Below are 72,089 nucleotides of genomic sequence, written 5' to 3'. Positions count from 1 at the left end.
AAGGCTTCAACAAGAATGGGGCATTCATTCAAATAAGAAATTCATGACCCCTTAATCAAAATTGATTTCAAGGTACATGATTCATTAAGACCATTAGTAGGCGCTAATTCAGTTCTTTTCACAAACATCATTCAAGGCCCCTAAATATTTTAAGCACCCAATAAAAACCACTTGACTCCCATTAGTAATATTCAAAACATCAATAGGACAATCAAGTGTCTAAACTCTTAGAATTTCCTTCCTTCTCTTTTCTTCAAAATCACATGGATAAGGCTCCATGATTGGAGCATCAATCAAACACTCTTTGTTTCTTTCCTCATTAACTTTCAACTCACAACCATCCTCATAATCATCACATGCTATTGGAAACACTTTCTCACTCCCTATGGTCATTTGTTCACTTGAGTGCTTATCTTTTATGGAAGGATCATTTGACATATCATTGAAACACTTTCTCACTCCCTATGGTCATTTGTTACATAGACTCAATTGTAGAAGCCATTTTTCTTGCATGGGATGTTAAATTTTGATAAGCCAATGGCTATTCATTTCATTTTGATTATCTAGTATACACCAAAGCATATCCTCTATTATCGATTTCTCCTCATGCTAGGGGTACATTCATCTATACGTGATATATGAGGATGTGATGCATATAAAGGGAAGAGAATGAGTGAAATCTCAAGACATTGTTCATGATTCCATCTAGGGTTGTAATTGTTATCATTCAAGTTAGTTAGGGCCCTATTGTAATCATCCTCCACATAATTCATAGGTGAGATATTGGGGCATTGCTCATTATAGTGACCATCCTCACAATAATTGCAACAAGTATAATCATATTATGATTCACAAACATAGGTGGCATAACTAGAATTTATATGAGCATCATATTTATAACCTCTACTTGCCCCATTATAGTGACCATCCTCACAATAATTGCAATAAGTATAATCATATTATGATTCACAAACATAGGTGGCATAACTAGAATTTATATGAGCATCATATTTATAACCTCTACTTGCCCCATTAGTCCACCAAGGAGAACCCATAAACTAAGAGAAAAACAAAAATTAACTCTTGGTGCAAGGAAAGCATAAGACAAACATCTAGAAAACACAAAAACACACAAAAAGAAAACTATAAACAAGAACACATGAAAACGAGAAGAGGAAACACAAACACAAAAAGAAATTAAATTTACAATGCTCAAGCAAAATTTACTATCACTAAGCTAATGTTGGCCAAAGGATTTTCAATGCCAAATCCCTAGTAACGGTGCCAAAAACTTGTTGCACTCCATAAGTGCACATGTCATAGCAAGTAATACAGAGTGAGTAGAGTATCTTTCTCATGGAGATTTATATTAAAAATATGTTCAAGAAAAAGACTTCGCAAATTCAATTAAGTTGAGCAAAATATAATTAAAGGACAAAGTTTATTTTTTAAAATTATATTTAAACTATAAAATGAAGAAAACTTATAATTTGTAGACTTCAAGTGTGGAATGGGACCTAGGATTACTTATGCTCTTTGTTTCTCATGACAGTAAAATTACCTCTTCTTATAAATATTTTTAATAAAAATAAGTGCCTACCCTAGGGTTTTAAAGATGCTTGAACAAGTTCTCTCAAGTCACTAACAAGTGTTTAATTTAACCAATTGACCAATCTCTTATTATAATTAATAAAACCTAATTTTAAGTTCCAACCTTAATGTGGCCATGCAAGGTTAATAAGTAAGTATATATGTATGTATATAGGTATATCTTACTAACAAAACCATCCATTCATCATGCAAATTTTAAGTTCTTGTACTAATTTTAATATACCCAAGTTCACTCAAACTAGCCCTTTCACTATTAAAAAAACTGATTAGTGATGACATTTTCTATCATTAATTAGTGAAAATTTTGTCACTAAATGGGTTAATTGTAATAATTTTAAGTAAAATTATATTAGATTTAATTGTACTTTTTGGAAGAAATTCAGCCAGAAGAACAACTAGTCTAGTGGAAAGTAAACTTACATTTAATCAATAAGGTCCTAACATCGATTCCTATAAGGCTCAAAGAAAGAACTTCATTTTTTCACTACTTCCTATTTTAGCTTTTAAAATTACCAAAATACCCTCATTTCATCATATTTTATTTTCTTCTCTCCTTCATTGTTCTGTCGCGAGTTCACTAGAGGCAAAGGAAGATTCTGGATCTTTCATGGTGTGACCTGTAACCTTGCTTCATTTTGTGCCATTCTATCCTTGTCGCCGGTGACTGTGGGCTCATCATTACCTTGCTAAAAACATTCGGATTTGCTGCCTTTTTTTTCTTCATTTTTGTTTTGTCTTCTTTTATGTGTGTCGTCATTGATCGCTGTTGAATAGGCTTCTGTCGAGCTCCACTCCTTGTTCCCGTTGTCGGAGGAATGTGCTGGTCAGAGTCTTCCTCTACGTCCGTTCTTCTCTATTTTCCTCAGTTTGTGCATTCCTATCAGCTCTCTCTCCTTCGTCTTCAATGTTCACTGTTCTACCTCCTCCATTTGGTTGCAGCGACGGTAGCATATGTGGGAGCTGAGGTACTGCCCATGATTCTTTTTGCTTTTTGGTGTTGTTTGCTGGTTCTGTCCTTCTTCTTTTTGCCATAATTTCTTCCCCTGTTGAGCCATAAGTTTCAGCTCCTCCTCCCCCTTTTCTTCATCAATCGTGCTTTAAGGTTAGGAAGTTTCAAGTCCTCTTCCCTCTTGCTCTGTGTATATGTGGTTTGAATGTTTAATTATTGTCATTTTAATCCTCCTTTTGCTGTTGTGCTTGTTCGAACAGTGAGGGGAATTTGGTTTAAATTGATATTTGGCATTATATATTTGATGAAAGTGGATAAACTCAATTTTCTTTGGGTTTAAAATTGCCTAGGTTGAATACTTGAAGTTAGAAGGTTGGATTATTTCAAATGTGAACATTAGAAAAAAAAATTTAGGAAATCAAATTTGAAGAAAAGAGGTTTGGTTTAAGTTTGATAATTAATGCATGCAATGTGTTTGAGAAAATATCTATCAGAAGAAATTGAACTTGATTTTGATTATTTTTGAAATTTCATTAATTTTTATGGGAAGTATAGTTAGCCTTGGTGTTATTAGTCTCTGAACTTAACTTGGAAGTTGCAAGGGAGATTTGGCTATGAAATGAATAATATGTGATCATTTGAACCTCTAGAAATGGATGGTTTGTAGATGAAAGATTTGAGTGCTAATAAGGATTTTAAAATGTAAAGCTTTGATTTTTTTTAAAATTTTAAATTTATTATAGTTTTTTATTGATGAGAATGATGTTGAAAAGGAATTATTGCGGTGCTTGAAAGTTTAATAAAATTTAATTATGATTTATATGATGTTTGAAAGAGGAGAAATTTAATTAAAGTTGAGAGGTAAAATTTGAATTTTAAGAATTTCAAGTAAGTGGATAGCATCCTAATTAATTTTCTAAACAAAATTATTTTTACTAAAATATTACATTTTCATGTAAACCATTTTAGTAGTAACAATGAAATTATTGGCTATTTTGATTTTTTAAAATTACTTTATTTTGTGAAACTCTCTTTATCATATTTGATGCTTTTAGTTAATCAATAAATGCAAGATTGGTCTTTAATTGTGAGATTTCATTTTGAAAATTATTGGATTGACACAGAAACAATTCATGCGAGTTCGACTTTGAAAATAAAAATGTTTACTTTATAATAATTATTTTCTTGCATGTTTGAAATTGAGTTTGAAAGAACTTTATACAAAACACTAGTTACTAGCAGTAGCTTCATTAGCCCTTTGCACTTTGGTTAATAAGTAGCTAGTTTAAATTTCGTGAGCCTTGTTCTCACATTTATTGTTTGTGATTCTAATACTCACGTTTGATTTCGTGGCTCCAACACTAGTGCAAAATAAAATTTTAACAACATATGTTTCACCACAGTTTGTCAAAAAGCTGTGGTAATATATGAGTAGGTGCCTTATTCGTAATTAAATGCTCAAAATATTTCATTTATAGCGACAGGCCTAAAACTAATTGTCGCCATAAATTATTATGAGAAATATTTTTAAAAATTAAATAATTTAATTTAATTAATTAGTTAAAGTAAATTATTACTCAATTTTTTATTATGTAAATGTAATTAGTTTGAAAAATAAATAATATAAATTAAATTATTAATTAAAATCCTAGTTATTTTTATTAATAAATTAATATTTAAGAAAAATTAGTTTACATAAAATAAGAAACACTAAATGAATTTTATTTCATAATTTATTAGAATTAGATTATTAATTACTAAATTTTATTTTAATATCTCAAAATTAAATTTTTAAATAAACAAGTTAGTGAAATTCAGTAAAATATTTTTAAATAATTTTATTGAAATTAAATTTAGTAAAATAAATAATTTTTAAATTTAGTAAAATAAATAATTTTATTTTAAATTTTAAACTAACATTTGACAACAAGCGCGAGGGTGCTTATTGCCGAATCCTATCTGAATTTTAGATAGATTAAGTTTGTTCCTACAGCTCTTTTCCACTTAGTTCAAGCCCTTTGTTCCCTCAGTTCATTTCCCACAACTCTTTTCCTTTTAGCTCAAGCTCTTCGTTCCCTCAAGCTTGTTGCCTATGGGTCTCCAACTGCCGTCGCCCATAGCTGCTGTCTCCTCCAAAGCTTTGCTGCTAGCTCGCCTCTCACCCTCTTCACCACACCTCAGGGTTTTTTTTTAACAATTTTTTAGCTATTTTTTTACTTAATTATTTTTAGCTCCAGAGAATTGATTTTTTTGCTATTTTTTATGTCCTTTTTTTTACTATTTTTTCTTTTTAAATTTGTTTGTTGGGATAAATTCTGAACCCAATTATCATAAATTATACTATTGATTATTGATTAGAGTTGATAATTATTAAAATGCTAATTGATATTTTCTTAAATTGATCAAATTGAGGGTTTAATACCTAAAAAATCTCAATTTATAAGTTATTATGCTGCTCAATTTTTTTTTTAAATTTCCATGGTATTAATTTCTTTATGTTTAGTATAATTAATTTCTGTTTAAGTTTGTTTGTTGGGATAAATGTTGAACACTATTATTATAAATTATACTATTGATTGTTAATTAGAGTTGATAGTTATTAAAATGCCAATTGAGATTTACTTAAATTGATAAAATTGAGGGTTTAGTGCCCGAAAAATCTCAATTTATAAGTTGTTATGCTGTCAAATTTTTTGTTAATTTTCATGATATTAATTTCTTTATGTTTAGTATAATTAATTTATTTTTAAGTTTGCTTGTTGGGATAAATTTTGAACCCCGTTATCATAAATTATACTATTAATTGTTGATTAGAGTTGATAATTATTAAAATGCCAATCGAGATTTTCTTAAATTGATTAAATTGAGGGTTTAAACTCCACTTATGTTTATAGCTGGTCCCAAGCCCGGGTAAAGGAGGAGGGTTGTGTTAGGCCATCAATAGCCAATGTAAAAATTTGTTGAATCTATCATGAACATGGACAATAGACGTTATAATGTTAATGCTAGGTCGTTGCCCGTAAGTAACGCGCTGCATGGCTCGAGTATAGTGATAAGTGAGTTAGAGCCGCTGCATCGGCGCCCGGATGTAGTGTTAAATGAGCAAGGGCTACTGCGTCATTCTGGACGCACGCGGCTAAAGAAGTTAGTCCATAAGAGCAAAATTAGATTTGGTACTTGGAATGATGGGACATTAAATTGTAAATCTGTAGAGGTTGTAGGGGTTATGATTCAAAGGAAAATCAATATCCTTTGCTTGCAAGAAACAAAATGGCGTGGAGAAGAAGCTAAGGATATTCAAAGTTTCAAACTTTAGTATACAGGAAAAGTAAGTGCACGCAATGGAGTAGGCATCATTATAGATAAGGAGTGGAAGAAGAATGTTGTAGAAGTTAGCAGAATTGGAGACAGAATTATTTCTTTAAAAATGATAATTGGACATGAGACTGTTAATATTGTTAGCGCTTATGCGCCGCAAGTCGGGACAGAAGCCAGTCTTAAGGAATTATTTTGGGAGGATCTGGAGGGGTTGATTCGACACATACCACAGAGTGAAAAAAATTTTATTGGAGGAGACTTTAATGGGCATGTCGGGAGGGAAGTTAGTCAGTATGCGAGGGTGCATGGTGGTTTTGGTTTTGGAGAGCTAAACAATGAAGGACAAACTCTTCTTGATTTCTCATTGGTGTATGATTTTAAGATTGCCAACACTTGTTTTAAGAAGAGAGATGAGCATCTCATCACTTACAAAAGTGAAGCCTCAAGGTCAAAGATTTGTTTTTTTTTAGTTAGGAACACAGATAGAAGACTTTGTAAAAATTGTAAGGTGATCCCCAGAGATGCTGTAACGACACAACATAGGGTCCTAGTCCTTGATGTGTGTATTATGAGTAAAATCCAAAAACGTCGACAAGTAGTAACACCAAGGATTAGGTGGTGGCAATTAAAAGGTGAGAAGCAAGATATTTTCAAGTGAAATCTTTTGGATAAAGGAATTTAGGATTCTCAGGGAAGTGCTAACATCATATGGGAGGATATGGCTAAAAAGATACGGGAGGTTGCAAAAGTAGTTTTGGGAGAATCGAAAGGTTCTGGTCCGAGAGATAAGGAGTCTTGGTGGTGGAATAATAGTGTACAGGACAAAATCAAGTATAAGAAGAACTGTTTTAAAGCCATACATTTGTGTAACAATGAGGAAAATTGGGAGAGGTACCGTATGGCTAAGAAGGAAACTAAGAGAGCTATGGGTGAAGCTCGTTCTAAAGCTTTTGAAGAATTTTATAAGAACCTTGAGATGAAGGAAGGAGAGCAAAATATTTATAAGATTGCCAAGAGTAGGGAAAGAAAATCAAGAGATCTAGAACAGGTAAGGTGTATTAAGGATGAAGAGGGAAGAATTTTAGTTACAGATGATGAAAAATTAAAAATAGATGGGAGACTTATTTTTCTAAACTTTTCAATGATGGAGAGGATTCATCTAGTAACTTGGAGGATTTAGTAATTGGTGAAGGAGAACAAAATTTGTCATTCTATCGAATAATATGTGATAAGGAGGTAAAGGAAGCTCTTAAGAAAATGGCAAATGGTAGAGCCAACGGACCTGATTGTATATCTATCGAAGCGTGGAAATGTTTAGGTGAAGAAGGGGTGAGATGGTTAACTAAGTTATTTAATGTGATTTTACGGTCCAAGAAAATTCCTGATGAGTGGAGGAGAAGTACATTAATTCCTATTTATAAAAATAAAGGAGATATTCAGAATTGTACTAACTATAGAGGGATTAAACTCATGAGCCACACAATGAAATTGTGGGAGAAAGTAATTGAGCACAGGTTGAGATTGGAGACAAGTATTTCTGAGAATCAATTTGGTTTTATGCCAGGTAGATCAACTACAGAGACGATTTATCTACTAAGGGGATTAATGGAAAAGTATCGTTGTAAAGATAAAGATCTACACATGGTTTTTATTGATTTGGAAAAAGCTTATGACCGTATACCAAGAGAAATACTTTGGAAAGCGTTGGAAAAAAAGGGAGTACGGATTGCTTATATTAAAGTCATACAAGATATGTATGAGGGGGTAAAAACTAGTATAAGAACGCCTAGTGGTCAAACAAAGAATTTTTCTATAAAGATTGGACTACATTAGGGATCATCTCTGAGTTCTTATTTGTTCAACTTGATTTTAAATGTTTTGACGGAACATATTCAAGAGGAAATCCTGAAATGTATGCTCTTCGCGGATGATATAGTTCTTATAGCAGAGACAAAAGAAGAGGTTAATTGCAAACTTGAGTTATGGAGGAGGACATTGGAGTCAAAAGGTTTTCGTCTGAGTAGAAGTAAGACGGAATATTTATATTATAAATTTGGTAAAAGACTATTCAATAATAATTTGGAAGTAAAATTGGGAGATTAAATTATACCTCAAGTGGAAAAGTTTAGATATTTGGGAGCCATTATTCAAAATGATGGCAAAATTAGTGGAGATATTTCACATAGAATTCAAGCTGAGTGGTTTAATTGGAGAAAAGCTAAAGGAGTTATTTGTGACCATGAGGTGCCTAATAAACTTAAAGGAAAGTTTTATCACACTGCTATCAGATTGGCAATGTTATATAGTAGTGAATGCTGGGCTCTAACGGGACAGCAAGAGCATAAAGTTGGAGTAGCAGAGATGAGAATGTTACGATGGATGTGCGGACATACACGTAAAGATAAAATTCAAAATGAGCACGTACGCAAAAAAGTGAGGGTGGCACCTATTGAGGAAAAAATGGTAGAAAATCGGTTGAGATGGTTTGGGCATGTACAAAGAAGACCAAGGGAGGCATCAGTGAGAAGAGTGAAACATATAACTTTGAGTCCGATTAAGAGAGGTAGAGGAAGACCTAAGAGAACACTCTTGTAATCCATGTAGCCGACCCCACCTAGTGGGATAAAGGCTTCTTGTTGTTGTTGTTGTTGTTGTTGTTGATTAAATTGAGGGTTTAGTGCCCAAGAAATCTCAATTTATAATTGTTTTGCTGTCAAAATTTTTTAAATTTCCATGATAAATTGAGGATCTAGTACCGGCATTTTAGTAAGGTTAAAGTGATAGAATTGAAGGATTTAGTGCCTCAAAGATCTCACTATATAAATTGTTATGATGCCATAGTTGGATAAGATCTTGCTTTTAAAATTATAAATTATTTGTTAATATTTGAAATAAATAATGATGAAGCATAATTGGATAAATACTTTGCGAACAATTGATGAATACGAGAAGGGGTAGATCAATTTTTGAAATTTGCAAAGGACAATGTTTCTAATAATAAAGGATTGTTTTATTATCCTTGTGTTAAGTATTTGAATGGGTTGTGACGAAGTCCTATGGAGATTAAGGATCACCTAATTTGTTTTGGGTTCTACAAGGTGTATAAATAGTGCATTGCATGGTGAATCTAGAAAACATAGTATACCATAAGTTGAGAATGATAACATAAATTTTGGTGATCAAATAGAGGATATGTTATGTGACATTACCATTGAAGCTATTGAGAAGGTGCACAAATATGATAACTTGTGCAATGATTTAAAAACTCCTTTGTATCCAGGGTGTACAAAATATAAACGACTTATAGCGGTATTGAAGTTGTTCAACTTGAAAGCTAGATATGGGTGGAGCAATAAGAGTTTCACAAAGTTGCTTAGATTGTTGAAAGAGATGCTTCTAGAGAGTAACACACTTTCGAGTTGTTACTACAAAACCAAAAAAATATTATGTCCAATGGGTTTGGGGTACTAAAAGATAAATGCTTGCCCTAGTGATTGTATATTGTACATAAATGATTTTGAAGTGTTCGATGCATGTTCAGTTTGTAGGGCATTACGTTATAAAGTAAAAGAGATAGACAGTAGTAATGATTCCATTACTAAGAGGCCTTTAGCGAAGGTGTTGTGGTATCTTCCTATAATACCTAGGTTTAAGCATTTGTTCACTAATTCAAATGAGGCCAAGAACTTGAGATGGCATGCTGATGAGAGAAAAATTGATAACATGCTCTGGCATCCAGGTGATTGATTCTCTACAATGGAAAGGAATTGATTAATTATTTTCTGAAGTTGGCAATGAGCCCAGAAATCTCAGGCTTGGACTATGTATAGATGGCATGAATCCTTATGGTAATCTTAGCAGTCAACATAGCTCAAGGCTTATTCTGTTAGTGATTTATAATCTTCCTCAATGGTTGTATATGAAACTAAATATATTATGCTGTCTTTGATGATTTCAGGCCCTAAACAACCAGGAAATGACATAGATGTTTACTTGGCACCATTGATTGAAGATTTTAAGATGATATAGGAGGTAGGTATTAATGTGTCTGATTTATATCAGAATGAGTCTTTCAAGTTACGAGCTATGACTTTTTGCACAATAAATGATTTTCCTACATATGGAAATTTGTCTGGATATAGTATGAAGGGGCATAAAGCATGCCTTTTTTGTGAAGAAAACATATCCCATCAATAACTAAAACATTGGAAGAAGACAATCTATCTTGGTCATCGAATATTCTTGAGACGAGACCATCCTTATCATAGACAAAAGAAGTCATTCAATGGCTATCAAGAGTATGATGAAGCTCTAAAGCCATTAACTACAAGCTTGGTATATGAACAGGACAAAGACATTAATGTGGTATTTGGTAAGAGCTAGAAAAAGGAAGCTCAAAAGGATCAATAGAAGAAGAGGTTAATTTTTTTTGATCTCCTGTGTTGGAGCACCCTTGAGGTGAGACAAAATATTAATGTAATGCATGTGGAAAAGAATGTATGTGATAGTCTTATTGGAATACTATTAGATATAAAGGGGAAGACTAAGGATGGAGTCAAACCAAGACTAGACTTACTTGACATGGGAATACAAACAAATTTAGGTCCTAGAGCATAAGAAAGGAGGACTTACATGAGACCAACTCCTCATACTTTGTCTAAAAGAGAGAAAAGAAGTTTTTGTAAGTGTCTGTGTGGTATTAAAGTGCCATAAGGATATTCTTCAAATGTCAAGAAGCTTGTATTAATGAAAGATTTAAAATTAGTTAATTTGAAGTCTCACGATTGTCATGTACTAATACAACAATTGTTACCAGTAGCCATTCGAGACATATTAGAGGAAAAGTTGATAAAATCAATTATTAGACTATGTGTTTTCTTCAACACAATTTACAGCAAAGTCATTGATCCTAAAAAATTAGATGAGTTATAAAATTATGTTATCATTACCTTGTATTAACTAGAAATGTATTTTGTTCCCTTCTTTTTTGACATCATGGTACATTTAATTGTACATTTGATGAGGGAGATAAAGTTGTGTGGCCTTGTCTATCTACGTTGGCTGTATTCATGTGAGCAGTACATAGAAATTCTTAAAAGCTATGTGAAGAATGCCTATCGTTCGAAAGCCTCTATTGTTGAAAGATATATTACTGAGGAGGTTGTTGAGTTTTATACTGAATACCTATTTGAAGTAAAATCTATTGCTCTTCCTAAACCTCGCCATAAGGGAATGAGAGTTGAAGGGCAAGGGACACAAGGCATGAAAGTAAAGTGCATGACTCATGGAGAAATGCAATAAGCACATCTATACATCTTGAATCACACCAATGATATTCAACATTTTTTAGATGCACACAAAAAGGAATTAAGAGATCAGTATCCTTAAAAGGCTGATAAATGGTTGTTAAGTAAGCACAACAGACATTTTTCACTCTGTTTTAAGGCAAAGGTAAAGGAGGATCGTAAGAAGTCTAATGTTTCAGAAGCAATAAAATGGTTAGACAATAGGCCTAACTTTGATGTTACTACTTGGAGTGCATATGACATTAATGAATATTCATTCTATACAAAAATACAAGATGATAATAGCACCATACAAAATAGTGGGGTAATGGTAGTGGTTAAAGCAACTCCTTTTTTTTCTAGTGCAAAAGATAAAAATCCAACATTGACATCCTCGTCATATTTTTGGGTCATTGAAAAGATATGGGAAGTTGACTATTTCAAATTTAAGATGCATATTTTCAAGTGCAAGTGGGTTGATATTAAGAACAATGCTCAAAAAGACAAGTTGGGTTTTACTTTAATGGATCTTAATAAGGGAAAATATAAGGATAAGCTTTTTATAATGGCAACTCATACAAAATAAGTTTTTTATGTCACCGATCCAGCTGATAAGAGGTTATATGTGGTTCTATTGGGAAAAGGTCTCCTTACTCATGGTGAGAATAATGAAATAAGTTTTTATATTGAAAGGATTCCTCCTTTTGTGCCAACTTCGCCCCTATTAGAAGTGGAAGATGAGGATGATATGTATAACGTTAGAACTGATCATGATGAAGGTTTATAGGAGAACTCAATTTTTTTTATAATGGCAATAGAATATAATAGGATCTTTTTGATTCATTTGGCTTTGTTTTTTATACTTTCACTTTTACATTAATTTAAATTTGTTATATTTCTTGCCACTGACCTTATTTATCTCATTTATTTTAGGAAAAAGTATGGAGAATCCCATCATTGACAAAATAAATTTTAAAAGAAGTAAAAAAGGGACCATATGACTTACTAAATTGGCCCAAATTCATGGAAGAATTCATCTTGATTTTGATAATAATGGCCAACCAATTGATAAAAAGAAAGGAAACATTTTTAAAAGCTTTGTGGGTTTGGTGGCATGTCAAAAAATCAGTAACTTGGAGGAAGGGTGAGATGATGTAAATGAAAATGACAGAAATAATATTTGGAAACTATATTGGTATTTCTTATTGCTACACGTCACATCTATTTTTTATTTTAAAATATATGTTATTACTAAATTCATTATTGATGTGTATTATTTTGTAGATTACTTATGACATCAAGGAAGCTCTGTTTTTAAAGGACAAGTGGCTAAAGTATGCTAGAGACCAATGGAGGGACTTTAAGTCCAAGCTTACTAGAAAATATGTCTTTCCTAAGAATGGCAATGGAAATGATGATAGTGATAATGATTCTAGCATGGAAAAACCTTAGGAGAAATATTCGTCCATTGATTATGACACGTGGATAAAATTTGTTCACAGTAGACATGATCCCAAGTTTTTAATAAGTGAAAGAAGAATATGATAATTTGTTTAGCATTAGAAGATTTATTTTTAACAAATGCCTTTCATTATTTGTTTATAGGAAAGAAGTCAAAAAGGTCAAGAGCATCAAAAGAAAAATTTATACAATTATACTATGTCTCGAGGAGGATATTCATATATTTATGATATAATGAACTAAGAGAAGTGGGAAGTTAAAAGACAAACGGCGGGAGTTGATAATATTGAAGACATTTCTCCTCCATCTTCTATTAATCATGTTTAAGCATAGAAGAGATGATGGATGAATAAAAAGGGAGTTTATTTCCTAAGAGGCTAAAGAAGTAGCTGAGAAAATTATAAGTATTTTTATCATTAATATCTTAATCATATGATTGAAATTTATTACCTACATTGATTTCCACTTGCTTGCATATTCTAGGATACTCTTACATAAGCATTATCTGAAGAGACCTTTATGTCTACTTATAGAAAGGACATATTGACCATGGCCTTAGGGAGTGAAGAACACCCCAGCCATGTTAAGGGGGTTCTAAAAGACATAGGTATAAGACAATATTTTGGAGCTCCACCTTCTAATTTTATACCAATCCAACAAGTACAAGTGATGATAGTGGAATGCAAGTCAAGCATGATGATGTAAATGCAATCAATGATTAGTAATCTACAAATGCAACCATAACAAACATCGAATCATGGTGGTGATACAGATCTAGTGTATGATCTTAGCCTATCAGATCAAGGAATGCCATGCATACTATATGTGAAGGGTCATGTCAAATGAATAATTACATATGGAAAGGTGTATAACCATGCAACTATAGTCCAGCATTAGCAAATACAACATAACTAAGTAAAGGTGATAGGTTAAGAGGTTGTGGATGCTAATGCTGTTGTACTATTTCCTACTGAGGAGGTGGAAACAATAGGACAAGCTCAATATAATTTCATTATTTAGTTAAAAAAGCTAGTCCAACAAGTTATTGAAGAGGTATAAATGTTACAATTTTTTATTTTTTAACTAATAACATAGGTATTTCTAATTTTCCTTCTATATTAATTATAAAATTCCTACAATCAAAAGAATCTTTAGGTTCTAATTCCCAACCAATGCAAGATGATTTGAAATAGTTGGCTTCAGTGGTGGTTGACATGAATGAATTTTTCGATGAAATAAATGTAATCAAAAAGATTGTTGGAAAGCCTTACTTTTAGAGTTGCCAGAAAAAATATTAGTGACCTCATTATTTTTAAGTGGTTGGACTTGCCAATAATTCAAGTTTTTATCATGTAAGTATTCATTTTTATTTCTAAATTTATATTTGATATTTTTATTGTGTTGCTAACATATGTCTAATTATCAAAGGTACCTCCACAAGATATGCACCGAACTCGATGTCGATAATAATTATGAGTTCTTGTCTCTACTTTTAACCTCCATTAGTCAAGTAAATCAAAGAGCTTCTTATATTGGAAAGGTGATGTGTAAGCAAAAGAAGATATGCTGGTTTTTACCAATTGTTGAGAGGTATTAAATTTTAAATTCCTCCCTCAATTTATAAAAAAATTTGCTTGATGAAGTGATATTAATATGAATTAATATATTGCAGCCATCATTGGATGCTTCCTCTCATTTTTCTATATAAAAATACTATATACTGGTTTTGTTCACTAAAAAGGAAGTAAGCGATGACATGAAATCTTTGATTGAATTGTAAATTTTTAAATATTTCTATTTTTTTATTAATAATATAAATTTAATATTTTCTAAGTGTGTATGTTTGGTAAATAGATCTTTAGCGACATATTGAAAATCAATAGGAATGGTTGGCAAGAAAAAAAATGAAATCAAGTTTGCACCAATGCACGTAAGTATTTCAAATTTATTCCTTAATTAGAATAAAGATTATAATATTGGTTTAATGAATTTAATTATTTCTATTTTTTATATTGTCCTCAACAACCAAGAAGTATAGAGTGCGGGCATTATGTGATAATTTTCATGTATGAAATCATTACTCAAGATATTATTCACTTATTTTATCGGGTAATAATTTGTAAATAATGATATACAATTATGAAGTTTTCAATATACTTAAGTTAATAGTCATTTGTTTGTTGTTATTGAATTTACAGCACTTCTAAAGTTTAGAGCCATGTTCTAAGAGAGTTGAGACATATACGCAATTTGTGGACTAGTTTTTTCTTGGAATTAACAAGATTATAGTAGAAACTTTCTAGATATTTTGTATTGAAAATGTAAATTTTTAGTTCATATATTTGCACTGGATATATTTGTATTGGTCTCTAGGGTTGCTGTTTCTATATTAATGCAAGTTTTTTAAGTAAGGGATGTATACAAGTATAAATGGTATGAGTAAAAAAAATAGTATTTATGGCCACAATTAATAATTGTGGTAAAAATTCATTTATGGTGACAGTTGTAGCTAAAATTGTAGCCATAAATGATCTCAAAAGCAATTTTTGGCCATAGGTGACATCGGACTTGTGGTAAAAAATGTGATATTTCGCCACAAGTAAGTTGAAACCTGTGGCGAAGCATACCATTTTTTGCCACAAGTTCAAGCTCACCTATAGCAAAAAATTATATTTTTCTCTTGTTTTTTGCCATAGGTGGTTTCGAATTTATGGCGAAAGATGGTATTTTTGGCCAAAAAATAATATTTTTCACCACTGCGTTTTTCACCATAGGTGAACTTGGACCTGTGGCAAAAAATATCATCTTTCACCATAGTTTCTTTTAACCTATGATAAAAAATATCTATTTACTATTACACAATCTTCTACTACACAGCATCTTTTATTGCCAAAAATGCATTTTAACTGTGGTGAAAAATGATTTTTGCATTAGTGCAAGTTGCGTTTAGTTAGTATTATTCCCGTGAATTGTGTGTTTATATTTGTTTCATAGCTCAAGCTGTATTTAGTTACTTACGCTCATGGACTGTGTGTTCATATTTGTTTTCATGTCAAAAGTCGCATTTGGTTATTTATTTTCGTGGACTGTGTGTCTATGTTTATTACTTATTTTAATAAGTCTCTACAATTATGATTTTTTAATTATTTGGTGAACCTATTTTTTCATTCATTTTAATTAGTGACATATTTATAATTATTTAATGTAGTTATTTGCTTTACTAAAATTAAATGGTAATGACATTTGATATGATACTTTAATGAATCAAGATTTTATTTAAAGTTACATAGAGCCCTTTTATGCTGAAATTTATTAAATATTTGTTTGCGGAAATTGTCATCTCTAGTACACAATTATTTTAAACCTTTTTTTTATACATATTTAATTACTTATTGTTGGAATGCTATTCGTTGAAAATTTATTTTGGTCTTAGATTCATTAGATGACACTAATCCTACTACCTATCTCTGAAGGGCATACAATTGCTTTGGGTGGAATTTTTCCTAGCATGATCTCCTTTTGATGTAAATATTTGAACTCATATTTTATTTTGAAAGTCAGGTTATAACGTTCAGGAATTAAAAAATTTAATTGATTAAATTATAAGGGCTATATTAAAATAAAATAAATTATAAGGGCTTAATTCAAAATTGAATGAAACTGTAAGAACTTGCAAATATATTTTTTTAATGGTCTTTTAACCCTGTTGAATGTGTAGATGTCTATCCAAGATCCATTATCTTTTGATGAATTAAATGACCTTTGTTTTCATTTCGCAAGCGGCTTTTTAGAATTCGCTAACTTGTGAGTTTAAATTTTTTAAGTTGTGTAGTCCATTTTGAATTTTGCGGACAGAAATTTTAATTAGCTTCTGCACGCTGGATTGCACAATATGAATTTGTTAAACTTGTGTAGTTGGATAATTACTTTGAATTGAATTAGTTTAAATACCTTGTGACTGGTTTCTATTATCTGGCATTATACGTAGCTTGAATGGTTTTCTATTTCTGGCATTGTAAACATTTACGTTGGATAACAGTTAAGCGAAAGATTAAAAAAAAAAAAAAAAACCCAGCTTTCTGAATCGATTAAGGCAAAAGCAGGTGACTTTTCATACATTAATTATTTTAATATTGCAAGATTTTCTTTGCAGTGTTTTCATGTGAAAATAAATTTTTTAAAATTATTTCATAGAAAAGTTCATTACTTTTAGTTACAATGAAATATTTCAAGATTTGGCTTTCTAACCCCAACTTGCCAAATTTAATTAATTATTTACAAATATTTAATAGCATCACAGGAGTTTCCTCTACAAAGAATAATCAAATCCTGAAAAGAGAAGTATTCAGTTAATTATTCAACATAACACGAACGTCAAATATACAGATACACAATCAATTGTCGACAAAGATTAAATTGTATATGGTGAATGAGAAGCCTTTTCTTTTAATATAATAAAGGATAATATTTTAGAACAATTTTTGGGATCTTCTCATCAAAATCTCATATGATAACAATATGACACATGAGCAAGTCATGGATACACGCACGCACACATTTGGTAGGTATGGACCTACCTGATTTGCTCTAATATATGTCAAAACCTAGAAAGCTTTTAGTTCTTTATCATTTGGTCTTCAATCTTCATGGCTGATTAAATTTTGTTCCAAACCCTCTGCAAATATCTTAATGATCTTGCTAAAGAGAGACGAGGAAAGTAATGGGATCCAAATACCAAGTGGGCCCCACCATTCTATATCTCTATTAATTCTCACTAGATTGAGCAGTTGCTACAGAGGATCCATGTCTCTATCAAATTAGTTATGTGAGACATGGTCATCTCTTCAAAGTAAGGATCTTTGGAATTTTTTGATGAAAATGAATTTCCAAGGACCATTCTTCCAATTGAGAATGCAGGGCGATTAGGACTAGGAAATAACGTTGTGTCACTTGCAAGCATGACTAAAACAGCTGACATGGTTGGCCTATCTCCTGGATCTTCTTGAACACAAAGCAAACCAATATGTATGCACTTCAGGACTTCAATTTCTATATATGAATCTTCTAGTAGTGGGTTCATCAATTCCAAACATTTTTCATCACACCACAAATTCCAAGCCTGAAAGCAATTGCAAATTGTAATTTGAAATAATGAATGCCCTAAAATTGGGTGATTATTGTTCATTGTCTATAAAATTAAAATTTCTTTGATGAGATAAGATTAGCAATATAACTTACATAAAATGGAAGACTTTGACCATTTTTAGAGAGGTCAAAGTCCCTAATCCTTTTTCCATATATAATTTCTAGTAAAAGAGCTCCGAAACTAAATACATCTGATTTCACCAAAAAAAATCCTTCCATAACATATTATGGAGTCATATAACTACTATTTTCAATGAATTCATATAGCAGTTTAGCTATCATTTAAATCATAATTTTAAAGTAAAAAGGAAAAAGCAAAATGATGGAGTTATATCTAACACTTACAATGTACCCATTCTACATCTTGTATTTTCTTGATTTTGGGCTCCTTCAAAAGTCTTTGCTAATCTGATATTTGATATTTTAGGATTCATATCATAATCCAAAAGGATATTGCTAGCTTTCAAATCTCTATGAATTACTATGAGTCGTGGGTCTTCCTGAAGATACAATAGTCCTTATGCAGTTTCATTAATAATATTTAGTCTTCCTTTCCAATCTAGTTTCTTCCTATTTTCTTCATCTGACAAAAACATTCATGGAAAGATTTATTGACAAGAACAAAATAAAGTAAAAAAAAAAACCAAAGTAAATTTTTTAAGTTCACTAAGAGAATTTTTTTTTTAAAAGTTGTATTACATAATAGCCATCAGAACAACAAATTTTGTAACTAAAATGCGTTGATATCACTTCATATCTAAATTTGGTCATGAAAAAGTTCTATTTTATAAAATAAGATTCTTGCCAAAGAAGAAATTATATATATGATTCACTGCTATGACTCTAGTAGCAGTTTCTAAAGCCATTACCCGCTATAACATTTTTTTTATAGTGTATAAGAACGTGTAAAACATGAGTTTATTGTTCATAGGGTGTGCATAACAACGTACTACTCACCTTTTAGGCCGTACAAATTAATTACTAGATGGTCCATATCTCATTATTAGGTTTAATTTTATTTTTTTTTAGGGGATGCAAAATGCAACTTACAATAATTGAACTCCAGCAAGAGAAATCTATTAGTCCATATTTCTTTCTTACTACTCCAAAAGACAAAAGAATCATATATCAAGAAAAATGTAGAGTTCAATAGTGAAAAAAAGATCAACATTAAAGCAAGCTTGTAAGAGAGAAAAACAACAATAGGGAAATGAAGACCATGAAACAAGGATCCTTTAACGTGACAAAGAAGGCCTGAGATGGATGCATAGTGGGTTTTATGAGATGCAACCATAAAACAAATGAACATGGCATGAGTCTCGAAGAAACAAGCCATACGCAATAGAGGCAGTAGCAAAACAGTAAGTCTCAAAATTAAGGACAAACAATCATATCTAAGGTTTTGTTTGGTTACTAGAAAAGAATATAATGAAATTGATTGAAAAAATTAAAACAAAAATAAACTAAATCACTCTTCTTTCTTATGTTAAAGTTGACAGAACATATTAATATATACTATAAATGTAAAAATCATCACATCCTCTAAAAATCTCATGAATCATGATTCCAATCACATGAACTAAATTTCACTTCTCCCTCATGAATGTGCTCACTTATATCTTTTGATCATTTTATTTTTACCTTTATTTCTTTAATCATTCCATTCAATTCCTTTATAGTAAGCAAATAGGACCTAAATGATTTTCTAATAAATGAATTGTTGGAAAATATGATGACAAATATGATTTAGGTCATGCTCAAGAATAGTGTCTTTAAAAGCTATTCTGTCACACACAATTAAATGCAAAAGCTTCTCAAGATTAAACAAACCTTTTTTGCCAAAAGCAAAGCCATAAAACAAAGGAAAACACATAATAACTCAGTAGAAGCACGAGGAGGGAGGGGAGGAGAATTCCCAAAATCTCGGGACAGTATGTCCAAGTATGCAATCTGCACCACCTTTTATAGGCAGAGATATCATGAACATTGGGCAATAAAACACTAGAGATAATTAAAATAAATATCCAACATGAATCACATCAAAGATTGGAAGATCAAGAGATTGACTTTCATGCCAAGGATGAACATGATTGGCTTTCATGCCATCTAATGATTTTCTTATGAACGAGTCTCATCACATTGTCCTACTAATCATACAATTGTGACCAACCAACTACGATTAACACACGCATTAACATGCATATATAAACTCATGCTTTGCCTAACATATATATCATGCACATTCAAGGTTGTTATTGGCATATTAAATTACAATATCACTCACGAATAGTATTTTGAGCCATATAAATGGAGAAAAATTTGAAGAGATAAAAAGTTGAGAAAACATACGAAAAAGATGTGCGTCAAGGCTAGAATTTGGCATATACGAGTAGCTTTTCATTTTCCTCGCTCCATGAAACAACCTACAAGTCTAACAAGGTTTCTATGTTGCAATTTTGCTATAAATATCACTTCATTCTTGATTTGAAGTTTGAGAGTCTTTTCACAGCAATTTCCTTCCCATCTGGCAGTGTTCCCTATTGAAAAGGTTGGTAAGTAATTAAGTTAAAAGAGATACTACGTTGGACAAAATGCCAAATCAAATAAGGAGAATATCAATAAAAGACCCTTGAAAAGATTCAATGTCTGACAAGAATTTCTAGCAAGTAAACATTAACAAATAATTAATAAGTAAAGTTATTTTTTTAACAAGTATCTGATAGGGTATTTTTTTTCAGGGGTCCTCTATTGATATTCTCTTAATCAACATTACCTATGGGGTCATTTATGATACACAAGTGGCAGTATATATGTATATAGAGTCGATGTGAATCCTATTCTAGCCTAATGCTAGTCCTAATTTCCTATGGCACCCATTTTGCTAACCAGACTCAATATAGACAATTTTTTTTTAGCTAGAAACTAGCAAACATATGCAGGGTTGGTCATTCAAAATAATTCTTAATTTGTTTTACTTATACATTCCTTTCATCAAATTTTTTATGAAAACCTTTTTATTAGATCTAATATTTAGATAAATATTTTTAAATAAAAAAATTCCAAACAAAAAATGTCTTTCTTATTTATATAACATATGAATTAAAAATAAATTTTTTCATGAAAAAAGTAAAAAAATGTAATTTTTCCTCCTGCAGTTTTAAAATAAAATTAAGTATACCATGTCATGAAAAATTAGACAAGACTAACTCATTACTCGAATTAAGTTGGTTTGCTTTCTGGAATTTGTTTTTAAAATTTGGCAAAATTTTGTTTTTTTACCAACCTTGCTAAACCCAACTCAATTTGATTAACCCCAATAGAATTTAGAGTAAAAAAGCAACGTACTCCTTAAACTATAGGTCAAGTAGCATTAGAGATGCTAAACTCATTTATTGTTCTCTCAATTTTTAAATTCATAACAGAGCCTCCCTAGATATTAAGTAGAGGAAAACATTTGTTACTCTATGATGGTGGGGGCCCACTGGTTCATCCACATGTTAGGTAAAAATGAGTGCCACATGTTTGAACCTGTGGATCCCACCACTCTATAAGCCATTATGTTTAGTTTAAGTTTTAATAATGACAAATATATATTAGTTAATTATACTTATGCCTATTGTTTTCATATATATAGTAGTTAACTATAACTATAGAACAAGTGTTTTAAGTTTTTTATCTATATCATTCCATATTACATGTGATTTGAAAAAATGATTTGTACTATACATCAAAGTTATTTTATACTATTATATTTTTTTTATCTTAAATTGATTCTATATTCAAGAGTATTCAAAGTGTCATCTTTCATAACTTGGATGTATGCATATTGATAATTAGACTAACCATCTTATTCATCTCATATCATTCAAGGTTGTCTCAAGTGAAAATGAGAGTGAGCATGAAGAGGAAGAAACTAAAGTAATCATTTGCATGCTACACTCAAGATTGAAAAACATAAAGATGAAGGGAAGGATGATCCAAGAAGAGCTTAAGAAGAATGAAAATATTCATACAAGCTTAGATGTACCTTGAAAACCTTACACTTGATAGGTATAATATCTTTAGGTTAGAAGTCTTTATGTTAGACTCATTATTTAGATATACAATGTCGACGCCAGATATTTTAAATCAAAACACACATTTTAATTCTTAAGAGAAAGGATGACATATAATTTTTTACAATCATGCTTTTCATCTTTGATAATATATACAAGCTTTGAAATATTTTGATTACTAACTCCATAACTTTTTTTTTCTAAATTATTACATTTACTCAAAATAGAGTTAAGTTGAAAAAGTTATGAACATTTGAAGTCTAAGCTTTGAAATGTAATTCTACAAAAAATCAGACCTTTGTTTACATTTTTAGTTATTTCTCTCAATATATGTATGTATGCATATATATATATATATATATATATTTAATATGAAACATAACTCATTTGAAAATAGACTCCATAAGCTTTTCAATGATAGTTATTTTATTCATAATGGAGTTCTATTAAGAAAAATATAAATTTTAGAAATTAAGTGTTAAGATATTGATTTTGCATAGCATTTAATTTTGACCTATGGTCATTATTTTGGTAATATCTACTAAAGTACATTGAATTTCATTGTGATACTTATTTTATTGAAAACTAGACTTCAAGAACTTTTAAAAGATATATACTTTGTCTTATTTGGAGTTATATTGGGTGAGTTGTAACCTTATGAAATTCTATGAAGTGAAGCCCTCCAGTACATGCATGAATGAAATTGATATCCATGTGTGAAACAGCCCTAAAGTACTTCAATATCCAATTCAGGTGTGAATCCTCATTGCATCCACATGTGAAATAGCATCTAGAAGTCTTGTTTTTTACTGGATAGCTTCTGTGATCCAATCCACATGTGAATCATTTTCAAACACACATGAAATAGCCTCCAAAAGCCTTGTTTTTCATTGAATGGCTTTTATGTTCTAATTCATGCTTGATCCCTAATCAAAACATGCTTGAATCAGACCAATACAAGGTTGAATGAGAACCAAGTCTTCTACATCCAATTTAAGCTTGAACTACAAAGAGCATATGCTTGTTTGAGTGGTACATATGGCTCATTCATACTTAGATCATGCTTGTCCACGTTGGAATGAGAGCATCAAATGCATTTCAATGAAAAAGTGGGTTTTCACCTTTGCTTCACTCCTACACATTCTCAATGGCTATAAATGGTCATATCATGTCTATAACAACTATTTTACTCTATGGGTTATAAATATAATATTCCAAACTTATCTTAACTAGGCATTAAGCTCAAAAATCATGAAGTTATGAAATTCATATTCATATTCATATTGCTCTTACTTTATGAAAATCATTGTTCTTCAGTCAATATCTATTATATCTCCATCATTTAAGTAAGAAAACTTCATTGTACTCATTATTTATAATGACCCTAAATTTTAAATTGAATAAATTTTTTTCCTAATGAATATTTTATTTAATATAAGTTTTATAACCATTAGAAAGGGGTGGTTTATAGAAATTTATGCTAGAAACTTTCTTAGAGATACCAAAGTCTAAATTTTTTTAAGCAAAAGTTTAGTTTTAAATCATAAGAAAATTTTGCGTCTTTATTGTAATTTTTTTTGTGCCTTTCCTTGTGATTTTCTTGTACTTTGTCATGCCTTAAAAATAGGAGTGAGCGGCACAGGATGTGAACCACATCATACATCCCGTAAACCACAAGTTTAAGGTTTTTTTCATTTAGTTAAAATATATTCCATTTTACACTGGCATTTTAATACTATTGATATTAATCATTATAATAATTATTTCAACATTTTTGTAAAAATTTTGATAGCACCTCCTCTATAAATAGGATCTGTCAAAAATTCTGTATCACAAAAATTTTCCTTAAACATTATATCCATCAAGAGCTCAGCTCCTTTCAGCTAGCAGACAAAATGTATAATAAACTAAGGATTATAATTATAAGCTATGTGGAGCACCTAATCATATATCTCATGACATAATACATAAATTTCATATTTACAAGTATAAGACATATTTACAGAACAAACCTCCATTCTGTTCCACAAACATCCATCATTAGTAAGCAAGACATACATCGTCAATTATGCTATCTGAGACCAAAATAATTTTTCAGTGAATAATGTCCCAACAATAAATAATTTAACATGAATAAAAAGAAAAGTTTAAGATAATCATGTAAGTTAAAGAGACAATAATTTTCATAAAAAAATGTATAAACTTCATAATAAAATAGCTCTATAAAATTTTTAATAAAATCTTGAACCATTGAACTATCATAGCAAATGTTAATATCACTTGATTTTTAAGAAGTCACAAAAATGAAATAAATACTCGTAAATAAATTATTAAATAAAAAATCAATAGGATATAAAATCACCAAATAATCAGATTCATAATCATGAGGACTTATCAGAAAAATTTACAAACATGGACACATAGTCTATGGGGTAAATAACCTAAACGCGGCTTGTGCCACGAAGACAAATGTGGATACACAATCCACGAGGGTAAGTGACCAAACACAGCCAAAGCCATGAAACAAACGTGGACACCCAGTCCACGAGGGTAATACTAACCAAACGCTGCTCAAAGTGATGAAATCAAATATGAGTATAATGCTCAAAAATAACCATCCCTCCGTTCCATGTGCGTTGGCCTTCACAGGGGGCTAGCACCTCCTATAAGTACCCTGCTAGCTAGGTGGACCATGGCACGCCAAGGGCTAACGAAACTGCCGTTAGCAACTAGTGTTCCCTATAAAGTCCCTTTTTTTAAACTATTTTCAAACATGCAAGAAAATCATCACTTTCAAGATACAGTTCTCATTCCCAAAATCAAACTCGCATGAATACTTTTAAGCATTAAAACTGGCCAGAATTAAATTTCATATCTAATACTCATGCGTGTATTTATCGAATAATCAAAAAATAAATTTTCAAAGTCAAACTTGCATAAATCATTCTCTGTATCAATCTAATATTTGATAAAATAAAAATTCATAATCAAAGTGATAAACCCCATGGCACGAATGACATAGCATTAATGGCAATAAAGCTTGAGGATGGCAATCATGAGCATGATGACATGGAAGGAGCCTAATACTTCCAATCCAACATACCTAAAGACCTATTACAACATATTGGAGGTTCAATAACAAGAGCCCAAACTAAAGCCATAAAGCAAGCATTGTTCAGTCTTGTCCAAGAAGTTCAAGAGCTTGGAGAGCATTGGGGCACTCCTCTCAAGCCCAAAAGAGAGTTTCTATATGTGTATAATGTACTTAAGATCCAAACTCATGAAGAGTCAAGCCCAAGAGATGCAGACCCAAGCCCAATGCAAGGAAGACTACAAGTTGAGCCTCTTACAAGCAAGGAGGCATGAAACCCTAGTGAAGAAGTCAAGGGTGGCATGATTTTAAATCCTTTATGATCCCTTGATTGTCTGCTAAATTATTTCGATTTTAATTATCCTTTGATTTGATTTCCTATTTTGAGTCTAGTCAAAGGTTAGAATTAATTATAGTATTAATTTCAAAATTTTATAATCCCATAACTTTAGGATCACATCTCCTAAATTATGTGGCTGATTATTTTATCATTATTTTATATTATTTCTCCTTTTAGTATTAGGAAATTAGGGTTTTAATTTTAGGAAATATTCTTTTCTATGAGTCTATATAAATTAGGCATGCTCCTTTTGTAAACAGAACAGAAGTTGAATGAAATTATTCATTTTAGAGTTTATAACTCTTGTGAGCCTTAGTGCTTTGTGGTGGCATCCCGTGTGAGAAACAGACGTGATCAAGAGCATGATCAACTCTTGTGGTGTCTTCGAAGGTTGAGGTTCCTAGAGGCAGGTGCTCTAGAGGATCTTCTCCTTGATCATTGTCCCATTATTTATTTCATATCTTTCTTTATTTTCATCATAAATTTTGTCTCTTTCTTTTTGGTTTTTGTGTTTTTGTTGTGTTAGGGTTCTGTCCCTAAACTAACACGATTCTACTTTCGTGTCCCCTATCAGATTGGCATCAGAGCTTTGGTTCCTAGTTTTGGTTCAAATTCTTGTCCCTTCTTGTTCTTGTTCATCTTGAGTTATTTCTTTTTGTGATCATCTCTTATCTACCTCATCTACTTCTATCTCTTGGTTTTTCTCTTCTTCATCTTTGTGACTTTTTTATCTTATGTGAGTTTTCATTTTATTAGCCTTCTCAAAAAAAAAACCTAGAAATTCGTGCAAAAAAAGGCAAAAAAAAAAGTGTTAGTGTGTTGAAAAAAAAGGAGAAAAAAATCCGAAAATTCAAAAAAAAATATTGCTATGAGTTATAACTGTAGAAAAAGGCTATTTTTGAACTCCAAGTCACCAAGAGGTTGCCTAAAGAGAAAAGTCAACTTGGGTGATAAGAAAGTCTTATACGTTCATCACTTTCTTATTTTTAATTTTTGGTAGCACTTTTTAAATTCTCTACTCTCTTATTTGCTATTTGTGCTACTCTCTTATTTTATTTAGTTTTCTATTTTTGTCTTTGAGTATTTGACTCTTTGACTTTATTTCTTTCTTTCTTATTTTTGTTGTCACGTGTGGTTTTTCCTTTAGCAAGCTTAATTTTATTTGAAAATTTTGCTTTCTTATTTGTTTCAAAATTGCAAAAAAAAAATCCTCTTTTCATCTTGCGCTTGTTTTCTAGTTTTCTTAATTTAGAAGATATTCACTTGATTGTTTCTTAGTTTCTTGATTTGTTTTTGGTTTCACCATTGGATTCTATCCACAAGCTTAGTGAGTAGTAAAAGGCAAGTGTGTTTTTCATCATAAAAAAAAGCCATTAATTTTTTTTTTGTGAAACACGAGTGACTTTATTTATCTTGAGAGTAAACACGTGAGTTTGTGTGTGTGAGGACCCATTTTTATCTTACATGGTTTCTAGTGCTTTTGTGAACATGAGTAACAAGGATGAATCTCCTAGTATTGATATGAACTCTGTTTTAGAAATTATCAAAACACAGTTGCAGCAGTTTCGCTTGGAACTTGATCATAGGTTCCATAAAGAGGATAAAGATGAGCCGGAGACTTCTTCTTCTAAAGGAAAGAAGTATGAAATCCCCAGCGATGATGAGGAGTATGAAGAACCCCCTTCTCCTAAGGGAAAGAAATCCTCAAAGCTTGATGTTGACTTACCGGACCAAAAGGTAAAGTATCCTTCATTTAAGGGTAGCAACAATCCAGAAAAATACCTTGATTGGGAAATGAAGATGGACCAAATCTTTATGACTCTTAATTTGTCTGAGTCAAGGAAGGTAAAAACTGCTTCTTTGAATTTCACTGACTATGCTGTTTATTGGTGGCAAGATTTACAGTACAAAAGAAGCCAACTTGGAAAAAAGCCCATTAAAACGTGGGAAAAGCTTAAAAGGTACTTGAGAAAGGCTTATGTCCTCAGCTACTACTACATAGAGCTAAATAGAAAATTAAGAATGTTTTCTCAAGGATTTATAACAGTAGAGGAGTATGTGCACGAGTTGAATATCTTGAAGTTTCGTGCAAACATTCAAGAAAATGAACGTGAAGCAATGTCAAGAATTATGGATGGCTTGAGGCCAAAGTTAAGAGATAAGCTTGACTTGTACACTTTTGTGGACAAGGAAGAGCTCATACACAAGGCTATAAAGTTGGAGCAAAGAAATAAGAACAAACGTTCCAAGTCCTCTTGGAAAGACTCCAAGACAACTTCCAAATAGAAGGATTCCCAAAGCCAAAGATACATCCCAAGCTAAGGAAGAAATAAAGACCAAGTATGAGGGTAAAACTTCTAACTCTAAACCTTCTTCTTATTCATCTAACACTTCTCCTATTAAGTGTTTCAAATGTCATGGTGTGGGCCACATGGTAAGAGATTGTAGCAATAAAAGACTTATGATCTTGAGAGATGATGGTGGCTATGATAGTGTGCATGAAAGTGATAAAGATGATGCTGATAATGTTGATGATGATTCTACCTCCCATGAATCAAATGATGAGCTTGAATGCAATGGTGTAGTTGACTCTATCTTGGTGGCAAGAAGAGCTCTCAATATTCAACCAAAAGAGGATGATGAACATGAGCAACGTGAGCATATTTTTTACACTAGATGCTTCATCAAAGAGAAAGTGTGTAGCATGGTAATTGATGGTGATAGTTGCACTAATGTCACTAGCACTTTACTTGTAGATAAATTATCTTTACCTTTAATTCCACACCTTAAGCCCTACAATAATGGTTGAATGATTCTGTTGAAATTAGGGTTTCTAAGCAAGTGTTAATTACTTTCTCTGTTGGGGTTTATACTTGTGATGTATTATGTGATGTAGCCCCTATGCTTGCTGGACACTTGTTATTAGGTAGGCCTTGGTAGTTTGATAGTAAGGCTACTCATGATGGTTTTAGAAATTGTTACAAGGTGCCTTTTAAAGGTAAGACTGTTGTATTAAATCCTCTTAAGCCCATCCAAGCCTATGAAAATCAACTAAAGATTACTCAAGATTACAAGCAAAGGAGAGATCTCCTTGATTGTGGCATGAGTGAAAGAGAAAAGAAAGAGAGTATTACTTTACTTGAAAATCAATCAAAAGAGAGGAAAAAGAGTGGTGAGAAAGTGACAAAAGAAAAAAATAGAATAGTAGAAGTGAAGGAGAATAGTGAAAAGAAAATATTATTGTGTGGGAAAAGTGAGATTCAAGAGGCTTTGATGAGTAAGCAAGCTCTTATTGTAATTCCCAACAATATTTATTTTTCTACTGACACTCTTGACTCTACTTTGCCTTCTAGTGTTGTCTCTTTGTTGCAGGATTATGGAGATCTATTCCCTGATGAGATTCCTGATGGACTTCCTCCCTTAAGAGGAATTGAGCATAGGATAGATTTTTTACCCGGAGCTGCTATTCAAAACAAGCCTGCTTATAGGGCTAACCTTGAAGAGACTAAGGAGATCCAGCACCAAGTGGAGGAATTGATGATGAAAGGTTTTGTGCATGAGAGCCTTAGCCCTTGTGTTGTCCCTTTTATCTTGGTGCTAAAAAAATATGGATCTTAGAGGATATGTGTTGATTGTAGAGCAATCAATAAAATTACTATAAAGTATCATTATCCTATCCCTAGACTTGATGATATGCTTGATGAATTGCATGGTGCTTCTATCTTTTCTAAAATTGATCTTAGAAGTGGTTATCATCAAATTCATATGAAAGAGGGTGGTGAATGGAAAACTGCCTTTAAAACTAAATTTGGATTATATGAATGGTTAATTATTCCTTTTGGTTTAACTAATACTCCTAGCACTTTTATGGCATTAATGAATCACGTTTTTAGAAAGTTTATAGGCAAGTTTGTTGCGGTTTACTTTGATGATATTCTAATTTATAGTAAATCTTTGACTGATCATATGAATCATCTTAAAAATATGTTTGACATCTTGAGGGAATATAAGCTATATGCTAATTTTCAAAAGTGTTTCTTTTGCATGGACTTTGTTATCTTTTTGGGATTTTTTGTTGGATCACAGGGAATTTGTATGGATGAGGAGAAAGTTAAGGCTATTCGTAAATGGCCAACCCCTAAGAATGCAAGTGAAGTGAGAAGCTTCTATAGCCTAGCAAGCTTCTATAGGAGATTTGTTAGGGATTTCTCTAGCATTGCTGCCCCTCTTAATGAACTTGTTAAGCAGAATGTAACTTTCAAATGGGGTGAGACACAAGAAAGGGCTTTCCAAACACTAAAGGATAAATTGACTAATGTCCCTTTACTTGTTTTGCCTAATTTCTCTAAAGTATTTGAAATTCAATGTGATGCTTTTGGTATTGGTATAGGTGCTGTTTTAATGCAGGATTCTAAGCCTATAGTTTACTTTAGTGAAAACCTTCATGGCGCAGCTTTGAATTATTCTACCTATGACAAAGAGCTTTATGCTCTAAAGAGGGCCTTAGAAACATGGCAACATTATTTGTGGCCCAAGGAATTCATCATTCATTCTGATCATGAAAGTTTAAAGTTTCTCAAGTCTCAAGGTAAGTTGAACAAGAGACATGCTCGTTGGATTAAATTTATTGAAACCTTTCCTTATGTGATTAAGCATAAGCAAGGTAAAGAAAATATCGTTGCTGATGCCTTATCTCGAAGGTATACATTACTTTCCTATTTACATGCTCAATTACTTGGCTTTGAGATTCTAAAAGATCTTATAAAACTGATTCTAATTTTAAAAATATTTAGAAATCTTGTGAACATCATGGATCTAGTGATTTCTTTAGATTTGATGGATTCCTTTTTAAGAAAAATAAATTATGCATTCCTATTTGTTCTATGCGTGAGTTGCTTACTAAGGAAGCACATAGTGGTGGTTTGATGGGACACTTTGGTGTGGAGAAAATTTTAGCTATTTTTTCTGATCATTTCTTTTGGCCTCACGTGCGGAAAGATGTCATATCTTTTTGTGATAAATGCATTAAATGTAGACAGGCAAAATCTAAGGTCCAACCTCATGGACTTTACTCTCCTTTATCCGTCCCCTCTCACCCTTGGGAACATATCTCTATGGATTTTGTAATTGGATTGCCTAAATCTTCTGCAGGCAAAGATTCCATATTTGTTATTGTTGATAGGTTCTCTAAGATGGCACATTTTATTGCTTGTGCGAAGACTAATAATGCCATTAACATTGCTGACTTATTCTTTAAAGAGATTGTTCGTTTGCATGGTTTACCTAAGACTATTGTGAGTGACAAGGATGTGAAGTTTCTTAGTCATTTATGGCGTCCCCTATGGCATAAATTAGGGACTAAGTTACTTTTTTCCACTACTGCCCATCCACAAACTGATGGTCAAACTGAGGTAGTTAACAGAACTATGACTAAACTATGAAGAGCAATAATTTAGAAGAATTTGAAGAATTGGGTGAATTGTTTACCTCATATTGAATTTGCTTACAACAAGGTTGTTCATTCTTCTACTTCTTATTCTCCATTTGAAATTGTTTATGGTTTCAATCCATTATCTCCTATTGATATTTTACCTTTGCCTTTCTCTGAGCATGCTAACACTGATGGCAAGAAAAAAGCTGAGTTTGTGCAGGACTTACATGCTAAAGTTAAAGCAAACATAGAGCGAAAGAATGAGCAATATGCCAAGCAAGCTAATAAAGGCAGGAGACATGTGATCTTTGAGCCTGGAGATTGGGTTTGGTTACATTTAAGAAAAGAGAGATTTTCTAATTAAAGGAAGTCCAAACTTCAAGCTCGAGAAGATGGACCTTTCTAAGTTTTGGAAAGAATTAATGATAATGCTTACAAGATTGATTTGCCTAGCTCTTATGGCAATGTTAGTGCCACATTTAATGTTTTTGATTTATCTTTATATGATTCTACAGATTCGAGGACAAATCCTTTCCAACTGGGAGGGAATGATGGACCCTACGGCACGGATGACATAGCATTAATGGCAACAAAGCTTGAGGATGGTAATCATGAGCATGGTGACATGGAAGGAGCCCAATACTTCCAATCCAACGTACCTAAAGACCCATTACAACATATTGGAGGTTCAGTGACAAGAGCCTAAACTAAAGCCATGAAGCAAGCATTGTTCAGTCTTGTGCAAGAAGTTTAAAAGCTTGGAGAGCATTGGGGCACTCCTTTCAAGCCCAAAGGAGAACATCTATATGTGTATAATATACTTAGGATCCAAACTCATGAAGAGTCAAGCCCAAGAGATGCAAACCCAAGCCCAATGCAAGGAAGACTACAAGTTGAGCCTCTTGCAAGTAAGGAGGCATGAAACCCTATTGAAAAAGTCAAGGGTGGCGTGATTTTAAACCCTTTATGATCCCTTGATTGTTTGCTAAATTATTTCCTATTTTAATTGTCCTTTGATTTGATTTCCTATTTTGAGTCTAGTCAAAGGTTAGAATTAATTATAGTATTAATTTTAAAATTTTATAACCCCATAATTTTAGGATCACATCTCCTAAATTATGTGGCTGAATATTTTATCATTATTTTATATTATTTCTCCTTTTAGTATTAGGAAATTAGGGTTTTAATTTTAGGAAATATTCTTTTCTATGAGCCTATATAAATTAGGCATGCTCCCTTTTGTAAACGGAACAGAAGTTGAATGAAATTATTCACTTTAGAGTTTATAACTCTTGTGAGCCTTAGTGCTTTGTGGTGGCATCCCGTGTGAGAAACAGACGTGATCAAGAGCATGATCAACTCTTGTGGTGTCTTCGAAGGTTAAGGTTCCTAGAGGCAAGTGCTCTAAAGGATCTTCTCCTTGATCATTATCCCATTATTTATTTCATATCTTTCTTTATTTTCATCATAAATTTTGTCTCTTTCTTTTTGGTTCTTGTGTTTTTGTTGTGTTAGGGTTCTGTCTCTAAACTAGCACGATTCTGCTTCCGCGTCCCCTATCACAAAGTCCAAACTTGATTTAATTGATCAAATAACATTTCAAATTTGGTAAAGCTAATTTCTCAAAATAGAGTAATATTAATCAACAAATATCTAATAATTACATTAATATGATTAAAATAATTTTGAAAAAAAAGTAATATTACAGTAAAAGAAATTTTGATAAAAAAATCAGTTGAGACGCTATCTACTTACCTGTCAAGCTCCCAAAATCCAAAGTTTTCCCTTTTTGAGCTTCTAAAAAGTTGCTCCTCTTCTCAACATCCTATAAAACTATATATAGAAAATTAGTTAATGGCCTTTACTCATCTCACACAAATTCCCTTCTAGAGTTAACTCAACCAGTAGTTAATTATAACAACTTTAGAGTGTCTTGAGACCATAATCTACACATAAAGATTTCTCTCTAGTATTTAGTCATAGTTAACTACTCAATTAGAATCTAGCTCTCTTAAGCCTTTTTACAAATACCTCAAGTGTATCCATGTACAAATATACACTATCTCTCTTTTTCTCTAATTCCCTTTTCTAAAAGTTATCCTATAACAATAATTTGAACTAATCAAACTTCCCAACATCCATTAAAGAGATTAATTGTCTCCTAGTAATTGTTTAATCAACAACAATATATGTACCACACATGTCTTGCCATCATATGTCCAAACTTACATTTAGACATTTTATCAAGTACCTCACATGCCTTAATCCTCAAACCAATATTAATCTTCCTTTTTATTCAATACTTGAGTTCATCAAATTTCCTAATTACTATTTTTTATTATATATATATACTCTTCCATACAGGCTAGTGTCAAGCTCAAGGAAAAGATCATACTCCTGTCCAACTAAATCAATAGCAACCAACAACAATTAATTAACTATGAATTGAAGTAAACTCACTTTATCATTTTCTTTTTCCATACTCATATGGCAGCCAAGAAAGGAGAGAAATGAAAATTTGAACCTTATTCACTAACACATCCATACCCAGGATCAGACTAAAGAGAGGAGAAGGTGAGATTCACTCACCTAAGGATCAAAGAGAGGTGAAGGGAGAGATTCAAGCTTCCATGACTAACCACAAGCACTGCTACGATGTAGAGACAAGAAGCACAGACCGACAGCCACATAGAAACAGAAGGAGAGTTCCTAACCTTAATGAAATCCCTTACAGCAGCGGACGATGGTGACTCTAGCAGCGACGGCGACAGCGTCTCTAGCAGCAACAGTAACAAATAGACGAGCCCAACAGCAACTAATAAAGAAGAACGTCTAGCAACGAGAAGCAGGGGAGAGGGAATTCGCCCAGCTTCCAGTTGCGGATAGATGACAGTGAAGAGAGGACGAACGAATGACAGTGGCAGTGAGGAGAAGAATGAAGAACAACAGCGAAGAAGGGAGAAGACCGAGAACATGTGAAAATATCCCCTTTTTTGCTGCTCTAGAGTTCAAATCGCAGAGGAAAGAAGAAAAATCTAAACTTTGAGAAAATTACAAAATAGCGTATAGAGAAAATTGTAAGATGGACACAAATTTTTTTTATAATTTAGAACCAAATAAAGTTAAACTTTTATTTGATAGAATTCAAACTTTTGATCTTTAAAAAAATTTATTAACATAAGTTTCATCAAACTATCACTTTGTGATAGAATTAATTTAAATAAAATATTAATTGAAATTTTTTTTTAAAGTAATTTAAAAATTCTAGGTCATTACATGCTCTTTCTGTATTCTCCATCAAAGCTTCTTTTCATCTGATTCTATTTCTCTCACGCGAAGAAAAAACAGAGCATCGTAATCGTTTTTTTCTCCACCGCCATTATACAGTATCTAGATAGATCCTCACTGTCGGTTATTTTCTCTGGCTCTTATCAACATCCCTAGCTTTCTGTCAACTGATGATTCTCGTTGCTGTTGTTGCCTTGTCTACTGCTGTCCTCGTCATCTGCGTTTGCCCGGCACAGTAAAGTTGAGTTGCTGAGTTTTTTTTTTTTTTTCCTGTCATCGTGGTTGCTCTGTGTTAAGTGAAGTGCGTAATACGCGACTCCTTTCCTTGCTATCAGCCTATTGTACCCGCTGTCACCTTCTTCCTCTTCTCTGTCTAGGTTCGTCTGTCACAGTGGAGGGCGAAGTTTACAACTTTCTGTCATTCTTCTCTGTCACGAGCTTTCGGTGGTGAGTAGGAAAACAGATTTACTTTTCCTCCCTCTTCACTTACTGAACATCCAAGTGTGATGAAAGCTTAATATTTGTTTCTTTTTTTTTTTTTGGTCCATGAAATCTGCTCCGTCTCCTTCTCTTTAGGTTGAAGCCCTTTTCTCTTTCTTCGTGCTATCCGTGATTTGTGTGTATGTCAGCTGCTACTGTGCATTGGTTGGCGTAAGATGTTGGTTCTTCTTCTTCGGTGAGTATGGCTTTTAGTGTGCTGTGTGATTTACCCTTCTTTCTTCCTTGGACGGAAGAGTGCTCTGTTTCTCCATATTGTTGTCTTAAGGTTGTGGGAATGTTTAGGTGTTGTTTGGATTGGACACCACATTAGTATATGCTGAGCTATGATTGGCAGACACTAGAAGATGGAAATTGTTAGTTTCGTCTGGATGCTTGCCTCATGATTTAGTAATGGTGCATTGTCCTCATAATAATCGTTAATATAATTGAAAGATTTGTGAGTGGGAATAAGGTTTGTTAAATTTTATAGTAGAGCCTTGAAAAATTATAAATATTATTTGAGAAAGTATATGTTTGTTTCACACAAGTTGTAAGATTGAATTGCTCATTAAAAAGTGTGTAGCACAAAAGTGAAATTATTAGATTATATAATAATTAAGATTTTTGTTAAGTTGGAATAAAGGTTATATTGATGGTTGAAATGAAATGATGTCAAGTATGATTGAACTACATGATAGAAATTATTGGTGAGTTTAATGAAAGTTTAAGAGGTTAATGAGAAATTTAAAGAATTATTAAAGAAGCTTAAATATTAATTTAGATTGATTATTATAAAAAAATTATAATGACATGAGGACCGTTGGGTTATGTGTTAGATTAATTTGAGACATCATTTGGAGTAAGTAAGAAATTAAGGGAGTTTGACTATAAGTTTTTGAAAACTCAAGTGAGTGGATGTCGTTTCAAATCAAATTCTGATAGCTTGTTTATAAAAACTTTTTAATTAATTTTTTTTATTATTTCTTTATAAGTAGTAAAAGTATTCTTGTTAATCTTATCCTTCTAATAATTTTTTTATTTATGAATACGTGTTAAAATTATTAAAGATTTATATTGTTGACAAGGAATGATTGAAATAGATATATGACAACTAGTATTATTTCTTACAGTAACTTAATTCTTTAATTTTATGTTGATATAAAAAAATTTATTGCAATGATATGTATATGAAGAAAAGGATAATATATTCAAATAATAGAAATGATAATTGGATATTATTTTCTATTGAAGGTTTTGAAACTATTTTTATACTCCATACATGCTTGACTTTATTAAGAAGGATTGAGTTCAAAATACTAGATGCTAATAACAATTCTGTTAGTCATTAGTATGTCATGGTATACTTAGCTAGTAGGGTGTTCATAGGAGGTGCTAGCCCCATGCACAGGCCCACGCACGTGGAATTAAGGGATGGATATTTGTGAGCATTATATTCACACTTGTTTTTTGTGGCCTTTGCCATGCTTGTTTCGTGACTTCTAACCATAATTGATTATTTTGTGACTTTAAGTTACGCTTGTTTGTTATTTACCCTCGTAGATTATATGTCTATGCTTGACTAATTACTTATCCTGTGGACTGTGTGTTCACGCTTGTTACATTCTAATAAAGCCCTCCTAAATTTTAAATTAAGATTTATCATTTCTCTAGTAATTTTCTGAATGTACTTTATCATACTACATTGTTATTGAAAATCTTTATATTTTATGAGTAGTAAAAATTTTTAGTACGTATATATGATTTTATTAGCATTGTTTAATTTCACGATCATGTTATTGAAAAAAATCATTATTTATTTTTAGCTTAATGATATAATTTATTTCTTCATTAAGTCATTTGAAGTTAAATTTATTATTTATTATTTTATTATTTTCATTTTTTTATTATAATTTTGACTAGAACATTACTCATTAAAAATTTCTTTAATCTCAGATACAGCAAAACATTGAAGATTCTTTTTATTTTTAGAAAAGAGAAGTCATATTGCCATTAGTGTTTTGGTAAAACTATTTATTATATTTTATAATCATAACTTAGTACTTTATATATACCATAGTTTAGTCTTAGTTTTATTTTGTTATTATATAAATTGTTAGAATGACGCTTTTAAATATTATATTTTATCCGAACATTTTTTTTAAATATAAAAATAATAATAAATTCAATTAAATAATAAAATTTTAATAATATAGATAAAATAAAAAAATATTTAATTAATAGGATTTAATTTTATTTTAACTTAGATAATTTTTTGTTGATTAGGTTTTTATTTATTTTAGTTAATTAAAACAACTAAAAAATATAAAAATATAAAAATAAAATTTAATCTTTTTAGGGTTATATTTTTTAAAAAATATTTTTTAATTTAAAATTAGATTTTTCCTCTCAATCTAATTTTTGAATTTAATAAATATAATTTAAAAGAAAATTATATTTTTTTTTAAAAAGAAATAATAAACACCGAAAGCGTCAGTTTCATTCAATTCCTGGTCTTTGCTTTCACGATGAGAGACGCGCACGGACGCGAGAGATCAAAAACGCAAAAGCAGGGAGCAGAGCAGGGGTACACACAAAACACTTTCGGCTGCACAGAGAGGAACCCAGAGACGAAGAGCAGAGGCGCGGAATAGAAGAGTTGCACGCAAGTGGAATGAAGAAAATGAAGGAGGAGACGTGCACGGCAATCCCTAGCTTCAGCGATAAACCAAGCTCTCACGCAACGATCTGGAGGAGGGAGACCGGGTATTGGCTTCGAGGAGGGAGAGTCAAAAAGGAACTGAGGACGAGAGAAAACGGGAAGAGGCTTTGAGCGTGAGAAAGATTTAGAAGGATCGAAGCTTTGGGAGCACAAAAGACAGAGGTGAGCTCGACGCTGTCCAAGGGAGAGAGAACCGAGAGGACGTGAGAAAGATTCAAAGACGAATTTGAGAAGGAGAGAGCAACAGTGATTCAGGCAGAACCAAGAGGACGCAACAGGACTTCTGATCTTCTTCCACCTCACACATGAAATCAGACGCGGTGAAGAAGGAGAAGGCCGAATCTGGGATTGAGAGTGATTTTCCGCAGAGAGAGAGGACCGAAAGAAAAAGGAGGGTTATTGTGGTGGAAGATGACAGCTTGAATGAGGGTGCAAGTGGCCTTAGCTTAAAGCTTGGGGACACCACTCTCCAATTACTGATAGGGAGATGGCAAATTGGGAAGGAATGAATGGAAAGAAAACCAGATTAGCTGGAGGTGCTTCAAATCGAGCTCTCTGTCAGGTGGAGGACTGTGGCGCGGATATGAGCAGTGCTAAGGATTATCATGGGCGCCGTAAGGTTTGTGAGATGCACTCTAAAGGCCAGCAGGACACTTGTGAGGGATGTAATGCAGTGGTTCTGTCAGCAATGTAGTCGGTAAGTTCCCCTGGGTTGCTTTAAAATTTTAGGAGTATTTAATCAGTTTGATATTTGTTTTACTTATGTAGAAAGCAAAAGAGAATGGATGGAATATCAAATCACAGTTCTATAATTCGTAATTCGAGAACTATATCTGAATGCTTCTGAGAATCACTACATAGATTTTTGGCATAAATTTTTTGTGATTTTTGAATTTATTTTGCCTTGTTAAGTATGCTAAGTTTTAAAGGCTGGTTGAGAAACATTCAATCACCCTAATAGCTCACTTTATTAATTTTTCTCCATTTGTACCTAGGTCATCATTGCACGAAATTTTGCATAACTATTCCTCTTCTTGTTTCGTTTGATGTATAAAATTTTCTTGATTTTTGAAGCCCATTTGCACGGTTAAATATGCTGGTTTTGGAACTGATCATGAAAAGCTTTTCTCTATCAGTTTGTTGATTCATGTATTTTTATGTGCTGATACAGAGATGAATTTAGTCCTAAATTTTGTATCCATAACACTCTCTAACCGTTGCTTGAGACATGAAATTCTTAAAATTTTTAGATCTCATTTACTTATTCAATTATATTGATTTTTGAAAGTCTGTCAATAAACCTCATGTCAATTTTATAGCTTAACTGCCAAATTTTTCTCTTTCAGTACGAAGGCACTTTTGAGCTAAATTTTTGCATCCACATTTCTTTACATGTGTAATTTGATATATAAAATTTACAAGATACTCAGAGTTCATTTGTAGAGTCAAATACAATAATTCTTAGATGATAAGTAGCATAATAGAGATATTTTTGAATAACCAATATCTCAAGAGAAAATTAAGATTCTCATAAAATGATCTTCAGCCATGTAAATCAATAAGATTTCGCAAGTATGAAGATTCAACTTATATATATTAATATGGGTTCTAAAGGCTTATCATTAAAATTAATTCTCTTTTTATAATTTAAATTAATAAAATATTTAAGTCTTATATGAGATTTTAAAAATCTTCATAGAGAATTAAATTAAGTGCATTTTCATATGGAATAATAAATTCTCACAGATGATGTGATTATCAATTTGTATATAGTAAATAAAAAAATAATTTTTGTAAATAAAATAATAAATATTTTTTAATAAAATTAGTTAATTAAATTAATGAATTTGTATAATAGTCATTAAATCTTTTGGTCATGTGAGATTTTTAAATCTCCATAGACCTCTAGAATAATCATCTTATAGTATAAATCAATTAGACTTTATAGGTATGATGATTAAGATTCTTTAAAAAATTATACATGTATGAACATTCTTAAATATATATATATATATATATTATTAATACTTAGAAATATAAAAAATAAATTAAGTTGTTATAGTTTTTCATCGTGTGAGATTTTGAAATTTTCACAGATATTTAAAATAATTACATTATCATATAAGGCAATAAGGTTTTATAGGTATAATGATTAAGAGTCATTTAAAAAAAATATATGTACACGCTTAAAAAATATTATTAATACGTAAAAATTTAAGTAAAATAAATTAAGTTATTTAACTCTTTTATCAAGTGAGATTTTAAAATTTTCATGAATATTTAGAATAACTGTATTATCATATGAGCCAATAAGGTTTTGCAAGTATAGCTGTTAAATTTTAATTAAAAAATATAAAAAAATAATTTTAAACTCTTTTCTTTTCTTTATTTCAAAAATTCAAAAATAGAGAAAATAATTGAAATTAAATTACTTTTTACAATTTAAAACACACATATCAAAATTTTAAAAAATTGTTTTAATTTGCAAAATGATGAATTATTTTTAATTAATTTCTCTTCAAAAATATTTTCACCAACAACTTATAATTCCAAACTATGTAGACTTTGATCCCTATCGCAAGGTGTGTAGACCTCAAAATCTGATTCTGAGTGAAGTCCTTCCTTGTAAATAAGTAAATATTTCTCACTTAATTATTATCATTTTTTTATATCAAACATATAAATAAGATATGGATAATTAAAATAATTTTAAAGTCATATTAACTTAGCACAATTAACTTCAGATAACTGTTCTCACGAACAGGTGCTGTGGGTGCGTAATATCTTTTCCACACTTAATCTACTCCTGAGTCTATTTTTGAATTTTGTAAGACCATCTTTATTTCATTTAAATGGTTTCTCAAAATTTTTCTCAAAATTTTGATGGTGACTCCCATTTCGTCAGTTTTCGCTCCAAAAGCCAAAATCTCTACTCTTGCACGTCGTTTGCATTGCATTTTCAAGTACAACAGTGCTAGTCTCCTTGCTGGACTGGTTGGCAAGTTCTATTGTTGTTGTGAAAATTTTGGAATGTCTAAATTATAGAGAAGATTCTGTCAAAATTTTTACAAAACATTTAAACTTTTCAAACTTTATTATTAATATATAATTGACATCTATTGATATTTTAGCTTAAATTCTAGTCAATCAAGGCTTATGAAATATAAGTTCACCTCATATTCCATACCGATTATATCTTTAATATCGGGGTGTGACATCATTGCTCTTAGAGAGAGTTTCAATTGAGTAATTTACATACTCAAAATCCTGGTAAAGGAGAGGGACAAATTTTTTTTGTAATCAAGAGAGGTTATTCTCTTGGGAGAAAAAGCTCACTGGCATAGTGAGTGATTGTAATGGCTCATAAGTGCCTAAATCAAACTTGTCAATTGTAATGGCTCACAAGTGCCCAACTTAAACTTTTGAATTATTATGGATAAATCTCAAGCAGTTACTTGCAGACTTGATGTAGGCTCAAGTGGTAGAGCTAAACCAAGATAAATCATAGTTTGCACTCTCTCTTCCCTCAACTCTTTATATTTTCAGCAACCTTAAGTTTATTCTCTATTTTAGTATGCAAAATTGAATTTGATATATTTATATGTTCTTACTTACATTTTTACTTACAAACTAATCTTACACATACTGGGCCTATGAAAATTACTTTAACATTCTTGCAATTAGAGTTTACAACTTGAATTTTCTCACATTTACTCTAATACTCTATTTTATAGGAAAAAATTTTTTAAAGCATTGACAATTCCATTAACACCCAATTCACCCTCTCTTTGGTGTATTTACATATCTAACACAGTTTAAAGTAATGAATGCTCTACTTAATGACAAGGAGAGGTTGCCATGAATTTAAAATTTGAGGATTGCACAATAAATAAATTTAGGGTCTCTAGTATTGCTTGACTACTACACATGGATGAGAGTTAGTATGACTAAATAAATTATTTCATATTTTAACTCCTGTACCACCTTTGTAAATTCTCATCTCTATATTAATTCCTCATCATTGATAGAAGGAGGACATTATTGATGAAAAGTAAGCAAGGAAAATTCCAAAAAAAAATGATTGAAACACCATAATCCTCCATAATTACTTTTGAACTTAGACGCCTTTCTTCAGTCCTTTCCTTTGAATAACTTTCATCCTTTATAAAAAGAACCCTTTCCAATAAAATGGTGAACCTTGTCGAGTACTCTCTCTTACTAGAAAATGCCTGTATATAAAGCACAAATCTTCCTTTCCTGAATCATTACAAACTATATCATAGACCTAACTCTTTTATCAGAAAAATCAAATCCTTCATCCTTACTCATTGTCCTCAAGCAAAAGAAGTCATCTAGACTTCCAAGCTTAACCAGTATGGTCTTCCAGACATCACGGCTAAATAGTATGTTACCCTTAAAATTCCTTAGCCTTTCATAAACACTTGGGAGGAACAAGAATACACACATATCTATATTGGAGAAATTCATTTGATCTTGACTCTTTATGGAACAATATGTATTCCTGCTACAGCCAAGATAGCCTTGTTAGAAACCACCAAAAAGTCTTACAATAATGCTTGATAGCACACTGTTGACTACCCTCAATTAAGGGAGTGTGATTCTCACTATAGTTCTTGACTTTAACATAAAACTAATGAATCCTACTCTTTCAATGAGACTGAAAGTTCAAATCTAGGTATATAGAGTAGAGCAAAAACCTTTAGCTACAATAGCTACTCTCCATCATCAAATCATATATAGGCTCTAGGATCATTCACTTGACCTTAATTTCCCTAATTCTACTAAGGATGCCCTATATATGAATTCTAAAAGGCCTGGTGAAACCTCAATCATTTAAATCCCAAGATATCTGCTTAGGGAAGAGCTTACTCAGTTAATGCCATTGGAATGCATCAACAATTATGAGAAGGAGTTCCAAGGTGATCAAAAATATATACACACGATAAAACCTCTTATTGTATATAGATTGCAAGATAAGACTGTTAAATTAGTCTTCAAAAGGCTTAGATCCTAAGATCCAGACCAAATCTCTAGTAAGATTCTCACAATTACACTAACACATATTAAGCATAAAAAGACCCCTCCTGTTGAGTAGTTTACATAGGAAGCTACGCTAGTCTATGTTTCCCATATAAATGATCACTTTACTTGGGATTGTGACTCAAGCATGTGTGATGCTAGTTGCAACTATAATTTTTAGGATAACTTTGATGGAAATGAAGATTGTCATAGCACCTATAGACTTTCCAAAAGGCCCAAGTAGCCAAGAACTTCTTGAAAACATAAGCATCCTCTTATGGATGATGATGATGATGATCATGGCCCAAAGCATATTAGAAGAAGATGGGTAGGACTTCTAAATCCTCCTATTAAAAAAAGCACTTCTTTTAAGCTTTCTAAAGAACTAGGCCATAAAGATCTTCTCCCTCTAAAAAGCCTGATCCTGTAATTCCAACAGTCTCGCCTCCACAAACATAAGCTTTGCCTTATATTGCGATGATGAGACCTTATAAATTATTTCCTCCTCTTGAGTATAGAACTGATGACAAAACTAAGGTCACCAGCAAACCTTTTATTCCAACAACTGAAGTATAGTCTTAAGGGACCCTTAAAAAAAGTCCTTCACAAGATTGATTCTAAACCTGCCATCTTACAACAAGAATTAATGTACTATTTTTATAAGTAAATCAAATGGATGAGCAAGTCAAAAGCCTATATAATAGACTTTGTAAGCAAGAACAAGAACTTGATGCAGAACTTTAGAGATATATCGATGAAAGATATTATAGACTTGATTTCCTCATGAAAGAAAGACAAATTTCTAAAGTAAGGAGACAACTGTAACAAATAAAAGTAGATTTAGCCTAATTAATTCAGGACCATTTATAAGTCCTATCCCACCTATCCTATCATGTCAAGATAATTCCCTTTATATACCTCTACACACCCTACCTACCTAATAGAAAGTGATTATAATAAAGCTTTCAAAATATCTTATCCTATTCTCAAAAAAACCCAAAAAAGGTCAACCTAGAAACAAAAATGCCTTCATCACATCCAAAAATCCACCTTTTGATAAAAAACCTCCCTATACTAAGCCTTAAGACTAGTAAGCCTCACCATCCTTTACTAAAATCCCTAGAAATGCCTTTGATAATTACGATACCTTCTCCTTTACCACCAAAACAAAAGCCACCCTTTTCTATCAATAAAGCCAAAGGAATTGCATATCCATACCCCCGTTAGGAACTATTGCTTCTATTAGAAAAGCTATTTTGGATAGACTTATCAGATAAAGAAGATATGAATTCACTTGTTTCAACTAAAGTCCCAACTAAAAATATAGATTTCGAAGAAGATTAGTATCTAGTTGATTTATCTAAAATTTCTATAGTTTAACTCACCTAGATCCAATTGTAAAAGGTCTTGATGATGAGTTAGAAATCAAAGAAAACAATTCAGCCAGACCAAATAATCATATTTCCACACCATCTTCTAGACCTTGGTTTACTTTTGATTATCTACCTTCGCACAAATGGAGAGAAAGACTTCATGAGTTTAGTGCATGGATTGATCTATAGACAACTAAATCAGATGTAACTGTAAGGAAGTACTTTCAGAATTTCTCTTAAGGATCATTGAAAACTTAAGAAAATGGTTTTAAAACCTTAATGAGTACCAAAAGATCCAAGTAGCATAGCTTGATGCAATATCATTCCTTAGAATGATTTACAAAGAATTCCTTAAAGATTTTAATTTTATTGATAAAAGAAGCAGACAGGAGCTCTTTAAAATAAAGTGTTGTTTATTGGATTGTAAAGATTTATAAAAGCATTTTCAATAGATGTCTAGAAAATATTATATGCTAAATGGTGCCAATAATGTCAATCTCAAGATACATTTATTACTTCATCACCAGAAGAGCTTCAACCAGAGTTACATAGAGCTAGTAATGTATTATGCAGAGATATGTCTCAAATCTCTCTTGGAGAAATTTACTAACTAGCTCCATCTACTTTAGATAAGCTTTGTGAGCAATAGTATTTCTTTAAGTCCACGCTTAAAGGAAAATTAAAGTTACAGTCAGCCTGTAAGAAACTTGATTTGAAGATTAAGTGCAAGGACCATGATCTATGTTCTTGTAAGAAGAAGAGTCATCTTCACAAATACATATGTAAACCCTTTAATAGAACAAAAAAGCATCATTTGAGATTTTTCAAAATAAGAACTTCACAAATGAAAAGATAAGATAGATGTTTTATTTGTGGAAAAAAAGGACATTTTACAAAAAAAAAATATGCAAACAAATCCAAGAAAGACGTGAAGTTTTTCCAAACCCTTGAGATTGTTGTTTCTCTTGATGATACGCAGGATATTGAATCTATCCTTAAAAAATAGTCTAATAGATGAAAGTTTTAATGATGAGCAATATCCACCACTTTATACTATTAGTTCTCTCTTCAGATTGATCAACCTTCACAGTCTTATTTACTTTGGATAATATATTCTTGTAGCCAACCTTATTACAGAAAACCTTCTCAGCCTAATGTAAATATCTAAATTCTTTGTAGTAAATGTGATAAGCCCATTTTAGCCATAGCCTTTCTTGACATTGGTTCTTGTAGAAATGTCATAAAGACTTATATACTCCTAAAGAAGAATAGATCTCTCTTGAGGAATACTTTGCCACAACTGATGGGAAACCTTTCAAAATATACTAGAAGAAAAATTGGTATAATATTTTTCTTTTAATGTGTTGTTTGGACCAAATTCCTTGATAGTAACCTACCTCAAAAGGATATCCATATTGGCTTTAATATCTAAATCAGACAAAGAATTTACATATGCTCCCTATAAGGATAAAGTTCAAGCAATTCTTCAGTAGCTTCAAAACATCCCAAGCATTCTAGAAATTAGTCAAGCCCCTCTATGTTGTGAATAGATTCTGGATTAGCTTCTTCAATTTTTTTGAAAGTCATGATTAGTTTTAGCATCCATTTCTTTTATTGGAAAAATAAAGAGTTTTTAGTAAGCTACACTTCAAGAAAAATAAAGATATCAATCCTATCAAAGCATCCTATCCTGGGATGAATCTAAAAGATCATGTACTGGCAAGACAAGAATGTGTGGCTCTACTAAAATAGGGATTGATTGAACCTACTAAATCAAATTGGGCATGTCAGGCATTTTATGTTGAGAAAAGATTAGAAAAACAATGAGGAAAAAAGATGCTATTAATTGATTATAAGCCTGTCAATGCTTTCTTACAAGATTTCCAAAGATCTATAATAAACTGGTCCATTTAAAGCAAGCTAAGATATTCTTAAAATTTGACCTTAAGACAGGATTTTGGCAATTAAGAATAGATATTGCAGATCATTATAAGAAGGCCTTTTGTATTCTAAATACTCAATACTAATAGATAGTCATGCCCTTTAGGCTTAAAGCTATTCCGTCACTATTTCGAAAGGCCATGATCCATATCTTTGAGCCCATCATCAAAAATACTTTGGTATATATTGATGACATTTTATTATTTTCAGAGATAGGACAAGAACATAAAGACCTACTAGCTCAATTCCACAAGGTAATCCAATATAATAGGATTATACTTTTAGCCCATAAAGGTCATATTAGGGTAGCCTTGATAGAATTTATGGGGATGATCATCTAAGATGGATAGTACTAGCCTAGCCTACATATTAGTTAAGAATTATTAAAATTTCTTGATGAAAACTTATCTAAGACTTATATTCAACAATTCTTGGGTATAATAAATTACATCAGGGATTTTATTCTGCAAGTGTCTCATCATACTAGCCAGCTATCCAGATTATTACAGAAAAATCCACCACCTTGGTGATCTAATTAGGCAAAAGTTGTGCAATATCTAAAGTAGATTTGTCAACACCTCCATCACTAAGGATTCCTAATAAAGGATAGAGAATTTTACAAATCAATCTAAGTGATGATTATTAGGGAGGAGTACACCTTGAAGAAGAGAATGGAAAAATACATTATTGTGGTCATGCCAATAGAGAATTTAAGTCTTTTGAAAAGCATTATCACATAGCCTATAAAGAAATCCTAGCTATAAAATATAGCATAGAAAAATTTAGTTTTCATCTCAACCATTATCACTTTGTGGTAAAAATGGATAACACGTCATTCCAAAAGATTCTTGATCAAAACAAAAAGTTACTCCCTCAAGCCTAGCTCCTTCGATAGAATGACTAATTCTTTCAATACAAATTTACAGTCAAACATGTCAAAGGAAATCATAACATCATTGCAAACTACCTCACTGGCCTAAGAAAATCTAGCTCATAACACCCTCACAAAACCAAAATCTTTTCATACTTAATATCATGCCTAGACAGTCAGCTTTTCCCTTAAGATTCAATCCTACAATTGTCCTTGAAGCCCACTAGTTAGATAGGAGGAGTTTGTTCTTTTAGCTCCATCTTCTCCTCTAAAAAACCCAAATCCAACCCTAACTTGACTTTTTTGACATTCAAACTCCATACCTGGCTATACCTTATATTAGAGGACCCATACTAGATAAAGCCATATGGCATCTCCAGTCTTTCTAAACTCTTTATACATGTGCCATAGTTTTTCCATGATTGATCATCCATTTATGTCTTCAGAACCTACCATTGAATAAACAAAAGGCTTATTCCTTCTTTGTCACCCATCGTCCCTACCATCAAGACAACAATGGGGACCTCTATGTTGCCAACCAAGCATGTTTGTGAAAAACTTCAATTAACTAGCTATCACATGAAAAATTAGTTTTATCTGAGTTAAATATTTTTTATGTGGAATGAACAACTTCCTAGGTATTGGTTCTAATGTTAGGTGTACATCTCTTGGTCCTATTCCACATCAATCTATCCTCATATCAATTTCTAGAATGGCTTTCTAATATTGTTGTTCAACAAGGCTACTCAATAAGGATGGAATCTTATCATGGAGAATAGTCATCTTAAAGCACAAGATTCATTCTTGACCTATTTTCTCCAGCAGCCAAGACCCTTATAAAATAGAGTCTTAGATCTACCATATATTTCTAGAAGCAAAAGACACACTTGTCTTTATACCATCTCAAGACATGAATGAAGATTTTGATGAAGAGCACATAGAAAGCCACTCAGCCTTACTTTTCAGAAGAGAGAGAAAAGGTACATAAATCTATCTTTTGATCAAGAATGCATCCATCAAAGTTTAAGGTAAGAAGCCTTATCTTCAATCATGAGAAAAGAATTTGTTTTACTTTAAGTATGGTTGTTTTGCATCAGCTTTGTCTTTGATTCATCTTTGTCAAAAGTAACTTTTATTTTTTGACAAAAATTATCTGCTTTAGTTAAAATCAGCTTTAGCAAAGCTACTTTTCTTTTTCTTTTAGTCATGTCCATCTTTACTTTGAAATGGAGTGTAAGCCTGTCTTAATATGTTATCTTGTAATAATTAGTGTGTTATCTTTACTCTTTTCCCTTTATCTATAAAAAGGAGCCTAAATTGTATTGTTAGGCAAAACTCATCTATAAATAAGATTAGATTATTCTTAGTTCTGTTTCTTTTCTAAAATTCTCCCCTTCTCTCTTGAATGCTTGATTCAATAATCTCTTATTTTTGCCATATCAAAATTCAAGTATGTTATGCTCTTACCTCTCTAAGGAACTTATGCATTAGAAAGAATTTGACTATCGTCCATGAATGTGAGCCTATATTACTATGCTTAGAAATTCATGGGGTAAAGTATCAACAAGTTGAGGATCCTAAATAAGATAAAATTATGTTGTTCCATTAATTTTAGACCTTTATCTAAATTTTAACTCAATTCTTTTTAATACCCTTTAACATTATCTAAATTATTTAAAATAAGAAAGGGGAAAGTTTAATTTAATGTAAGTTTCAATTCAACATTTGATTCTATCAAAGGATCTTGGTCTTTTACTTTCAAAAGTTATTATCCTTGATTGTTATCAATGTTCTAATAGGGTCCTTAAATGTTATTTTCTCTGAAGAAAAACAAAATAACTAAACCACTACATAACCATAACTTTCAAATTTAATATATCCGCACCTTATAAACAAGACCAAATCTACCTTCTCCCAATTTAGAACCTTCTGAAAAATGGTGAGTGCTCTATTGAATCACGAGTAAAGGAATTGTGGGAAGTTTGTACTCAGTGAGTTTTCTTTGAAATAGCTCGTATAATATGGGAATGCTCATCAATGACCTTTCATCTACATGACAAGTAAAGTGCATGGATATTTGTTTATGCCTAAATGTGTAAGGAGAACTTTAAGAACTCTGATATAGTATGTATAGTATAATAGTGTGTGTGGCCAGTGCAGTATTAGTCCAAGTTTGTCATCATAATCTCTGACATCTATTTGGATTCATCTTCTATCATTAATATTAAACAAGAGTCATGTACTATATCTGTTAAATGAAATGATACCATTTTAAAACTTAGATCAAATGATGTGATGCGTCATGCAATGTCATGGAACAAATTAAAATAAACGGTAGAAGATATTCTCAATATTGCCTTGGGAGAGTTTCAATCAAACCCCCATGACCCAACATAATTTCAGTTAACCCCAAAACTCTAAAATTAAAGATAAAAAATTTAGAACGCTTTTATGTGACTAAAATGAAATTAAAGATAGAGATAATTCAAATAACCTTATTGTTCCTTGGAACTAGATATATGAATAACTTGTGTAAAGAAAACAAATAATTAACACAATAGAATGAGGTTGCAAATTCATAGTGGTATTATGTTATGTTGTAATTTCCACTAACGTTAGTTGTTGACTTTCCCCATATGAGATGTTCATGTGCCAAGCTTCATCAAGGACAACATTTGAGTCAGCTTTTAAATTTCATTTTAATCCCCTAAATGTGTGGTGAAATTTAGTTTTGGGGGATTGACTAAAATAATGTTAGGTTGAGAGGGCTGACTGAAATTTTTCCCATGTTGTTTTTGGCTAGCAATAATAATCACAATATTATTAGACTAAAATTCATATACTATATATATGCATATATATTGAATCATAATCCACATAGATTGTGATAAATACATTTTCTAATCTTGCTTCGTCTGAAGATGTTAAAAGAAAGACTTAGTACAGCCACAGTCACTAATACACTTATGCTTATGATCAAGGCTTTTGACCTGCTAACTCCATTATTATCTACAACATATTTAGACAACTTGATGTAAAGCGAGCAAAGGAAAGGGAAGAGGAGGGTAAATAGTGTAATTCTCATAAATTCTATTCAACGTTTACCAAAAAATTGAATACAAATAAAAACCTTAACTCTATTTATAAAGATCCAAAATAAAAATAATAATAAATCTAAATCTAATTCAAACTCAAATCATAATCTATCTAAAATCAAAATATAATGATAAGATACCTAGCTAATATATCTTATTTTATTTGAAATAATAAATAAATCTAGATAATAAATCAAATAATAGTAAACCCTAAATATTAAATCAAATAATATTAAACCCTAATTATGATAATCTATGTGAAATTTCATGTTTGTCCACTAATTAGATTTTCAGATTTCCTCCTTCTAAAATGAAATTAAATTGTTCTAGTAGTCTCAAAATGCCATTCCTAAAAGAGAAAGATATATATATATATATATATATATGTTTGTCACTATTACATACCCGTTGTATGATTATGATCAGAAGATAATGTAACATTCTGAATTTTTAATCATGCATTAGTGATTAATTAGGGAAAGAGTTAGTGATTTAATGTGGGATTAGGGTTCTAGATAGTGAGAGGTTGTATTGACTCCTTGGGATGTTATTTGAACAAATATGAGTAAAAAAGTGAAATCTTAAAATAGAGCATGTGAGCATAGTGAGGATTTTCCTTATTGTGCCACATGCCACTGTAGAGAGTGGATGCGCCACGATGCATGGTACAGAACTTTGATAAGTTGGGATATGTTCAGCTCGTGAAACAGAAGGCAAAAACAAGAGAAAGAGGGTTTGGCATAAAGAAGGGTCTAGGTTGTTTTAGCGTAAGTGATTTTAGGAACAAGGACGATATTTCTAACCTGTTACTTATTAGGTAAGTTTCATATTGCCTTCACCTCTGATTCTACCTTATATTATTTTAGTTTTAACTAGTGAGAAATTGAATTTCAAAATTTTAAGGAGTTGAATTCTTATCCTACAGTAATAGAAAGGTTCTTCAAAACTAAACTAGTACTTTATGACTAGTTTGAGTTGGAATAATAAAGCTTTAAAGCTATAGGCATGACTTGTCCCAATCTAGAGAGAGTAGTGAGAGAAAGTTGGCCAAGTGAAGTTTAAAGCTTGTAGTGAGGAGTAATCAGTGGTAATATGCATAATCGAATGTAAATTGTAGAATTGATAGCAATTAGGTGCTTAATTGCGATAATTAGCACTTTTGTCAATAGTAATATTGATTTTGATTTGCCAATTTTATGTAGATTCTAGTGTATGATGCATAAGTAAGTGGAGAGAGATTCAAGTAAGGATGTTACATAGCTATACCTTTCTATCGAACAGAATGGTTAAGGTAACTATATAATTATTGTATTTATTAACTATCATAACTGTGTAGAAGTAAATACAAAATGAGAAATTTGTTATTTTATGAGTTAATGCATGATTTGATATTGAAAATGGTTTTAGCATGAATATTGATTTGTGAAATAAAATCTAAACGGTTATTGATTTCAATTGATATATATACATTATGACACAATATGTTATGGAAATGGGAAGAAAAGCAGTGATAATTGTGAAAAGAGCATGATCATAAGGGGTGAGAGTTCACCCAAGATATGTGGGGATATGTGTATGTGTGGAGAAGTGAGTGAAAAATCTATATGGTTGGGTTGTCACCATAGGACATCCGGTGCAACATTATACAGGCTGTTATCATGGGTAATCCAATATAGCATACTATGGAGCAGTTATCATGGGACATCCAAGTAATTTGGCAACTCTTTAGTACTCGTTAGGGTGTAATTAGGAGTCAACGATGCCTTTATCACAAGTGTGTGAGAGGAAAACCATAGATTGTAGATGAGTTAGATTACCTTTGGCTGAGTATTTCTACCACCAAAATGTGCATGAGTCAACAAGTGGTTGATCTAGGAGAGCATATGGTTTCATGTTGGGGAGCTTGGGAGGATCAATGGATAGATAATCATACTAAGGTATAAAAGTGTTTGAAAAATAATTTTTTTGTGAAAGTAATGATTTAGCTATAATGTACTACATATATATACTATAATATGGTCGTCGTTACTTTATCATAGTTATTTGTGGTAATAGGTATTAAATAAACTATATTGATTACTGAAATTTTTATATCACCATACTTATTTATATTTTTCAAGTTCTAGCACTAGTGGATCAAATGGGAAGAACCTTGAGCCTTTTATAAGAATTGGTGTAATGAATCTATAAATTATTAGATAATAATGTGTATAAATTGCCTTAGGATTCAAACATGTGCATAGTATGGAATGTTGTGTTTTGTTGGTTTTAAGCTCCCTAACCCTTATATATATGTGAATGGTGAAATGATAGAGCGGGCCTGTGGATAAATGTTTATGTGTGTAAATATGAGATGTTTGAAGTGTATGTGTGATGATTTGGCCTTGTATGAGATTAAAGATGAGAAATGAGATTTGGCCTAAAAGTGTAATATTGGCAGTTTACAGGTCAAATATGTGTATGTGTGTCATATTGTGCATATGTATGGTCAATCAAGTGTATATAGTTCATTTGGATGTCGTCAAGGTCCTAAAAAATAGCTAATAACATTAGGTTTCAAATTGATATGCTTGAGTGGTAAAATTTTGGCATAAAACAACAAAAATGTACTTGGATATCTAATTTTTGATAGAAATATTGAATTGAAATGAAACTAGTGTCGTTAGTTAGCTTTTAAAACAAGCTTCGTGTGAGCACTTGAAGCATCTCAATCGGACATCAGATGTGGAGATGACACACATTTGAAATTCACATAAAAAATTTACATTTTGACAGCAATTTTGAATGTGTACACCGTGGCGCATGTATCCACATACCACGACACATAGCATAAGGTGACTAGCTGTAGTTCATATGCCGCAGCATATGTGGCACAAGCCGTGACACACGATCCTAAATTTGACTTAATCTTGCTAAAACCCACATGTTTTCTTGGACTTAGATATACACTTATCGATTGCTTCCACTGTGTGTAATGTTTTATGTTTTGAGGAATTTATAAAATAATTTTTGAAAATCTTTTCTTAGGATCCCAAAGTTTTTAAAGTTTTCAAATTAAATGATTTTGAATTGATTAGGATTGATTGTAGTGGAGTCATAGTAATATTAGTTAGGGCATTACTTATAGTGCCCAATAAAACATGTAATTATTATACTTTATCATAAAACTTGGCGCGCCAACTTGCCAATCTTGGTTATGCACACAGCATTGAGTAGCATTACTCAACATTGTCCCCAAACGCTACATGCAACTCTTATTGCCAAGGTCTTTGCCATATTATACCAAAGCATACCTTCTTCCACCTCTAAGATCAAACCATCCCTATGCATGTAAATCCTTCGTCTCCTCCGTTGCTCGCCAAATCAGACTCCTTATGTAACTCTCTGCTATCATTCTCCATTGAATCCAACACCCTCTTCGTTCCTTATATGAGCCAAGTTGGGCTCCACGCCACCTTCCCAAAGAAGTTCTCATTTGAGTATCGGATGATGCAATAGCTATACCTATTATTAAGGGGGAAGCTAAATCTCACATCTAGTAATTAAAAAGAAGATTAAGAATATATAAAGATCAAGATGTGTCTAATTAAGTTGTTTAAGTTATTTTGATGAAATAGACAATCCTTAAGCACACTTATATAAAAACTTGATATCTGCATGTCGCAATCAAATATACATTCTTGCATGAGGAATTATTAAAGGGTGCGTAGTTTCAATTTCATTACCTAGATTTCAAACCAGTCTTGAGAAAAAAAGATATACACACGTTTATATTGATTTGTTTGTTATCTATTACGACATATCATTTGTTAATTAATAAGAGAAATGATATTATATAAAGAACTCAAAAATTTATGGACTATATATGTTGAATCCAACAAAATTAGTATCATTAAACATAAAATATTTTTAAACAAATAATTATATGTAGATCAATCAAGTAATTTGAGATTTCTTATTTATATATGGTCTAAACCTCGTCATCTCTTGTGTAAAAATAAGGAGTTTTTGTTTCTTGCAAAAAACTAGTTTCTTTACTGTTTTTATTTACAAGTATATTTTTCCTTTTATTGGATTTTACATATATACTTGGGATTTAATCTGAATGACTTTTTCTTTTATTTAAATACATGCAAATGAAAACGTAGAATAAAAGTAAAGGAAATTAAAAAATGATCCACAGAGGGAGAATTGTAATATAACTTTAAAACTCCTCCCAAACTTACATTACTTCCTATGGTTTTTATTATCTATGAAATCTATGAATAAAAATAAAAAAGAGTTGTAAATTCAAAGGAAGGAGTTGTAAATCCCACATCGATGACAATGGTACAATAACTGACATACGGGTGGTAATAGTGGTCTGATCATTAACACTAGCAATACTGAAAATGGCAGTATTGATGGGGGATGAGGGAGAGAGGAAACGATTGTCATGGACCAAGGGGCCTATCTAGCATTTTTTAAAGGGTAAAGGTGTAAATTTGGCTTTAAATTATTTTTTGAGGAGTATTTGATAGCCTAAACTATGAGAAGGTACAAAATAAATCTTGAACGTTAAAAGGTAGAGCATTCAATATCTCCAATTAACCTTGACTAGATGGACATTAGTTTTTCCTATGGTGCGTGGCTCCTTTCTTCTTCCTCCCTCTCTCGCGTGCTTTTCTCCTACAACTCATCATCCATAGTCATTTCCCTCCTCCTGCTTCAAGCTGTTAGCATCAACGTTCAAGCTCCATTAATCCTAACAGTGACTACAAATCTTCCATGCTCGCGTTTCCTTTGTTGTTGACCATTGTACAACTCCTTTCCACTCACCTTCAATCGTCACCATCTGCAAGAGTTTCAAGTTCTTCTGCCATCATTTGCAATTGCATCTACAGATCCATTTGTCCTTTGTAAAAGAGATGGCAAATACGATGATGGTTGAACAAGTTAAACCTAGTAAGCCACCTCCAAGGCAAAGCTAAGTGGGTTAATGGGTGAGATGATGACTCCAAGAGACAAGAGAGAGAAGTATAGAACAAGAATGTTCAGAGAAGAAGGGGAGAGAATGAAGATGACATTACATTTGGAAAGAGGGGTAAGGGAAGTAAGGTCGAGGAAGTGAGGTTTCTAACTTAGTAAAGGAACAGAGAGTAGGACAAGTGGTGGCTAGTGATAAAGTCGATGAGGATGGTAGTGGAGGAAGAGGTGGTAGGGAGGAGAGAGAATGCAAAGAGTTAAAGAAAAAACATTATGTTATAATAAATGGTGAAATGATGAATTGTATGGATTAATGAGACGCTGCATGCTCATGGCATGTAAATATTTTCTAATGAACTCATAGGCCAAACAAGTTATAGGAAGGCTTATCATTCTACCACATGAATTCAATCACTCTAGCTAGAACTCCATATCTATCATCTCTCTCAACAATACTGTCTAATTTAATGTCTTTGATAATTCTATCAGTTAAGACAGGTAGTGGTCGATGATGGAGTTGATAAGGACAATGGTGGAGGAAGTAGTGGCAGGGAGGAGAGAGACTGCAAAGTTGGTGATAAAGAGAGGTTAAGAAAGATGAGGAACAGGTCAATGGTCAAGATAGATGCTATAGAGCTCGAGTCAATGGTGAGGTCGGGCTTTGCTTGGGGTTAGTTGGGCAATATCGATGGCGTAGACTAATGAAGCTTTCAAAATTCAAAGAGAATGAATGAAGCAAATGGGTCCCATAATATTAAAAGTAAACGACTATTAGTGAAAAATGGACCAAAGGTTATGGATGCACCAATTTTAATAGTTAATCATTTATTTTACATCATCTCATAGTATAAGCTACTCAATAGCTCTTGAAAAATAGTTTGAGGTTAAATTTACACCTTTACCCTTTTTTAAATTCATGAGACCTTTTTATTAGCAGAAACTTATATTACCTAAAACTAAATATTTAACAAAACACAACAATAATAATGCTAAGTTAAGATGGTTGCTTGGTCTAAATTACCAGATTAAGGTTATGGTTTAAAAGGGCATAAGCTCAAATCCCACTCTCAACAATTCATTTTACTTTTTCAAATTTTTTGGTAACCTTTGCTTTAGCTAAATTTAACCTGTACAATGTAGCATCCTAAATTTTGGACCCAGCAACTCAAGAATATGCTAGAATTTAGTAAGCTACTAAGCCCGAGTAATCAAGAGTCCCTAAAGTACTTTGAAAAGATAAAATTATTCTCAGAGATCAAATCATAATTTCAAAGTTTTTCTTAGGCAAAAGCATAATATTTTCAAATACTTTAAGGAAGTGTCTATAACTGAGGAATGAGCAAGTCCAAATGAGTTTGGGATAGGTTCAAGGGAATAAACAAGGCCCATGAGGATAACAAAGGTATCTAATATATGCTTTAGAGAATAATCAATAAAGTTACTAAATTAAGTAGAGGTATATGAAGTTATTTAACAATTTTATCTTTATGTCCAAAGTCTCCTAGAGAAGGATCGCAGTTAGATCCTATGGATTGTGGTAGATTCAAAAAGGGCTCAGTGAGATCATAGTAAGATCTCATGGTCGAAGTAGACTGTCACATCCCAAAAAAATCAGGTACGACCAGTATGAGATGTATGTATAAAACCCATATCTCTTAAGCCTTAATTCAAAAAACTCATATTTTGTATAGCAAACATATTTGACATTGTAATAGGATTTTATTTTTAGTACTTTTCATGCAACAAGATTCGTGACTTTCTGTAGAAAAGTCCAGCAATACCTCACCTACAAGATTTTTTGAAATCTTACAGCAATAGAAAACAATAGTGACCTAACAAAAGGAGTTCTGTTCCTAACCAACAGATATACAATCTCATAAGAAAGATAAGGATCCTACCTATAGTACATGTAGAGCACCTAAGACCCAATCAAGTTGAGATTTGTTTGAAATAATTTTTTTCACTTCAATTTATCAGTGAAGCCTCTCAATAACCAACCAAAGCTATAAGTTCAACAATCCTATCTGATATCAAAAATATTTTTCAATGAATAACGTCTAAGATTTAAAATTTCAGAGAAGTAAAAGAAAGAAATATGAATGAAGTAGGAATGATAAAAGAAATCAATTAGAATAGAAGGGTTACATAATTCAAAACAAATTATTCCATTCAAATAGTTTATCCGAAAATTTTTTCATATGATAATAACACAATAATCTACATCCTAACTATCATGCTCGTATCAAACAATTAGGAGATGCATCATTCATTGTAAAGAAATCTATTCATAAAAACCATCTTGTTTAAAAGGACTAGTTTAAAAACAATAATTTCAAAATTTTTCTTTAGTAGGACTTGATCAAAATGATTAACAAGCATGGATACATAGTCCACGAGGATAAATAACTAATAAACACAGCTAAAAGACATGAAACAAGCGCGGCTAAAAGCCATGAAATAAGTGCAGGGATGAAGCCTACAAAGCAAGCATGAGTATGATGCTCATAAATATTCATCCCTTCATTCCATGTGCGTTGGCCTATACAGCAGCTAATACCTCCTACAAGAACCCTGTAGCTAGGTGTACCATGGCACTGTAAGAGCTAACAGGACTGCCATTAGCAACCAACATTCTAATTTAGTCATCAACTTAAATCAAACACTTTCAATATAATAAATAATAGTGGATACCCAATCATAAAAGAATTTTAACTCTTCTTTCAAAACTCAATATACTAGAAGCCATTTTTTTTCATAATAATCAATGGCAGAACTCAATTTATAATAATAAAATGGTCATGGATATGCTTAAACATTATTTTGGAGAAAATAAATTTATAAATAAGTCATTTTGAATACTATTCACTTACCTGATATACTTTCAAATATATAACGTACTTATAATCAACCACTTTTGTGATATTGTCTACTTCTTGATCCCCTAATGCCCAAAGTGATATCATTGTTATTTCTTTTATTCATTTTTATAAATATAAAATTTTCAATCCAAGTTAATTTAGAAAAATAGAAAAGAAAATCTCAACTTAAACCATTCACAATAAAATTTCAAATCTCTAAGATACTTATATAAATATATTCAAAGTCACCAGGTCTTCTAATAGAAAATAGGCAACTTTTACTATGAGTCATTCAAAATCATCGATCATATAAATCCATTTTTCACAATCTTCCATTCACAAACATTTGGTCAAACAACTTATATGCACCCAAAAGCTAATATAAGAACAATCTTGGTTAGAATTATTAACTAAATACCTTTTCTTCAAAATTTCTAATTTCATTTTCAATTTTTCATTACAAAGATAATTGTCTATTATAATAATTTAACTAACAATAATACATTTATCCAACCATAAGTCTTCTATCAAACATTTTATGGAACATCTTGTGTTTATTCATAATCAAACCATACAGCAACATCTTATTCTTTGAAGCTCTTTTTCCTACAATTTCCAATATCAAGTTTTAATTTACCAAACTTGTCTAATTTCTCTCCTTCCACACAGATCAATTAAGCTTAGAGATAAATAAAATTGATTTCTTCATCATATAGTAACTAACATATAAGTGAGATTATCAACCAAGAATTATGCTTTTAAACTTAATTTTCAACTTTATCAAACCCCATTTACTCCACCCCTAATCACGCACAGCAACAATAATAAAGAAGAAATAAACAACTCCAACCAGTTAACATACCCACACACAAAATCAATGATAGAAAAGAGGAACTCCACCAAAAATCAATTAAGTTTTAAGAAAATTCAAACCCAAATCGAGAGGAGATACATATTCTTTTAAAATTTATCTCAGCTTGTTTAAACCCCCAGTTATATCCCATCCACGCATCACATTGTAATAGAGGGGAAAAATCAATTTCACACCAACCCATTCAACATGAGCTCGCTGCTGCAAGGAGAAAAAGAGATAAACCCAACTCACCAAGAAAGCCTATAGAGAACGAAGGAAGGAGATCATCAAAGCTCCTTCAACTCTTGCGAACAGCACCAAGAGAAACAGGGGAGAAGGAAGGAGTTAGCCACTTGAACAGGGATGAGAAATTCACAATCGAACCTCCTATAACAGCAGCCTAACTCCTCACTTGTTTACCACACACAAACGAACAGAATGAAGGAGGAGAAGGAATGTTTAACAGCACCGACAGCGGAGATGGAGATTGATATGGACGATGAAGCTGGGAACAATTCACAACTTGGACCAAAAACAGCACCAACAGAGCACAGCGTTCATGGCCCCTATGTCTGCGAACTGAACAGCAGAGAAGGAAGAAGAAGACGGAGGTGGCAGAGCTCTGCGTTCAGAGCTTGCTTCTCCTCTGGGTTTCTTTTTTTAAGTCGGTGAAGAGAAGGAAGGAAAGGAGATTTTCGACTGCTCTGTTTCGGACGGGAGAGAGAAAATTCTGAACGAAGAAATAATTGAGACAACTACAAGAAATAACACAAGGACAAATTACAAGCAATGACACAAAATTTTTTTATAATTTAAAATAAGGTAAAATCAAACTTCTACTAGATAGAACTTAAATTCTGAAACTTTGAGAAAGATATTAGCATGAGTTTCTCCAAACTCCCACTCACCACTAGCTATAAAATTAATTTAAATAAAATATAAATTGGGAGATTTTTTTTAAATTTTTAAAATTTTATTTTTTACTTTTTTTTTAAAATTTTAGGGTCATTACACATCTACTCGAAAATTTAATAGAATGCTTTATTATTAATTTTAATTTTAATTTCTAGGTCATTACATAGACCTAGTAGAAAGTTACTAAACCATAAAATATACGATAGTTCTCTAGGCAAATGATGATCTCGGATGAGTTTAAAATATAAATATATCTTAAATCTAGCTAACTATTATAAAGAGAGTATTCTTGACTTTTTCTTAGATAGCCCAATTGCAACTAGGCTAAGAAAGGATAAGAAGAAAAGCGAGTACGAATAATAGCCTATCTAGAACCAAATGATGATTATTAATGTTCAAGTATAATTATATGTAATTAAATATAATGATATTATGAGAAAGTATATGGGGTTAAAAATGAACAAGAGTGATTGTGTTATATCAGCATAATTTTGATATAGAGAGATTGAGAGATCAGGGAGAAATGGAGGGAAGAACATAGATGGTAGAAGAGATAAGAGGATTATTTGGAGGAAGAAGAAACAAAGAGGAATGAGAAGGTAATAGAAATGGAAGAGAGGGTAGGCTGAAAAGTACACCGAATTTATTAAACTCATCATCCATAGCATTACATTCCAAGCTGTAGGGTATTTATAGAAATAGGAATACCCTCCTAACAACTATTAACAGCCACACATACATTATACATTCTAAATCATTAAAACGTAACCAGCAAAAAATAATATAATTAATTATTGTCATCATTATAAAATCATAACAATACCTCCCTCAAAAAGATCCTTGCCCACAAGGATCATTTATAACAAATTGAGGAAACTTCTGTTAAAATTAATACAAAGGCATCCAAGATTCTTCTTCATCATGCAATTGTTTCCATTTAATCAAAATTTTAGTAATAATTCACCCTTTCTTTTGCCTTACTCATTTCTATAGAATTCGTTCAAGTTTTGCTATGGCTAGAATCTCTAGCCAATCTAATGGTGGATGTCTCAACTTTACTTTAGGATCAAGACACAATTTGAATAAAGATACATGAAAAGTAGAATGTATTTAGGATTTTGCTAGAAGTTCTATTTTATAAGCTACTACATTAATTTTCTCCAACACTTTATTGTGACCATAAAATTGAGGTCCTAATTTCTTTGAGCTCCTTATAGCAACAAAAATCTGTCCATGAGGCTGTAGCTTTAAGAAAAACTATTGCCACACTACAAATTCATGATTAGACATGTGGGAATATGCCCTTTGCTTCATCATATTTGTTGCTCTATGAAGACGGTGTTTAAGAACAGCTAACATTTATTCTCTTGCTTTAAAAGACCTATCCACAACATCTAACACACTATTATGAGGTAAATAGGAATGTACAGGAGGTTTCTAACCATATAAAAGCTCATAAGGAGTAATCTTAGTTGCTGTGTGAAAAGTAGTATTATACCACCATTCCACCTATGACAACCAAGTATTATACCACCGAAGATAAGTTTCTAAGTAATGATTAACCACTTTGGATTGCCCATCTATTTGAGGGTGATATGCAGTGGAAAAATGTTGTTTTATACCTAAAACCTACAAAAACTCTTTCCAAAAACCAATAACAAATAAAGGGTCATAGTCACTAATAATTTTGGATGGTGCTCTAGGTAATTTTTAAATGTGATCCATAAAAATTTAGGCTAAAGCATAAGCTGAAAAAGGATTAGTTGTGCATACTTATTCAAACAATCAAATACCACTTAAATGGTGTCCTTACCAAAGGATTTAAGAAGTCCTTCAATAAAGTCCATAGTGACACTCTCCCATACCAAACTAGCTATAAGCAAAGGTTGCAGTAATTCAAGGGTAGCAACAATCTCATATTTACACCTAGTACATATGTCACATTGTTTGATAAAATTAGAGATATCATATATCATTTTTTCTACCAAAATAAGGATTTAACCCTTTGATATGTAGCTTGAGTGCTTGAATAACCTTCTTAAGGGCTAGCATAGAGCCATTTTAATAATTGTTGTCACAAAGTAGGATCAACCCCTATGACTAGCTTCCTTTTTCTCCTTAATAAGCTACCATCCCGAGAGAAATTACCTTAACCTCCATCATTAGCTTGAGTTTTCCTCTAAATTTCTGAAACAATCGCATCAATACCCTAACTTCCTTTGATTTTTTTCTAGTAATTCCAGTGAAGATGTTTCTAAGATCATTTGCAATAAGTGCTGTTTGGGTATTTAAGAAAGAGCATCTACAATAGAACTTTCATTGCCATTTTTGTACTAAATTTCATAATCAAATCCAGCTAATTTAGCAATACAAAACATATGAAATGTTGTCTTTAAATTTTAACCCAACAAATATTTCAACCTTTATTGATTCAAGTGAATTATAAACCTTTGCCTCTCCAAGTACTGATGCTAATGAAGCATAGCTAAAACTACAGCCATATATTCCTTTTCATATACTGATAGCTTTTGATGCCTTTTAGCCAATCCTTTCCTAAAATAAGTAATCAATTGACTGTCTTGTATTAAAACAACCCCAAACCTTACTCCATAAGCATCATCCTTTGCTACAAATTTCTTTGAAAAGTCTAGAATTATGAGTACAAGTGCAAAAATTGCAACTTCTTTAAGGTTATTGAAGGGTTCGGTGGCTGCTCTTGACTACTCAAACCCATTTTACTTAAGGAGGAGAGTTAGTGGCTTGGTTAAGATTCCATAGCCTTTGATGAATCTTCTATAGTACCCAACCATCCCTAAAAAAGCCCTCAATTGCTTGATATTCCTTAGTTTAGGCCATTCGACCACTACCTAGACCTTCTTTGGATCAGTTTTAACCCTCCCTTCACTAATCAAGTGCCCTAAATATTTCTACCTCTGTTGCAGTAAAAAGACTACTTGCTCATTTTAATAAAATAGAAATTGTATTGTAGAATAATAAAGACTTGTTTAAGATGTTGCACATGATCTTCTAGGTTAGCATTATAAACTAAAATATCATTAAAAAACCACAACAAACCTTGTTAAATAAGGGCAAAAAATGTTGTTCATAGCCCCTTAAAAAGTGGCTGGAGCTAAGCTAAATAGCATACCTAACCATTTATAGTGACTATTATGAGTTTTAAAAGCTATTTTTGGAATATTTTGAGGTACCATTTTACTTTGATGGTAACTAGCTCTTAAATCTAACTTTATAAACTAATGCGCTATGCTTAATTCATCAATTAGGTCTTCTACTAAAGGGATTGGATATTGATTCTTCATAGTTTTCTTGTTTAATTCTCTATAATCGATGTACATCCTTTAAATACCATCTTTCTTTTTTACTAACATAATAGGAGCTGAAATAGACTTGAACTTTCTTGAATCACCTTATTAAGCAACAATTCTCCCACTAATTTTTTAATAGCATCTTTTTGGGCCAAAGGATATCTGTATGGCTTTAGATTAATGGATTGGTCCCTTCTTGAAGTATTATAGAGTGCTCATGGCCTTCCCATGATAGTGGTAGCCCTTTTGGTGCTTCAAAACTATCAAAAAATTCATGCAAAGTCTTAGAAATTCCCTCTAGAACTTTTGAACAAATCTAGATAGAAAGGCATTCAATCTTCTCTTATCCTTTGGCCACTAATTGGAGCAAGAAGGCTTAATCTTCATGCAACTCCTTAATTTCTAGCTTCTTGTGTTGTACCATTCATACAGTGTTGGGAAGGGTAGCTTAAAGTTTACACAATTTCCCTTCAAGCCAAAAGAACATTGTTAATGACTTTCAATCCTAAAATGCTTTTTTAATGCTTTTGAGCCATTTAAGGGCTAAAACTAAATCATAAGTGTGCAATTCAAGGATACAAAAATCAAAACTCAATTCTAAGCCTTGCATCTTTCATTAAAAATTTTTCTAAATGCCATAAACTTTAAGTTTCCTTCCTCCTGCTACTTCAACCCAAGATTCATTTGTCCCATTAGGTTGCCACCTCAACTTCTTGGCTACATGAAAATCCAAGAAATCGTGAGTATTGCACTACTACAAAAAAGGTAATATTGAACGGTTCTTTTTGCCTATACTGAACGGTTATAAACTGTCCAATATGGCATTGTCATATATTAGTAAGACAAATATTAGACAGTTAGTATAACCATCCAATATTACTATATTGGATGTTTCAAGAAAATGTCCAATATATTGTTAAAAGAAGTGAAAACTGTGAAGGATATATTGGACAGTTAACTTTAGAACTATCTAATATTCTCAACTATATTGGATGGTTATAGTCAAAGCCGTCCAATATTTTGAAAAATATTGGACGGTTGTTACTATAACTGTCCAATAAAGTCCTTATATCGGATGGTTCATGTCAATAATTGTCCAATATATTCAAATTTTTTTGTTAATAGGGAGGCTGCATTTCTTGCAGCTCCCTTGCAATAGTACAATGTAAATAAAATATCTAGTCTAGTCTAGTTTAGTCTAATCCAAACTTATACCAAATAAAAGCAATTATAAGAAACTAATAATTTTATTAAAAAACAAATATGTTTGCTATATTGCTCATTATAATACTAAGGAAAAGACAAACTATTACAAATTAAAATCTAAATGAGAAAAACTAAAATAAACAAGGTCCAGCTCACTTATTTTCGACCCATAGTTAAAAAATGTACTCACACCATTCCTCAATGACTTCATTGATGTGACAGTCCTTGAATTCTTCATAGTACGAATTGGGATAATACTATAATAATGTAATATGACAATAATGTTAATCAATTACTTAAGGAAATTAAAATTCAAAACCAAATATAATTGAATTTGAATAACATACATACCATAGTGGGAATTAGCATCGTTCCATAAGTGATGATATCTTTGAGAAACCTCATTATGCAATATTCACAATCCTCATTATATGCTATTTGTCACGAGCATTGCATAGAAAAACCAATAAACATGTTATTGAATTAATTAGATAATTAATATTAATTGTTAAAATTAGTAGCAACTAGTACCTTTATTATCTTCCAATCAAGATAGGCTAGATCATATGACTTGTACCTTACTGGTACAAAAAGGTTCTTTTAGGTGCGATAAAGCACCACAACCCTGATAAAGAAAGAAAATTAGTTGAAGTTAGAAATTCAAAATGATAAAAAATATATAAAATTTAATTAAAATATAGGCTTACATATTAAATAATAACATCATGTCAAGTCTATTATCTGGCTGCCCACTAGTAGAATCTAGGTAGTAAAACTTTACAATTTTAACACCAGTCGGCATAACGCCAATCAACATCCAGTGGCTCCTAAAATAATTTGAAAGCACATGTCATGAAATTTAAAATAAAAAGACAAATTAAATTAATTAGGATATCCTTGCACTCACCCTTGTACATAAGGTATCAAAAATAATATCCTCGTAGTAAGGTTTTTTGCCTTAAAGTAATTTGCTAATACTTGAGCTTGGCTATGCCATACCTCAGTAGTGATGTTGCGATGAGAAAAGACATCATGAGGACAGATAAAGACAAATATCAATGCAAGATCACCAAGGACAATGGGTAGTTCACATCAATAGGCTTAAGAATCAACCCTCAAATAGTCTACAGGCATCAGCACATTGTGTATGGTATTTTCCCCAAGGATATTAAACACACAGCCTTTTGCCACTTTGTATCGACCAGGGTTATTTGCCACAAAAATGCAATTGTGCTCGCCCTAAATAAACATAAGTGTAAGTTAATGAAATAATAGTGAACCAAAGTTAAGGAGTAAAGAATTATGTATACATCAAGAATTTAACTAGATGATTGGGCTACAGTGCAACTATCTATCTTGTTAGGGCTAATATGCTCTATAGGTGACTTCCCAGTCTCATTAGCCTTAAGTAGTATCTCAATCATTTTTTGCTATGCTTCTACTTGTTGTTTCAGAGCATTGAACTCAGCTGAAGAAGGCACACTTTTTTGGAGTCTTCTTTTCGCCTAATATTTATTTTTTGGAGACCACCCCCATGCCAACACCCCTAACACGACCCGGGTGATCACCATTTCCTAATGCCTTTTCTAAGGTATCTTTGTCTTGAGGAAGCTTACCTTTAGAAACTTCTTCTGAGATGGCACTTTGTTCATCATAATTTGAAAAACATAAGTTATTTGCTATCTAAATTTGAGAATGATAATACTTACAACTTTTTCAGCAAGTTCTCAAACATAGTCACCCACATAGTTGCCATCTTTGTTAGTCCGGCCTAATATAAAGAGTCTGGCCCATGATATAGAGCTCTCTGGTGTGCCTTCTTTATCAATCTATGTATTAGAACACATTAGTGATATAATATATTGCATATCAATTATCAATTAATAAATTCAAAACATACTACTTGTTATTCAATCCCTAAATACCTTAAGTGCCCTTTTAGAAAGGGAAAGAGATTTTTTGCCCTTAACTTTTTATTCTTTTAGCTCAATTCCTATAAAAAAATATCATGAGTCTAGTTATCAACTCATATAAAATTGTTACACAAAATAGCATAATCCTTGCCAAGAATGATTTGTCAAGATTTCTGGCAATAAAAGCATCCCAATGCTCTTGTTTGATAATGGGTCTTATCAATTCAGGGACTATAAGACTAATATGCTCATTGGCATGAGTTATGTATTTTGATCCTACAAAATATCAAAAGGCTCGATGTGCCTTACATGCTACCTCTATAACAAAATGCCTTCGACTGGCGTCAATTTCAAATACCGACTGCTCAATCAACACATTCAGGTTATAAGTTAGAAAATTGACAAAATAATATAATAAACTAATTAGTATTATAAATACATAAATTACCTCAACTTGTTCCCACATGAAATCCATTGAGGCTGAATCTACATTGTGCCAACTATTAATTGATAAGCCTAAATGCCCTCTGGCCATAGCTCTAATGTAGCTGGTGAATTTATGCTTGTTGGTCATAATTGGTTGACCCTTCAAATTCTATTGAAGAGAATATTTCTGTCTAGCCAATCGTCTTCTATTCACCTCACCCATCAATACCAAGCCTTTTTTAATTGATGTAGCCATGATTTCTTGAACATTTGTAGCCATAGACTAACTGGCAGATGTAAAGGGATGATCGCCCAGGCGGGTCAATTGGTAGATCAATCAGTTGGTCAAATGGTATACTGGTGATAGTAAGGAGATTATCCAATAAGTTATTAGTCGGATCATCAGGTCTCCCGGGTTGAGAGCCATTTATCTATTATACAAGTGAGAAATAGTTAGAAGATAAACACAAATAGTAATTAAAAAAATTAAAACACACAAGGCACAAATAAAACACAAATTGCAAGAAAATTGGTCATCACAAAATTAAGTCAATATTTTCTTTTTCCTTAACTTCTTTTAAACTTTTTCTCCCTTGATAACCCAATTTAATTTCTTAATCTTCTCTTTAATTCTTTTGCCCTTATCTAAAATCTAAATACCTTTGTTGTGATCATGTATTACTTAATTAGCACCATCTTCAATGAAATTGCTTTCAAGCATAGTCCCTGTAAATGGATCATTATCAACAACATCAATCACCTCTCCCATTGCCTTATTGACAATAAAATGATAGACTAATTATGTTTTGTAGGATCTAGAATATAGAATACTTGTTTAGCTTGTGATGCCAATATAAAAGGCTTATCTTTATTTCCATGCCTTATAAGATTCACCTGTATAAACCCAAATAACCCATCAATTTGAAGGCCACTTTTATAGTCAATCTAATTACAACCAAAGATTGAAACTTTAAACTTGACGTAGCCTAACTCCTAAATGTGTTCAATGACTCCAAAATATGATATTAATGCATATATAGGATTTTTGTCCTTAACACTGGAAATATTTATCGCTTCAACTATAAGAGTTGCACTACTATTTTGCATTATACTTCGATTATCTAGCTCTTTGGTATAGAATGCATATCTATTGATTACATAGCTAGTATAAGAAATAACTTGTATGTTTGGACCTCTAACCAACAATTTTACTCTTTCAAGAATAGAATTATGATTGGAATTATATTTGTCAAAAACATGCTATTTTAGCAACCTGTGAAATGCTTATTATGTTCTTTCTCATATCAAGTTTCTGTTTTTCCAAGATTGTCCTCCCTAATGTTGGACTTATGCTTATTTGCATACTCATCAACCTTTTTAGAGTTGTACAACACATAAAGGTGTGGTTGCCCCTAATGTGCTTCTGAAATAATGACTAATTTGACCCCCTTCATTCCTTCTCCATCTTCTCTTCCTATATGTTTATCTATTAGGATTCCAACATATTTTTCATTACTCAAGTACTCTTTATAGAATTCTATAGCCTCTTCACTAATGTACCTCTCAACAATGCAACCCTTAGGTCGTCTTTAATTTTTCACATATCCTTTTGGTACTTTCATGTTACATTCAATTAGGTACATCCATCCTAAATAAGTCAGGCGACAAATTTCTACCTTCTTGACTAAGTGAATAGTAAGTTGAATTATTATGTTGAAAAATACAAGCAAGAAATATATTTCAAGTTCACATAATCTCCTTATAATTCGACCTTGCAACTTGGCAATTTGCAAGATTCGATCACTTTGCTACAAATAGACTTGAAGAAGAAACACATTTTAGTTATCACATTATGTACCTCACTTGGTAAAATAGAATGTATGGCCACTGGAAGAAATTTTTTTATCAACACATGGCAATCATGAAATTGTAAATCTTTCAGTTTCAAATCTTTCATTGACACAAGATTTTTAATATTGGATGTATAACCCTCTGGAACTTTAATTGCAACAAGAAACTCACATAATGATCTTTTTTCTTTTTTGGACAGTGTGTGAGCTGCCTGACGAAGAAATGTATAGCTTCCATTCTCCTTCGGTGCCAAGTCTTCCCGTATTTCCATAGAAACCATGTTTAGCCTTGCTTTTATGCCATCTTTTGCTCTTCCCTAGAATATGTAGTAATGTGCCAATAATACTTTCCCACACATTTTTCTCAATATGTATTATATCAAGAAAATGCCTCCCAACCAAGGTCTTCCAATATGGCAAATCAAAGAAAATAGATCTTTTCTTCCATCCACTTTTACTAATGTGCCTTGTAAAGAGTTTTGTAAATTCAATACCCAAATCCTTGACCTTTTTCAAATAGCTAATCACTAGATAAAAATGGAAGAGGCCCACCTTCTTCTAGATTACCATCAAAAAATTTTTTAATCTCTAATAATAATATTATTGAGGCAACCATCTGCGATGTCCCATGTAGTCATTTTTCATACCATGTTCTAATCTCACTAACTGTATACTATCTTCACAAATAGGGCATCTAAGTTTTTCTTTGATACTATACCCAGACAAATTACCATAAGCTGAAAAGTTATTAATTGTAGTAAATAGCATGACTTTTAAATTAAATGTTTTCTTCTTATACCCATCATACACCTCGGCACCTGTTTCCCATAATAACTTCAAATTTTCAATTAAAGGAGCCAAGTACAAGTTTGTTTTTTCCAGGTTGTTTTGGCCCAGAAATTAACATGGACATTATCAAATACTTGCGCTTCATGTATAACCATGGAGGTAGGTTGTAAATAATTAACACCACTGGCCATGTACTGTGGGTACTGATTTGCATGCCATGTGGACTCATTCTGTCAGTAACTAGTGTGAGGTGTAGGTTCCTAGAATCTCTTACAAAGTCTAGATACTCTCGATCAACCTTTTCCCGTTGAGCAGAGTCAGCAGGATGCCTTAGCATACCATCTCTAATCCTTTCATCTACATGTCATATCAAATTTTTGGACTCTATTACGCTGCTATATAAGCATTTAAACCTAGGCACTATAGGGAAAGTACTATACCACCTTCTCCGGACTCTTTCCATTATCCTTATAATGTGATGCATTACATTTAGGACACTCAATTAATAATGCATATGCATTCTTGAACAAAGTACAATCATTAGAGTAAGCATGTATTTTCTCATAGCTCATGCCCACAGATTATAACACTTATTTTGCATCATATGTTTGGGTTAGAAGCTCATTACCCTTCAGTAGCATTTCATGAATGAGAGAAAGAAATTCAGTGAAGATCATATCAGTCAAACCCCTTCTCACTTTTAGGTAATACAATCTCAATGCAGCTGTCAATTTTAAGAATCCAGTACAACCACTGTATAAAGGTTTTCTCGTATCATTTCTCAACCTCTCAAGCATTTTAGGACAATCTTGGAGTTCCTCTTCAACAGCATTCACCATCTCTTCAATATGATTGTCCTTGTCTATACTTGTTTCAAAATCATATGACATGTACGTTGAACCACTATTTCAATGGCTTTTATTTGTTGTATCCCTTAACTCACCATGCTTATGCCAACATGTGTAAGTATGATCAATTCTATAACACACTAAATGGTCTTCTAACTTGTTCGCACTAACTCACTTCAAGAGGCCACACTTGATATAAGGGCACACAATGCTATTATGATTTACCTCATACTCTAATGCAAATCTAATGAACTCCTTCACCCCTTTTAAATATTCTTTTGAGACTCTATTTGCAAACATCTATTCCTTGTCCATGATATCTCCCAATCTAACAAGAATTGTTGAGGAAAATGATATTAGTGACTCAATCATATTGAAAGAGTTAGTTTAATAAATAAATTAACTACTAACTCAATCAATCATGAGCCACATGCTTTCACATATATATCATCTCTCTCTAAGCTAATTAAGTTTAAGATAACACTCACAATTATATTAAACTAATAGTAAGTAATTTATCTTAAAAAAAACTTGCCAATAAAAGAATTTTTTAATTTATAAGTTCTAAATAATTTATAACATTTATTTTCATGATTTCTTTAGGCATTGTATTTGAACATATATAATCCAAACAACATTAGGGCCCCTGTATTTAAAATAAAAAAATAAGTGATTTTTAAATACTTTAGAGATTTTTAAAAAAGGATTTATTTTGTAGAGATTTAAAAAAAAGGAATATAATTGTTTTATGTTTGGTTATGATCACAAAAAATATTTTACTTACAATTATAGTAAGAACAATATATATTGGAATATTAATATTAACATACATCCTAATTGTTTTATGCTTTTTACTTAAAAGAAAAAAAAACTTAAATAAAATTTTAAATAAAAATTGGGCAGTATAACGGTATAAAAATAGAACTTTTCAAGGCATTTTGCCTCATTTCAATCACAACACCATCATCATCATCATCATCAACAACAACAACAACAACAACATAGTATTTTAAGCTAAAAGATACACATGAGTAACAACTTTGAGTAAGCTCAAAGTACTCATACACAATTCCAATTAATATAAAACTTTATACGCTTCTCATCTATCAATTAAAGAATCAAACGATAAAAAAATTTCAATCAAATCACTTAAATATGGTTCAAACAAAAAATACACAAAAAATGGGTCATAAATTCGGATAAAAATAAAAATTATATATAACTTCCATTTAATCAGATATTATTAGTCTAACACATGTCTTAAACTTATCCATAACTTAAATTTCATATGGATTTTGGCTAAAGATATCTTTTTTTTCAATGAGATATTTCATCAAACACCTTGTGGGCATTACTAATAACACACCAAATCAACATAATGTAATCTGATAAACCCAAATTAAATAAAAAATTAACTATGCCTAATCAATTCCAAACAACAATCAATCACAAAAATTCACTTAAATGGTTTCAGAAAAACTCAAGAGATTAAGAAGAAATATGAAGAAATAAGGAGAGAAGAGGCAAGTACTTACAGAATGTAGAAAACGAAGACAATGAAGGAGAAGAGAAGACCCATGGAAGCTTCAAGAATATTGAAGAACACGAGCTCCAACAGAGAAGATGCTACTCAGCTAAGAGGAGAGAAACTAGAAAATAGGGGAGACGAGGCGCAGAGAAGGAGCTATGAAACTGAAATTTGATCTGAAATGGGAGGGGAAATGAATGAGTTAAATATATATTGGATAGTTATCCACTTAACCATCCAATAAACATGCAACATATTAGACGGTTATATACAATAATCATCAAATATCTGAGCCAGAATAAAAAATAGTAAAAAATTCAAAATTCAAATCTTGTATTGGATGGTTCTAAAGATAACCATCTAATATATTAGAAAATATTGGACAATTGCCAACAGAACCGTCCAATATTCATTCCCGTATAGGCTTATTAGATAGTTTATCATATAATCATTCAATAAGCCTCGTCATATTTTATTAAATCTGTAATAATGTTGCCATTATCAATGAGCAGTTGAAGTTGTTTCTTGCCACAATGTCCTATGATTCGCATAGAAGAAGCTCCATCAACCCCATTAATAGCATGAGAGAAATATAGGTCTATCATCCCCTTTTTCTTCTTCAATAATTTCCTCCAAAGAAGTATCTTCTTTTAGGGTGTCACAAATTTCAAGAATGGAGTTGTCTCTTGTGTCTCTGAGGACACTTACTGTAACACTTGCCTCAAGTGTTATCCAAAAATCACACAATTCAAATAAATTAAGTGTGGTTAAGGAATTAATCCTAAAACCAACTTAGGAAACAAACCATTTAAATCACTAAGCAAATACACAATTGAAAAGTAAACATTTAAAGCCTTTAAAAAAATTTATAGGTTCTACCTATAGCGCGCAGAACTAAGCTAGATGAAAGTAAAATAAAAATTAGACATGTTAAAAAATTTCAAAAAGATCCAACGGTCGGATTGAAAATTAGACATGTTAAAAAATTGGTTATTTTTGCTGTCATGACAGCTAAAGCTGTCATGACAGCACTTCCGGACCAACTTCCGGAGTGCACCATTTCATCATCTGATCTCCGATCGGAGTGATTCCAAAGCCCACATGTCACTTTTAAAGAAT

The 72,089-nt window shown here is 31.8% G+C and overlaps 1 pseudogene; it reads right to left on the bottom strand.

Moving 5' to 3' along the window:
• Window positions 1–17,398: 17,398 nt before the first annotated feature.
• On the bottom strand, window positions 17,399–48,433 carry LOC129314087 (receptor-like serine/threonine-protein kinase SD1-7; annotated as a pseudogene).
• Between the last annotated feature and the right edge of the window lie 23,656 nt (window positions 48,434–72,089).

This window comes from Prosopis cineraria, unplaced genomic scaffold, assembly GCF_029017545.1.
Source record: "Prosopis cineraria cultivar Desert tree isolate PC_DT_omini unplaced genomic scaffold, ASM2901754v1 PC6, whole genome shotgun sequence".
NCBI classification, from domain to species: Eukaryota; Viridiplantae; Streptophyta; class Magnoliopsida; order Fabales; family Fabaceae; genus Prosopis; species Prosopis cineraria.
Note: the sequence above shows the minus strand (reverse complement) of the source record. Positions and strands in the feature narration are given on the sequence as shown.